The sequence below is a fragment of the Hemibagrus wyckioides genome, linkage group LG05, assembly GCF_019097595.1.
Source record: "Hemibagrus wyckioides isolate EC202008001 linkage group LG05, SWU_Hwy_1.0, whole genome shotgun sequence".
Taxonomy (NCBI): domain Eukaryota; kingdom Metazoa; phylum Chordata; class Actinopteri; order Siluriformes; family Bagridae; genus Hemibagrus; species Hemibagrus wyckioides.
The window spans coordinates 20,700,217-20,771,758 of NC_080714.1; the positions used below are offsets into that span (position 1 = coordinate 20,700,217).

The following is a 71,542-nucleotide window of genomic DNA, read 5'->3' on the forward strand; positions in this document are numbered from 1 at the left end:
TTGTTCACCTGCTCATTTTTGCAGTTACCCAATCAGCCAATCACATGGTGGCGGCAGCACACTGAATAAAATCATGCAGATACAATTGAAGACCTTTAGTTAATATTCAGATCAAACATCAGTATGGTGGAAACTTGTGGTCTCTGTGGCTTTAACCATAGCATGGTTGATGGTGCTAGATTTCAACCAGAGTATTTCAGAAACTGCTGATCTCCTGGTCTCTAGGGATTACACAGAATGATGTGAAAAACAAAAGTCATTCAGCAGCAGGTCTGTAGGTATAGAGACCTTGATGATTAGAGAGGTTAGAGGAAAACGGCCAGATTTAATTTCCATGTAATCACTCTTCGCAAAAGAAAAGCATCTCAGCATGCACCAAACTATTGCTAGGTTTTTGTGGACACAAGGTCATCAGAACTGAACAGCTGAAGACTGGAAGAAAGATAAGGTGATTTGTTTTCTAATCTGCCAGTTTGGGTGAGCCTATGCTCCTGCTATGCTAGCCTCAGATTCCTGTTCTTGGCTGAAAGGAGTGGAATCTGATGTGTAAGCTTAATTAAATAAACTGACAAATGAAATAGCTCGTTTTTGAAAAATATATATTTTAATATAACACGAATCACATAAATCAACAAAATAATTCCTATTTTGCTTCAGAGGGAAGTTAACAGACCTGTGGAATTTAAAATGAACAATATATAAGATATCTACTGAAAATTTTCTTCCAAGAAGGCTAATAAAGAAAACTTTTTATTGTACTGCTATTTATTACTTTTTTCTTGTCTGCTTGCTTTTTGTGAATCGAATGTCCTATTAAAGGGAAGGACATGGTTAAAAACACAAATTATTTTTATTATATTATTTATTATTTTATTTACCGTTTATCCGATTTATACTCAGGTCACAGGGAGCCTGTGCCTATCTCAGGTGTCATTGGGCATCAAGGCAGGATACACCCTGGACAGAGTGCCAGCCCATCGTAGGGCACACACACACTCTCATTCACTCACGCAATCACACACTACGGGCAATTTAGAGACTCCAATCAGCCTAGAAGCATGTCTTTGGACTGTGGGAGGAAACTGGAGCACCCGGAGGAAACCCACCAAGCATGGGGAAAATGTTTTCATATTTCAGTTTGTAATATTACTGTAATTAAATGAATATATGTTTTGAATATTTGGAGTTTATGGAGTCACTAGACATTAAGTAGAAACACATCCTAGAGCGCTCCTAGGGCAGGGAACCATGCATACACACACACACACACACAGACACACACACACACACACACGCACACAAACAAACTCATTCTCACCTAGGGGCAATTTATAACACAAAAAGCTTGTGGACACCTGACCATAATCCTCATACAGTATGTCAAGCCATTCTAGATATAGTCCCCACTTTCTGTTATAATGAACTCCACTCTTCTGGGAATTTGGTGGATGTTTTGGTGGATGTCTGTGGAAATTTGCTCATTCAGCCACAGGAGGATTGGTATGCAGTGGGCAAAAGGTCAGGGCTCAGTGCAGGCCACTTGAGCTGTTTCGCTCCAATATACACAAACAGGGTTGGGCCTTTTAGTTCCACTAAAAACTGTAATCTTATTGCATACAACGACGTTCTAAAGAATCGTGTGCTTCAAATATAATGGTCATAGTCTTGGGGAAACCCACATATTGGTGTGATGGCCGGTTGTCCAAATACTTTTGGCCACATTGTTTAACTAATCCACCAAACGGTATGTTTTTGGTAAATGGGATGAAACCAGAGAACCCAGAGGAATGTCAGAGGAATCCGACATCAACACGGAGAGAACATGTGAGACTCCATACAAATTATCAGTAATCTGATTCATCTCTATTGAACTGTGAACCCTGGAACAATGCTTCTCAATTGGACATCATGCTTTTACTTAGTGTTTCCTAAAATCTATTCAAAAAAAGAAAAAAAAAGAAATCAGTACCTGGAGCAGTGCAATGAAGTTATGAATTATAACAGATGTCAGATATTTTTGAAAGCTATTAAACCCAAATTATTCATTTCATGATGTGATACAGAAACAGACACTGTGACTTAGACAGCATGAAAAACTCAACAGAAAAATCGAAATAAAATAGAATAAATTAATTAATCAATCAATCAATCAATCAAACAGACAATTAATAAATATAAATACAAATAAAAACTCTAATGGTTTTGTAGGATTTTTGAAGGCCACTTACACTTACTTAAGGCCACTGTTAAAAGTTCAGGAATATTGATGTCTGCACCCTTGAAAGACTGAATAGAGCTGTATAAAGGTGACTAAAGAAGTGATGCAACATGTCTGTTTGCTTTTTCTTTGACATCTTATTTCACACAATCATCTTCTATGTATAAGTATCACCAATTCGTGACATTCAATTTAAAAGTAAGAGAGAGAGAGAGAGAGAGAGAGAGAGAGAAAAGAATGCAGGTGTGTGGGAAATGCAGTGTTTGCATGCATACCACATGGCTATTGATCGCATGTATTTCACACCACTGAGGCTTATGGTCTGTACTCAAATCTTTAAACCAACACTTACACTCCAGTGCATAATTCTTCATCAATCATGCTAATTCCTGTTGACCAACTGCACAGAAATCACATCCAAAAAAGAAACAGTCCCGCTGTCAATGACTGGAAAAATCTCCAAACCTGTCAGTTTTGATGAAACATTGGTTTGGCCTGTGCTGACCCGACCTAGCTATAAGTACTCAAAGGGAATGCAGTTACATAATATACTTCTTTGTATGGTCTTCAGAACAAGACTGTGTGGTGTCGGTGGAGCTGTGACATTAAAAATGAACTGAATCTGACTTGAACTCTGGTAAAGAGTAAGGAGAGGACAGGGGTAAATGTTATTATAATATGTCAAGTCAATTTGCATCAAAGACAGAAAAAATAAACATTGCAAAATAAAGTCACTGTATAACAACAGCAATAATTTCACATTGGTGGCAAATTTCCGAAACAGTTATGTAACATACTATGAAAGAAGGAAGGCACAGTGGTGCAGTTCATAGCATTGATGCCTCAGAGTCTCCAGTTCCATCATGAGCTTGGTTAACTGTGTGGTTTTGCATGTTCTCCGCACATTCACGTGTGTTTCTGCTTTTCTCTAGTTCTCTGACACTGTCTTAAAACATGCAGGTGAGTCTCTTGGCTATGTTTAATTTCCCATAGGTAATTATTATTCTCTTGTTTTTCATCCAGTGTTACCAGGATTAGACTCTGAGGTCTAGCATAAGAGCCAAATCCAAATATCTTTTTCAGTAGTCAGGTTGTACCTTGCTATAAAATAAAATAAAATAAAATAAAATAAAATAAAATAAAATAAAATAAAATAAAATAAAATAAAATAAAATAAAATAATGGGACTTAGTTGGGTATTAAAGTTTCTATCAACATTTAAAGATTTTTAGGCTTTCATTAGTCTTTCAAAAGACTTTCAATTAGGCTTTACTGTAATTATTCCCACTGTAATCATTTTCAACAGGGTTCGCGGAAAAGCTCTACATAAACTTATAGAGTAAACTTAGCAGATATTTATAACTACATGAGTAATTCTCCTTTACTACTAGTGCACATCATCTAAAGATCACAGTGTGACTAAAAATAAGCCATTCATTTCAAGATAGTAACAGAGAATGCAAGCTCTATATTTACCAAGCACCTAATCTATCACCAAGCAACTAATGTGACAGAATCCAAAGGATATAAAAATAATTATAAATGCAAGAAGAAGTGGTTGTTTTTCACCAATGGAGCCTTCTCAGCAACAGGCACATTTGTATATGCACACACTCTCACCCACTGCTGTCTTGCTAATAAGAGGTCATTCCAGTTGGTTGTCAAGGAGAAGCAGATCTTCATAATATGCCTCTGTAGCATAACCCAAAACACACACACCCACACACACACACACACACACACTCATGTCAGTTGAATTACACAACTGCTCTACTTGTTACGAAACAGACAATTTTATGGGCTGTTAAAACGTTGTGTTTATTATACCCCCCAAGGCTGCATTACTTAGATCAAAGGTTAAAGTGTAGCACCTTTTAATTCAGTTCCTGACAGACATTTTTTTACCCCAATTACCTTTATAAATACCATACCAATTCGTACTGATGTTACTGACAAAGGCAAGAACCATGGGTGAGCAAAAGTGTTACATATCCTTATATGTAACCCACAAGTATTAGGCAAATAAATAAGCAAATGGGTTAAAAAAAGTTTTTCTGAAGGGAACCATCCTTTTGCTATGGAACTAAAAGGAACTAGAAATGTCAATGAATAACAGAACCCCAAGACATTTTTTTTAACACATAGCAGTAATTCATCTTCATACTGTCATGCTGCTATATATATATATATATATATATATATATATATATATATATATATATATATATGTGTGTGTGTGTACACACATGTGTATAAGGTGCCACTGGTTTTACAGTTTCTCGAGTTTCGCACATTCTGTTTTGTTTTGTTGCACATGTTTTTTGGTGCTATGTGTCCTGTGTTGTCTTTTTGTATTTTTTGTCTTGTCTTGCACTGGTTGCACACTTTATGTAGCTAGGACAAAGTTTCTGTCCCTAGCTCTGTGTTGTTGTTGTCTCTGTTTTGTAGTTATTTGGAATAAAAACTATGTAAATAATAGTCTATTTTATTTTACAAACTGTGAAAGTATTTCTGTAGTGTAAGTTATTCACTGATGTTTTTTGCTGAATTTTTTTTTACATTCCTAAAATCCCTTTAAAGGTTAATAATAAAGGCCAGTAATAAATCCAAGGCCATCTGTGGTTAGCCCCAGGCAGTTAACATTTTTGCAATTCTACAGCTTTTATGTATTAGAATGAGTTCAAAGACTGAATAGAACAACAATGTGAACTTCTCTGCCCTAGAGGACAGGACTGAAAGAAATCTGTCTTTTTTTTAAAAAATCTAAAGGTTGGTTTATTGTGTGTTTGTGATGTTCCTTCATTCATGTTATGGGAGTTTTCTAAATAATGCCGTTCCTGTTACAGACACAGTGTGTGGTGTGTGATAGTTGCAGCATGGCAGCCCTGTGCTCTGTTTACTAGCACAATCTCAAGGCTATACATAGTTTTGGGTTAAATATTGGGTTAGAGTTAAACATTAGACATTTCTATAAGAGTTGTGTTATTAACCCTTTTTACTAGTACACTGCTGTTCCATTCTCCCGGTGGAATGAAAATCAACCTATCAGACATTTTCAATCAGTATAGACATGTCATCTTAATAAGTCTTATTATAAAATTAGTTCGGACCCTGTTGGCTTTCAGTGTGAGATGTTTTCACCTCTGTTCAGATGAACTTACACAGAATTTTAGTGAAAAGAACAAATTTTAAATATTTTAAATGCTTATGGACAAAATTTAGAAATAGGTTTATCACCATTTACATTCAAGATATAATCATTTGTGTGTGTGGGGGGAAAAACTGTTTATATTTATTTTATTTTCATTTCATTGTCTGTACCGCTTATCTGATCTATTCTCGGGTCACAGGGAGCCTGTGCCTATCTCAGGAGTCATCGGGCATCAAGGCAGGATACACCTTGGAAGGAGTGCCAACCCATCGCAGGGCACACACACACACTCATTCACTCACGCAATCACACACACAACGGGCAATTTAGAGACTCCAATCAGCCTAAAAGCATGTCTTTGGACTGTAGGAGGAAACCAGAGCACCAGAAACCCACCAAGCACGGGGAGAACATGCAAACTCCACACACACAGTGAGCGGGAGCGAGACTTGAACCCAGGACGCTGGGTTCATTTTATTTTATTTTATTTTATTTTATTTTGTCTGTAAATATGTTGCCCCTTGAAGGCTAGGTAAAGACAAAATGCTCAAGAAAAACTAGACATTCTTAAAGCCCTGTGAATCTTCTTTCATATGAGCCATTAAACACCACTGTGGAGTGTGACTTGACTGACAGGTGTAAATTCCACTTTTTCGGCCTCTGGGTAATAAACTCACAGCCAAAAGTGCAGAGTAGGATGCAGAATGTTGTTACACACAGGCAGGTGAACACTTGATTCAAGAAACAAATGATCCTAGTTTTTGGAGAGTACGAATACAAGTTTCTCCAGCCAGGAAAACACACACAGTGGTCCACTCTTGTCTTGAATCTTGCACAGTTCTGTCCCGGCTATCAAGAAAGCTTAGTCAAAACGATCTTCCAAAATATATTACAGTTATACAAGTCAGCATTCTGAAATTTCAACTACAGAACTACTTTTCAGTAAATAAAAAATCTAGATGCAACTAACAGGAAACTAAAAGCCACTGGAAAATAAAAGATGTCAGAAAAAGTTGCAATGGTTTAGCAAAAGATGGTGCTGTTTGAGCATATTAAAATCACCACTTAACTGCATTTCTATTAATTCTAGTTCACAAACATTAATTCCTACCTATGCATCATGCAGATGCAAACTTTCACCCACATGTTTGACATTTAAATGAAAAGAGCTTTATGTTCCCTTTAATTTATCTACTCACCTCCACATAGCACATGCAAGATGACAGCTTGTGTAGGTATCTAGCATTTACCCTGTGACTGTGGTATTTAAAGAAAATGTCATGGTCTTGACAGAGTGCTATGCTCAGTATGGGAACGGTGGTTAAAAAAACAAAACAAAACAAAAAAAGCTGCTTTCCTACACCAAACCCTAGAATCACAAGTAATATATAATTTGCAAGTCCAGACCAAAGGGAATTGTAAGTAGGCTTAGATTCTTTCTCTGTTATGTGTTATATGTGAACAAATGACCCGAGAACTGCATTTTAACATTGTTTGCATACTTTAGTAGACTTTAAGTGTTTAAGTTTAATGCATATGTAAGCCATCTTTATTAGGGTCACAGGGATCTGCTGGAGCCTATCCCAGCACACATTGGACGAAAGGCAGGGGTACACCCTGGACAGGTCGCCTGTCCATCATAGGGCCACATATAGGCAGACAACCACACAACAAGCAATTTAGAATTAATCAACCTAATGTACTTGTTTTTGGACTGTGGGAGGAAACCGGAGTACCCAGAGTAAACCCACACAAACACGAGGAGAACACGCAAGCTCCACACAGAAAGGCCCCTGCCTGTTCAAACCCAGGAGTCGAACCCGAGACCTTCTTGTTAACCACTAAGCCATATCATATAATCAATAACATGAAATGCAGTATACACATTCTATCCAACTGGAAAACCTGTGCACATGCTTATTGCTGCTATCCAGTCTGCTATCCAGTCATGTGGCAGCAGCGCAATGCCTAATATCATACAGATACAGGCTTCGAGAAGCATATGTCCATGATAGCCTCAGATTCTTGTACTTGGCTAACAGGAACGGATTTTTGATTTTTGCGTCACTCATTACACCATCTCTAGAGACTGCTGGGTTTCGAAAATACTCAAACCTGCTCATCACTCTGGTACATATATTCTTCCTTGTATGAAAATTTGCAATTACGTTTTTATCACTAAAATTGCAGTCTATAATAAATATACTATGCAATATATGTTGTCATCAAAAACGTACTTTTCAGTTTCATATGCTGACAACGTACACCTGACATCCTAGAGTGTTTTTCACTTTCCTTTTCACAGTTGTACAACAAATTACTTGATACTGATTAAATAGATTAAATGATATGTGTTCATATTTGTTCTTGTTCTTATTTCAGAATTCTCTCTTTATGAACACTACATCAAAGTACAGTAGTTGATACACTTTTCATATGTGGGAAAAAAGCAGAGCAGTGAGATTGCCAGACTGTACTTCATATGGAGATAAATAGCTGAGCAATAAAAAGACCAAAAAAAAAAAAAAAAAATCCACTTAAGTGTATCTCTGTTAAAGGAAACACACTGAGAATGTTTTTTTTTTTTTTTTTAGCTTTAAAAGCCTGGTTGGTTTCTGCCCTCTTTTCATTCTATGAATTTGAAAAGACCAAGGTTTATGGAAGGAAAATTTGCAGTACTGGTTTTAAGGATGGTGACTATAAGCCTGAAGGGATTTCGGTTTTATTTAAAAAAGGACCATGCTTAGCCAGCACCTGCAAAAGCATTGCTGAGACTTGTTATTACATGAGTACATCTGTGTTCTGTGTTTTTTTCCTCCATTTTCATTTTTTTCCCCACAAGGCACTGATTAATAGTTGATCATCTTTTGGCGCAACAACCTAAAGCACATTCACAGTATCTTCTTTTAATGAATTTATTTTTTTACCGGGTGGGTAGAGATATTGTTTATCGAGTAAATGTGACCTTATATGAAACATACAACAATATTACCTGTATCTATGTATCTACATACACGCTTGGGGTATAGCATGATGACACAGTCTACATCTATTTAATGCTCAGATCATCAGACATCAGTATCTTCATCTGTAGCAAGAAGGCTGAATACTAAAAACACAGAAACAAAACAAAACAAATAAAAAAACACAGAAAATTTCAGCACAGCATGGGCTCAGCTAGAGAAGTGTGCAAGACCATATCCCTGACCAGACAGGTACTAAAGATGAATGATTCAAAGAACTTTTTTAACCCTAGGGGGAAATTCCTTAACAAATGTCAGCAGCAGGATTCAAACCCACAGCCCCAGGGAAGACTGCAACACAAGCAGAATACATTACACCACTCAGCCATGTGGCACCTGAGAATGAATGTATGTATGTATGAATGAATGAATGAATGAATGAAACATATTCATGTTAAAGTTTTTCTTTTCCCTGTGAGCTTCCTTCTTTTCTTTTCTAGCCTCAATCTGATGCCCTTTTCTGAAAAACAAAACAAAACAAATCACAAACCATCAGTGTACCACCTATGTGTAACTATTTTTTTTTCATATGAACACATTATTTATGTTAATCGTCAGTTATATCTCTAATACAGACCAAGTATCTGTGTCTATTACTGCCACATGACCACAGAATGCTCACTCAGTTCACCTTCCAGCTTTCACACAAGAAACATAACCAATTAAGAGAATGCTCATGTTTTTACATGCTCTATAACAGAAGTGTTTCTTAGACTAATTTTCCTTTAGAATAAACTATTTCTGCACGCTCACCTAATAATTATCCATGACCATATTTCACTGGTACATGCAACATGTTTACTTTTAGGATGGGAGAGCTTGTGTGTTTATTTAACAAAACTTAGAAAATAGATGAAAGTAGTTCACATTTAATTAAGTATTTAATGACAAATATTTAAATGAACAATCACAAATATGCTTCACACGTGTAAAGAAAAGCAAACTAAAACCAAAGTAAATCATAATATATTAGAGAAGGATACTAGGCTCCTGTGAGCTTCCTTTCATTTTTTTTTTTCTAGCCTCAATCTTTAATCTCAATCTCAGTCTTTTCTTTTCTAGCCTCAATCTTTAAAAGCCATTTAAACCATAACATATATTTTATATATTTGTAGATTTATATAGTTGTTTGGTATTTTGATATATGATTTTTTTTTTTTATGTTTGTGATCCTATATGTGCTGCCCTTACAACCACAACTGATAAAAAAAACTGTATAACAAAATAAGGCATTGATATAAATTTTAATAAATATATTGGATGGTAATTATCTATTAATATATTTGCTCTGTGTAAGAATGTTGCTGAAGGCACTGGCGATAAGTCACAATGGAGCAGATCTGTCTGGTTATGAACATGCCAAAGTAGCTGATAGCATTCACAAACCACCAAAAAAAAAAAAAACACAAATATAAGGGAATTGTCATATTATACCTCCTTTGGAGATAATGTGAGATGAAAGGAAAGGAAATATTAAAAAGCCAAAGAAAGAAAAAAAACAACAACTTAAGTGCATCTCTATTTTGAAAGAGGCAAAGTGAATGGTAATGTATTGAGGAAGAAAAAAAAACTTCTTCTTTCTCATTATTTCCATAGAATTTTTGAATTTCATAGAATTGCTGTTGTTATTTTAAAAGCCTTGTTTCTTTCTACCCAGGCATGTATCCAAAAGTATCCTGACAACAATATTTATATCGATACTTAAAAGTCAGCTTGTATATCTTTAAAAAAAGGGGAAATCTTTTTTTTTTTATTATTGAAAAGTGGAACAAAATGTTTTTGGTGTGTTGAACTGTTGCAGATTTGTAGACTATGGATTGCTGAAATATGTTGTTTTTTGGAGTGAATGAAATAATAACAAATAGACTCCAAGGCTGGTTTTCCTGGATTCATTCTTTGCATAAGAGACGTGTGTGTGTGTGTGTGTGTGTGTCTGTGCCTAAATTCCTAATCTCCTAAACTATACATTCTCATAGCGATGTGCTGCCTAGACTGCAAATGAGACTAAGAATTAAGGATCAGATCTCAGAAGGATAGTTGAAGACTGATAGTTCAGTTTCGATGCGCCTGTTCCTAACTTGAATCTTTTTAACCCAAGGGCATGTTCCTCTTATCTCTACATGTGCGTATTCTGCAACACTCCTTTCGGCCCACCCTCTTGGGAAAACACTACTACGCCATATACAAAGCTCATTTAAGTAAATGAACGGCCACTTTCCCCGCGACAATCGATGTTTCCCACGCAGATCCCAGTCAAGTGTCCCGGTTCGAATCTGTAACCTTTTATTGCGTGTATGCCGACAGCATGTTTCACCATTTATTACGCGCGAGGAGTTAACGAGTAATCCAAGAGTTAATCTTCTCCCACAGTGCTAAAAAAGCAACAACAAAAAAGCGGGATAAAAAGTGGAGAAGGATCATCGGTAGTGTGAAGACTACGAACTGAGAGGTCACTTGAAGAAAACTTCGCTCTGGTTTTGTGCGCTATGGACCTGTTGAAGTTTGCCAAGAAACTCTGGTACATCCGTAAGCAGCTGGTTCTCATCATCACACCAGGGTTATTGCTTCCTCTGCTCTTCGTCCTGCCAGAAAAGGTAGGATGCAGAATCCAAACACTCAGTCATCACACCAGACTTGTCATACCTCTGATATTTAGACAGCTTTTTAAAGAAAAATGCACGCACGAGTCTGTACTTGCCTGTGTGGCCTTGCAGTTTGCGTTGGGGAGGCGCACAGACCCCACAACATGACAAATGATGACACCATTAAAAAAAAAAAAGTTTGAGACCATTAGTGAAAATGCTTCTGTTTGTGTGAATTTAGCACAACGATTTCATGACAGCAAACAGGTGGATTAGTTGTTAGAAGGGTTGCCTCACACCTCCTAGTTCGGGGTTTGGTTCCAGTCCCTGCCGTGTGTGTGAAGTTTGTATGTTTTCCTCATGCTTTTGGGGGTTGCACTGGTTTCATCCCCAAATCCCAAGACATTCATTATAGGCTGATTGGCATGTCAAAATTTTCCACAGTGTGTGAATGGGTGAGTGAGTTGTGCATGATTGTGCCCTATCCAGGGTGCCCCCCCCCTGCCTTGTGCCCAGAGTCCCCCGGCTCCCTGCTATCCTGTGTAGGATAAATAGTGTAGAAAATGACTGGATGGAGTTTCAATACATGTTATATTATCAGCAACAACTTGAGTAAAAAGTAGAATGTTTCTTAGTCTTCTGTTTTTGTTTTAATGACAGTGTGCACTGCAGACACAGATTTTGTACAAATTTATGTACAACCTGATGATCCATGATGGCTCGAATCCATCAGTGTGTCATGTGAACACATGCTTCAAGAGATAAATGAAAATCTGATATTTTATACAAAGCAGTTAATATCAATATGAATACTACAAATCTATGCAAAGTTAATGTTGCACAGTGTTAAATAGTCAAGATGTTACATATTTCCTTGAATATAAAAAATGTTAACTCTTAGTATATTTCCAGTTTTGAATAAATGTAAAAAAAAAAAAAGATTCCAAAATCCAAGACTCATTTTGACTTATTGTGGTCTTAGACTTTAGAATTCTACAAGAAACCCATTTGTACACAAGTTTTACTTCATGTTTTCATTAATGAGTCATTTTCACATTAGATTCTGTTATGATCATCTAGCCCCAGGGATTCACTGAACCAGTCCCTGATTGAGTCTCTCCATGTGGCCATCATTTACAGGAACCACCATACCACTTGGATTTGTGGCTGAAATCATGAGGCCAGCATGTGACCAGATGTACATCAGCAATATGTGACTTATGAATATGATTGACATGTGAAAACAGTTTGTTGCACCTTTAATACACACACACACATACACACATCGTCAATAGCGGTAAGCTGTTTTACCTGTGTGAAAGAGAATAATCATCAGAATGCATTTTCCCGAAGCTAAAATTCAACATATTTATGTGATATGAGGTATAAATGTGGGTGTGAGTGTTGCATACTTGTTCTGAATCTGAGAAGTCATATGCTGGAACACATTCATACTGACTCATGCTGTGAATATATCTCTTGTGATATCAAATAATGCAATGCTTCTATGTCAAATAGACATGCACTGAATATATTATACATACATATATTCACCCATCATCATTCTTCATGAGTGGTATGATGACTCACAGTTTCTGAGTTCTTATTGAGCTTATATGTTTGACCCTGTGCTCGGGTTACTGTAGAGCTTTGTGTGTCCTCATGGCCATGTGAGTTTGTTCTGGTCTCCCAGGTTTCCTCCCATCTATCCAAAAACATGCCAGTAGATAGATTGACTACACTAAATCGCCCCTAAGTGTAAATAAGTGTGTACTAATGACTGTGTGAATGTGTGTGCTTGGTGCCCTGTGATTGACTTGGTGGGGTGTGTCAATTCTGGGTGTCGGCAATGATTAATAGGATCAAAGGTGCCCAAATCAAGGCTCTGAATGTCTGGGAAATTTAACTTATACAGACCCAACTTAGATAGTTGTGGAAACCCCTTCATTAAAGTAAAAGATGAAACCGTATTGTGCTTGCCGAGGCCAATGGACCAGGTGTTTTATTGGGAGTTAATGACAGGACTTGGATGCATGCTAAACTGTGTGTGAGAACAGGGGGTCAAAAAGATTTACTGAATGGGAAGTTCCTGTACGAGGACCATGCATGCAAATCAGATAGAGAGATCTAATAACTTTCAATGGGGTTCCCATGAACAAGAATTGTTCTTCAGAACAAGGATCTAACACATGTCTTTTCCTTATCTTCATTGTAAACATTTGTGTTTTTGTTTGTGAGCTTGACTCTGCATGAGCTCTGATGATAAATCCCGGGGTTTGAATAAATATAATTTTTCATCTTATCTGTTTTTCATGTTACCTAAAACTGTTAAATGTTGACAGAGTGAACTTTAACTGGATAATGTTTCCTGGTTTGTCTTCTTGCTTTGTACTGTACCTTGAATGTTCCACAACATTAAATAAAACGAGTTAAAATAAGGGTGTGCCATTATTTATAAACCAGTCGTTGTAATTATTATTAGTTCTGTGGAACAAAACACAGAGAAGTAAAAGCAATTATTAGAAATATATCAACTTTGGGCTGTATCACACCTCAGCGCTGATTATTTTGTTATAATAGCACACACTGTTACTGCTGTGTATTATTATTGTGTAACAGCTTCTGTTAGAGAGTAGGTCCAGCTGCAAGGTTTATGTTTATTAAATGGATTTCAATAGACTAACACAGGGATGTATAAAGTAGAGATTCATATAAAAAGACAAAAAAAAAAATAGTGTGTGGTTGTTGACATAAAGATCTCTTTTTCTGACCCCTGAAATCGCTGTTTGGAAAGTGTAACATCGTCTATGATTCCACATCAAATATCCACCAATCAACCATCCATTCATGTGTCCAGTCAGACACACATAGTATATCAATTCACTTTCTTACATCCATACAACTATTTATATACCAATTTCTTATTGTCCATCCCTCTTCTTTCATCCCTGCAGGAGGGTAAATGTCTCTACGTGGTGCTGTTGATGGCAATATACTGGTGTACAGAAGCTCTCCCTCTAGCTGTTACTGCCCTGCTGCCCATCTGCCTCTTCCCTACCATGGGTATTCTACCCTCCAAGAAGGTCTGTCCACAATACTTTCTAGAGACTAACTTCCTCTTTCTGAGCGGCCTAGTGATGGCAACTGCGATTGAAGAGTGGGGCTTACACAAACGTATTGCCCTCAGAGTGCTCAAGATTGTCGGCGTGAAACCAGCCTGGTAGGAATTACAGTCTCATAAGAAAACCTAATCTTATTTAACAGTCATTTACTAACATGCTATATACATAGGCATTTTATATTCTTTCAGTTTTGTTATGTTTCCTTTTCACTATGATGTAATTCTATTTTCAGTGTATTTATGTAGATTCAGTAAGGCACACATGACCAGAACATTACAAGAATATGTCAGGGGAAAGGCAAGCAAGGGGTCAGTTTGCTGGAGCTTAACATGATTATATAAGAAGCACTGTGACAAGAGGTTACTTGGCATTACTGTAGCATTACAGCAGGACAGGACATTGTGAACCAAGGTCAGGATACACTAAAGAATTTCCAACATTACTTCTGACATGATTATACCATCATAAATGATATAGTTGGTTAGGAGATTCATAACCCTTAAAACATCAACAACGAGCCACTGACAGAATGAAAAGGTCATTTTTTTTATTGCTAGAATAAGAAGGATCTCCTTGCCATATGTGAAAAGTTTGCTAGTTATCTGTAAATATTTTTGCAGCTATATAAAATAATGTTTCAGCAAACATTCTAACCACCCACCATTTTTTATTTCGAAAGTTTTATAGATTCCCCCCCCCACAAAAATAAAGGTTTATGTTAATGCATTCACTCTATGGTGCTATTATTGCTATAGTAACACCTTACACCTTGTTTGGCAGACATTCTTCATAAAGCTTTTTTAATTACAAAATTTTTACTTTGATGAAATGTTCTTTAAGGAGATTCTGTAAGATTACATTCAGTAGCCTCCTGGTGGTCCAGCAGCAGGATCCTGCACTGTCATTGCCATTGCCTGGGTTTGATTCCCGGGCAAAGAACTAACCCACCCACTGATGAGTTAACTCTCAGTGCCGGTCCCAAACCCAGATAGAATGGTAGAGTTGTGCCAGAGAGGGCATCCAACGGACAAACCTGTGCCAAATCAGAATATGCGTACCAAATAACCCGCAAATGCAAATACTGTATATGACACTGGCACTATAAGGCACGGAGTGTGTGTAATTGGGAGGAATGTAAATGTAAATCTAAATGTTACAAACACATTTTAAATGTGTTTGCATTGTAAAATGACAGAGGAAACAAACATTAAAATGCTGCTCACAGAAAGATTTGCATGTGCTTTCGGGAAGAATTTCTTGGCATTCAGAAAAAAAACCTTCAGAAAGGTTTTTACTCACTCTGCCCTAAAAACAGACCTGGAATTTAACAAATAAATAAAATAAATAAATAAATCAAGTACGAAGAAGACCCTTAAGTGCAATCCTCCACACGTTTTTTCCCCCTACAAGATTAGAACTTTGTTTGCTTTGATTGCATAAGCATGAAAATAATTTAACAACTTTGCAGAAGTGCGTTTGGTTTAATGCAGTAAGATTTTAACTTTATCCCACTTTTCTGCACAGTAAAGTTCTTACTCAGTTCGAAGGTGAACTGATCTGCTGAGCACAGACCTCTTTAGGTCAGTACACAGTCTACCATCATACTTGACTTCAGTCACTGTGTAGAAATTGGTGATGGAGTTTTTTGGTGTTAGCTTTGTGCCAAATAGATCTTCTGGGATTATGGCTAGAACTTGGAATCATAACACCATAAGAATTTTTATTGCATGATTTAGGTTGTTCTTTTTAGTGACAAATGGTGTTTGCCTTGCCATCCTATACTGCAGCTCAAACTTGGGTGTGTATGCAGAATGGTTAACATAATGCAATTCTTGCAGCTCTCTGCAGGTTGCCACTGGACACCATTTTTTGGCCACTTGAGCTTCAGGTTCAGGCTTAGGACATCTTAGGGTGTAAAGGCATATTGACTTTTAGTATGTTCTGGTTGTGAAATATTTAAAGGCCTTTAAAACAACAACATTTACTTAAGAATGTGTAGACTTTTTATGCTCCCTGTATACTTTTAAATAAAAGCCACAGTAAGCCACTGTTGTAATGTTGCTGATTTTACTTCTTTATCTGCAGAAAGGAAAAACCTATCAAAGGTGGCACACTGGTTGTAAAGAGTTCATGAATGATGTAGCAACTTTCAAATCTCTTGTCAGGGGAAATAGGGATCTAGCAATCTGGTAACAGGTGTTACGTGTTCTGTGAAAGTCGACTTCATGCAAACGACAGCGTCTGCTTTGCTTGCCTCACAAAGGAGAAGACTTGAATAAACAAATCCATGTTAATGCACTGAAAGGGGTATTGAAACACCCATCTGAAGCAGATATGTTGCATCTTGTGGTAAATTATCAAGTGGTCACAAAATGTGGCTCATTTCCTTCCAGCATGCTACAGATTTATTTGATGATGACATCTCTGAACGTTTATAGGATTTCTAATGATTAATAAGCATTTTTATTCATCATACTTCTTGTTAGATGTGGGTGGATAATAGCTAGTAGGCAAATCTGTAATTATCCATGTTAAGTTTATTTGGGTGACAAATTAAAGGAAAAAACTGTGGCTCTGTTATGAAGGGACTGGATTGTACTGGAATGGTTTGCCTGTTTTGCGACGGTAAAGATACTTCATATCAGTATCAGTAAAGTTCTTCTGACTGTCATATGATGAAACATTTTAATCCTGCATAAAACCTGGCCTTCACAGTCACCAGATCTTAACACAGTTGGACAGCCCAGTTGTTCAAAATATCACTTCGCTGCTAAGGTGCATTAAAGCTGGCAGCTTGTGGAGGCCCAAATGCCTTCTATACTAAAACACTGTTTTTCTTTTAATTTATTACTCAATCAAGTCTATGAAGATAAGCCTGTGATGGGCCTTTCTTGTACAACAATACTCTTTTGATGATCCTGTGGAACTGCACATTCCCTATGTATTCTGCCCCTGTTCCTAATCCCACACTAATCCCACACTAAAAGATGAAGTCCTCCAGCATTCACTGTCTAAACTTTGTGAAGGTGGAGACTTCATTGGCCTCCATTGGCTCAGGCTTGCTTACTAGGAATAAATATTCACTTAATTTTAAACTTTTTTCAAATTTTTATTCTATGTTTTTAGATTTCCTTAAAGCTGCTTAGAGACAATGTCCATTGTAAAAAGTGCTGTACAAAATAAATTGAAATTGAATTGAACTAATGGCATGAGATGCTGCTATAATGGAAGTTCCATTGTGGCTGAAATGTCAGCATAACGTGAAAAGTCCCACAGGATGTAAGTCCAACATAGAGGAACTACATCTAGTCATGTGGCCTGGTTGTGTAATACAAAAGTAAAAAAAAAGTGTCACTTGTCAGTCAGGTTTCTGAAAAAAAAAAATGCAGTGAGTTATTCACTACTGTGTTTTTATTTCCTTTAGCTTATAGCTAACACACCTGATCATTTTTTGAACACACAGTTGAACATAGGTTAAATATGGTTCACGACAATATACAGTATATGGCAGGTTATTATAAAAAAGAGAAAATGCTCCTGCTTTGACCACTTTATTGCTCAACATCCTGAAATAACACAACTGTCATGTAAAATGTTATAATTCCTAGATCTCTATTGTCTGGAAATGTTTAATAAATTTTTACTAGCATAAACAGACAACAAACATCAGTATTCCAACAAAACAATCCCTACCAAATTTCTTTAATGATAGTGTTCTCTGTTACTAATCTGGTTACTACAAAAAGTTCCCCCAAATCCTCACAGCACAAATATAAACAGTAGCATGAGCATTAACTTCACAGTGCTTTGGGAAAGTGGGCTTTTTGTGATGCTCACTATAGGAAAATAAAGTGTAAAAATCATTAGAAATGTACTGTAGAAATCAAAGTAAATTATTATATCAGAAATAATGCCTTTTGTTAAAAAAAATCTATCAAAAAATGTTACATCAATCTTTCTGGACTCTCCTGAGTAAAACAAGAAACTTTATTAGGAGTAGAATTATTAGCTTAAAAATGAACGGAACTGTATGCTGGTTGCATTAAATATGAAACAGATCAAATGAATCAAAACAGGATTGGGAATTTTGACTATTTTGTTATTAATTCCAAAAACTTTAGTTGTCCTTTCTTTTCATCTCAGTACTAAAATCAATGTGTTGATTTAACTCGATTTGATGAATATGCAGTACTATATTGGATTTATTTTGGCCTTCATGAACCAAAACATATAATGTAATGAGTGGCAGTACTCAGACCTATAAGTAAATTTGCAAACTGTAATGGAAATTAGTCTTAAAATCCAGAATAGATAGACTTCCATGAAACTAGCTACTGAGCTCATTTAAAAGGAAATGCTTTGTGATCCCAAATTAGCCATATAGTGCTCTACCTAGGGCAAAAACGCAATATTATTTGGCTTTATGTATGCATTCATGTGGGGAAAAGGAAAACATTTGGTATTTGGCATTATTTGCTCTGACAGTTCACAACTATGTTTGAAATGTCAGCCTGGGTTGAACAGTCTCCTCCCATTCAAGAAGATGAAGTCTTCATATGTAAAATTATATGTTAACCTGTGTACAACCCTGACTGCATGTCATACATGCATCTCAAATGCTTTTGACTATTAAGTTAAAGCAACTTCAATTAGTAAATTACTAATGGGCCTTGAAATCTTTCAAGGCTAATGGCTCATACTCTTTGATTAATACGTTATATTCTTTCTTTTTATTGAGACTTACTGGGAGTCCTTGAAGGTCTCTGTAATCAGTATGATAATTGTGAATGATGATGTTTGCTGTAAAATCATTTTGAGTAGCATTTTTGAAGGACATCCATTGGACAATCTGGAGCTCATTTACTAGTTGCTAAAGCTTGTCATATCTAATATAATTTATGATAACGGTATGTTTTTGTTGCCATGATATAAAAATGCTGCTGGACAACTATGCATTTCTAAAATCTAATGTAGTAAATTCACAAAAATTACTAATTACTATATTACTTTATTATGTATTTTATTGCATTTTATGGGGCTTTCTTTGCCAGTTGACTGGTGAAATTTAGCAATGCACAGCTATAAACACTTTAAACAAAAATACCATGCATCTGCAATGATCCACCACCATATTTAATAGTGAGTATGAGGAGGTCCTCTTATGTAGCTTTCATTTTACATTAAACATGTTTATGGTATGCATGCCCCCAAATGTTTCATAGGTTCATGCAGAAGTGTCTTTATATTATGAGGTTTGCACAACTGGACCTCCTTCTTCATTTTAGACTATCTATTTTTAAGTAGGGTTTAAATCCAGAGACCATCATTGCAAAACATTGACATTGTGTCTTATTTAAGACCATGTCCGAACCTCCTGGCAGAGTCCACTAGGTTTGGGATACAATATCTATAGTTCCTAATGCCATATTTATTGATCCACCACCATATTTTACCATGGTATCAGGTGACATCCCTTTTATATAGTCAATTTTTGTAACCAAATATCCTGCTCGTGTGTATGACCAAAAAGGTAAATTTTGTTCTTCAACTGTAGCTGTAATGTTTGGAAGTATCAATATGTCAAATAATATCTGGTGTAATGTTCAGTCAGTCCACAGTAACTGTGTGTTAGATTAATCAGCTGTGTTACTGTAGGCCCCTGCTGTCAAAATCACTAGCAAACAGATATGTCTTCTTCTTCAGGTTGATTTTGGGGATGATGATCACATCCTCTTTCCTGTCCATGTGGTTAAGTAACTCTGCTACAACAGCCATGATGCTGCCCATTGCGAATGCCATTCTGGAAAGCCTGTTTGGAGACCTGGAAACACTTAAGGAGAAGTGCAAGGTCACAGAGGACTCTGAGGGTATGCAAGACAGTGCAAAGATCAAGCAACCATATGTATATACAGTATCTCACAAAAGTCAGTACACCCCTCACATTTTTGTAAATATTTTATTATATCTTTTCATGTGACAACACTGAAGAAATGACACTATGCTACAATGTAAAGTAGTGAGTGTACAGCCTGTATAACAGTGTAAATTTGCTGTCTCCTCAAAATAACTCAACACACAGACATTAATGTCTAAACTGTTGGCAACAAAAGTGAGTACACCCCTAAGTGGAAATGTCCAAATTGGGCCCAAAGTGTCAATATGTTGTGTGGCCACCATTATTTTCCAGCACTGCTTTAACCCTCTTGGGCATGGAGTTCACCATGGCTTCACAGGTTGCCACTGTAGTTCTCTTCCACTCCTCCATGATGACATCACAGAGCTGGTGGATGTTAGAGACCTTGTGCTCCCCCACCTTAGGGTTTAGGTCTGGAGACATGCTTGGCCAGTCAATCACCTGTACCCTCAGCTTCTTTAGCAAGGCAGTGGTCGTCTTGGAGGTGTGTTTGGGGTCATTATCATGTTGGAATACTGCCCTGTGCCCCAGTCTCCAAAGAGAGTAGAGGCTTCCTTCTGGGATGACAGCCATGCAGACCAATTTGATGCAGTTTGTGGTGTATGGTCTGAGCACTGACAGGCTGACCCCCCACCCCTTCAACCTCTGCAGCAATGCTGGCACACAGACTCATACGTCTATTTCCCAAAGACAACCTCCAGATATGATGCTGAGCTCGTGCACTCAACTTCTTTGGTGGACCATGGCGAGGCCTATTCTGAGTGGAACCTGTCCTGTAAAACCTCTGTATGGTCTTGCCCACCGTGCTGCAGCTCAGTTTCAGGGTCTTGGCAATCTTCTTACAGCCTAGGCCATCTTTATGTAAAGCAACAATTCTTTTTTTCAGATCCTCAGAGAGTTCTTTGCCATATGGTGCCATTCTGAACTTCCAGTGACCAGTATGAGAGGGTGTGAGAGCGATAACACCAAATTTAACACACCTGCTCCCCATTCACACCTGAGACTTTGTAACACTAACAAGTCACCAATTTGGACATTGGTGTACTCACTTTTGTTGCCAACAGTTTAGACATTAATGGCTGTGTGTTGAGTTATTTTGAGGAGACAGCAAACTACTTTACATTGTAGCGGAGTGTCATTTCTTCTGTGTTGTCACATGAAAAGATATAATAAAATATTTACAAAAATGTGAGGGGTGTACTGACTTTTGTGAGATACTGTATATATTGACTTCTATTTGCTCTTCTAAAATTATTTATATGAAAATTTGTAAAATAATCAATGATAATTAATTAATTATTATCATTATTCATTATTATTTGTACCAGTATCAATGACCAAATCACATCCTGTAACTTAAGTATCAAGCTTCACAAATAATATTGACTTATTAAAAGATTTAGACATCTTCAGTATTACCTTGGTCTCAGTTTTAATATGAGAGAAAGCAATCACCTTGTAACAAAAAAGGAAACATCTGTTAATAACTGATGTAAGTGATAACAAGAGCTAGAGTAAGAACTAACTAACTAAATAAATCATTGTCATTGTTGACAGATTGTTGTAGTTCCAGAGTACATGGACTGTTTGGTTTCATATTTGGATATATCACACCATTGCATTTTGTGGGTTATTTATTGTCTTTTTTCCCCTCGGTTAAAAGATTCTAGTCTAATTTGGCCCTTTGTGTTAATTTTACAATAAAGTCTTTTCAAAGGATGTGCTCTGATATAAAAATTATGACGACAACAGATCTAATTGACTTGTTTTTGCTGTATGTTATATAAAACACTTATGCTCTCTTATTCTATATTCTTCCCACGCTAAGCTATAATTTTCTTATCCAAGCTATATTTTGTCTCATCTTGGCCCTGAAAACTCACTGGCTTACTTCAAGCAGCACTTTTAAAGCATAGAACATTGAGAAAACCAACTAAATCACATCCGATGATGTAAAAGGACACAAAAGTTATTTTTTGAATGCTGCTTAAGTGTTTCAGATATCTTTCAGTGACAGCTGTTTTCTTCCTCTGCAGGCCAGTGTCAGGTGAAGCTGCATGGGCTACTATCTGAAAAACACAATCTGACTGCAGTTGACAGGTGAAGGACTAAAGAATGCCTCTGAAACCCTGTAACACTTATCAGCAAGTTTACCTGCATTAATATAGCAGCAAGTTTATTTACAAAATGTCGACCTTCATCTCTCCAGCACTGTGAGGTTTAGACAAATCAGGATGACTAGATCACAAGCTAAAATAATGATGACTAAGGGTGCATTTGAATGAAAATGAAAATCATCACTAAATGTTTAGCCATAAATTGTAATCAGTAATTGTGGCTAAAGTGTAACTTGGTTAAAAAAGTCACTAGTGAGTGATTTGATCCTTGCCTTAGAACATCTCATTGACTTCTAACCCAAGTTTGATCTGACACTGATAACAAGACAAGAACAATCAGCCTGTCCTACAACCATTTTTGGACAGGTCCCCGAAGAGCAAAACTGTTCATATACTGTCACTCCTCTATCTGTCACAGTGACACTAGCCAGTACCAGTAACAGACACCTTGTGAAGAGGGTGGATAACACTTTCCTCCAAGTTCCTGCAGTTCTCTGGTTTCATGTGTCTTGGAGGAAGCACTTGTTAGCCTTCACCTGTCCCAGTTGATAGATGCTGTATGATATTGCATTTCTGGCATTTTTGGCAGACACCCTGATCCAGAGCAACTTAAATTTTTATCTCATTTTATACAACTGAGCAATTAAGCCTCCTGGTGGCCCAGCAGCAGGATCCCATGCTCTCATTGCCACGGCCTGGGTTCGATTCCCAGGCAGGGTGTAAAACCTGTGCCAAATTGAAACATGCGGACTGTGGTGACCCCAAACTGAGCAGCCAAAAGAACAACAACAATAATTGAGGGTTAAGGGCCTTGCTCAGGGCCCAGCAGTGGCAGTTTGGTGGACCTCTGATTTGAACACACAATCTTGTGACCAGTAGTCCAATACCTTAACCACTAAGATACCACATAGGGGAGGTTTGGTGAGATAGTGGGAACTTGCAGGTGACTGAACTGGGGCGAAAAATGGAGGGATAATATAATAAAAATAATAAATCTGTCCTAACACTATGCCAACATCATAGGGTGGATGGAATAGAGAAGCTAGACCAGAAGTGTCAGGAGGAAGCCAGGAAAGAAGCAGAATACCAGCTGAAGGTGTGGAAAGGATTTCTTATCTGTATCCCCTATGCAGCCAGCATCGGGGGAACAGCCACCCTCACTGGAACCGCACCCAATCTCATTTTCATCGGACAGCTGAAGAGGTTAGTGTGAGAAGACATATACTGGTCTGCAGCATCAACACTACAACCAATACAACAAAACACGCTTACTGTCCGACAACAATTATTGTCTACATTTACTATCCAACAAAGACAATTTTCCAAAGTTGTTCAACACCAATATAAAACCATATAATCAGAATCGGTTTTTGTGATACTGGAAAAAAAACGTCATATGAGTAGCAGTGAACAATTTAATTTAAACACACCATACTCAGTTATCAACTGTTTATTTGGCAACTATGAAAAACAAAAACTCGATTTGTTCAGCTGATTCTGATAATATCAATGTGTTCTGGTTAGTTCAAATGAAAAGTCATACTTTTCCAGTAATGCAAAATCAATAAGGATTACATATAAGCTCAGTTAGACATGTTATCAAATAATCCTTTTTAATTTTTTTCATTTTTAATATGGGAGTGTGTGTGTGTGTGCCCTGTGATGGGTTGGCACTCCTTCCAGGGTGTATCCTGCCTTGATGCCCAATGATGCCTGAGATAGGCACAGGCTCCCCTGTGACCCAAGTATAGATCAGATAAACGGTACAGACAATGAAATGAAATGAAAATTTTTAATATGGGTTTTAACTGGTCACAAGATTAAAGGATGGCGCAGAACCTAGCAAATATTTACCTGTGTGCTAGGCTAGCTAGCTGATTATAAAGCTTATGTTAATGATAAAAAACAACACAACAAATGCTATGGTGGTAGTTTATAATAAACATCTCAGTGGGAACAGAAGCATGATCAAATGCAGAAATCCTGCTCATGCCAAACTTTGACAAATACAGTCGTCTAGCCTGCTAATTATGTTAGCTAATGTTAGATTACACAACATTTTTGATAACTGAGAAAAAAAAATAATTGGAGGAAAGAGAAATGTTCATCAAGCAAATGGTGATTAGTTGTACGTCTGAAGTAAACAGCCTTTATATTTCATTATTTGGATTTTAATTGATTCACAAAATGCCACCTGTCAAAACCAAAATTACAAAGTAAACAAAAAGAACTTTCACCTTGTTTTTAAGTAACAAAGTTGGAAAAAGCTCAAGAAGACTGAATAACTTCTCAGGCCATCCTTAGTGATTATTAACCTTAACACCTCTTTGTTGACTATTCATGGAAGCGCTGAAATGGCTAGAAATATTTTTTTTTTTTCAATGTCCTGCCACTTTGTTTTCCTTATTTGCATAGATTTAACCCAGTTCCTGTTGGTATTTTAGAATGAAATGTTAGCTGCTGGGTTCAAAAATGTCATTCACAAACCTGTGATGTTATGCAAATTTTGAAATTATGCATGAGAAAATGAAATTGCCAGTGAATATCTAAATGTTGAAAATAAATTATAGGTGGTGAGGTAGAAAAGACAAAGTGATAGATGGTGATGGACATTATTTTATCATGCAGATGGCATGTTTTCCAGTCTGCTTGGCTCAGACTCTTGATTATGGCAGCAGGTTGCACTACACTTAGAATCTGCTAGCCAAATATTCATATATTTTGGTGTTTACAAAATACATGCTAGGGACATAGTGTTACAGTTATAACATAGAAATTCAGACAGCAGCCCCTCACTCTGGTAGACTACAATTATACCCAACTGCTTACACAATCAAGGCAAAATTGCAAACAAGCAAATTTACACTGACAGTTTATATGGAAATGTGTGTGTGAGCTGTTCAGTACTTGTACAGCAATGGAAAAAGTAGAACAGGAACAAAAAATAAATTCATTACCTTTGTTGATAAGATTTCTTTTTTAATATTTATTATATTTTATTTAATTTACACATTTAATCTAGGATTATCAAGCAACTCTATGACAATTAATGCAAAATGATGCAAAGTTTCTATTCCATGTTTGTGAAAACAAAGATGGAAAGAGTGAGGCCTTCAATTAAATTACAGCACACCATTTAGATTAATAGCCTACATTATACATCTGATGCTTAAGACAGTATTCCTTCTAATATCTTCCAGCTTAAAAGGAGTAAGTTACTTAATGTGATATATGTGTTTAATAAATTAAAACATTTTGCAGTTATTTCCCAGAGTGTGACTTGATCAACTTTGGCTCGTGGTTCATCTTCGCTTTCCCGCTAATGATCATCTTCCTTCTGGTGTCATGGATCTGGATTGCTTTTCTCTATGGAGGAATAAGCACAAGGTAAAATCAGCCCCAGTGTAGAACCCCCACCCCCCAGAAACACACACACACACACATGTGCATGCTCATTCTGTCTGTGTTGAATGTTTTTTAATCTATTATATTATTATTTATTATATATTTATTGTTTGAACCTGTGTGTGTGTGTGCTTATTTATGTATTTAGATTGTGTAAAAAGAAACTCAATCACCGTGCAGCTGCTGAAGCCAAGGCCAATGCGGTCATTGATGAAGACTACAAAAAGCTGGGACCCATGACGTAAGGCTACATGCTGGAAACATTATGTTTGCTTAGAGATACACTATGGGCCAAACATATGGATGAAATAAATAAAATATTTGCTTATTATATTTGCTTATTAAGCTACTAATTCATACACACCCAATTCAGTGAATTAAACTTTGTGCTCTGTGCCAAGTCCATCACTTACTGAAAATGTTTAGAGTTGCTTTCCAGTGTTTGGCCTCTAGTATAGACATTACTCTATATTACAGTATAAATTGCTTTAATATCAAGCAACTGGTAAATATACCCTAAGCTGGCAGTATAATTCATATGAAAAATATCTTTTGACTCACAAAAGACATCTTTGAGCGAATTCATAACCTGCATCTATATTTCTTAGACACTCCCCTGCATTTGACCTCAATATCTGAGGTGCCAGTATTTTTAATTGTAGCATTTAACATTTTGGTATTTCCTGCAATAGTATAGCAGTCACGAGAAAACTAGGCTTTTTTTTCTGAATTTTCACCCAAAGCACTTACAAAACACATACAAAAAGTCAATTTCACTGAAAGGTAAAGGACATGTGGCATGAAAGACATGTGCTTCTGGTAGTGGTTAATTTGTGCTAAGTTTATCTTAGGGTATAGGTTTTTTTTTTTAATTTTCCCCAACATACTGTATGCTTTGCTACTAGAAATTTCTAGCCACAAAACTTGCACAAAATGCAACATATGTCTTTCATCGTTTGATGAATATCACCAGTGTTATCTGTATTGTGAACTCCTGGGGTCTGTTCCTGAAACAGGACTTGCAATTTAACTAGATGAAGTAGCTTGAAATTCTTTTACATATGCGAAGATAAGATGAAATCCAGTTCAGTTACCTAGACAAGTAGAAGTAGTGTGAAAAATGGAAAGTTAGATTGACGTGAGCCAAACATGTCTGCAAGAATTACTTTCTAAAGTCTATATTAACATTACATAGGTGTTTGTATAATACACTCTTTGTGTAGTGAAATTTGGTATAGGGAGAAAAGGTTGCAAAGTAATACTGAGAAATTCTTGAACTTTTTAAGATCTATGATGCAAATAAAAAGTTAGTACATGAATGATGCATTTTTTTTTGTCTGTTAGTTTTCTTGATTTGTGTTTGCTTTTGTTTTACATAATATCACAAGATTCAAATCCTAGACAAATAAGCTACAGAACTGTGAAATTTTTACATCTTCACTGCTTATTTTCTTTTGCATCTTTCAGTGGAAAGATTTTCACATTTTCAATAATTGATGACTGCAGACTTCAACAATAAATCTCTGAAATTTGGTTAAATCAGCTCATGATTTAGATTAGGATTAGATTAGGATTTTCTGGAATAGACCCCTGTATTTCTATTCATAGTTGTGCAAATGCCATACCATTATATCATCCACTGTCTTGTGTTGCTTAGTGATACTGCTGTAGAACATACACATCCTTACTAGAATTGATATCCCTGTGTTTATTTTGTTTATTTTTCTCCCCAGGTTTGCAGAGAAAGCCATCTCCTTCTTTTTCATCCTATTCGCCATCCTCCTGTTCACCAGAGACCCAAAATTTGTGAAAGGCTGGTCCATATTCTTCAGAAAAGAGTAAGACATAATATAAACTCTAAGGATATAAAGTGAAGGTTTCCCTCAATGAACTTTAACATGCATAGTCATTCAAACAAGTCACACATATGAAACTACTACTATAGTTTTCAAATGAATATATTGATTTTGTATTTAAATCAGACCTGTATATCATAAACCTTTTCTTTCATAGACCTGGCTTTAAGGCATATCATTTTATGTAAAAGAGATCATGAGTAAACACATTATAATAAGAAAAACATCAGTGGTGATAGATTGGTGCAGTCCTTGGTTCCTCTGTTTTGGGAACTTGCTACTGTTTGACTAAATCAGTTGAATGATCATGTAGCAAAATGACAGGAAATTGACCACATTTTTTATATCAAGAAGAAAAGATCCAAGAATATGGAAGATGACAGTCTGAGTGTGTCCATCACCTATCACCTTGTCTCCTTACTTTCTCTTCTTCCCATCACACTAATGAACAGAGACAGGGATGTGCAGGGGTCCGGCTCTCATATAGTTTCCAATAAACTGCCCTTTCCGTGACAGCAGGATGTCTGTGCACACTCACTTTGCCTGATTTCCCATAAGAGAAGATTCACAGCAGAGACACAAAGACAAGAAAACAAAAGAGAAAATTTCAGCCTCTTCACCGAACAGCCTTAAAATCAAAACGACCCAAACAAAATATTGTTCAGGTCCCTCTTGTGCTGCCAAAACAGGTCTGACCCATCAAGGCATGGACTTTACAAGACCTCTGATGGTGTGCTGTGGTATCTGGCACCAAGATGTTAGCAGCAGATCCTGGAGGTTTTGAGGGGGGCTCCCACAGATGCTTGTTTGTACTGAGAGCTAGGGAATTTGGAGGCTAACTCTTTGTAATGTTTCATTAAAACCAGGAATTACAACCATTCCTGTACAATGTTTGCAGCATGACAGCCTGCATTATCCTGCGGAAAGAGTTCATTGCCATTAGGGAATACCATTGCCATCACAATTTGACCCTTGTCAGTGTCACTCAGATCCATACACTTGCCCTTTTTTCCTGCTTCTAACACATCATCACTTCAAGAATTGACTGTTCACTTGCTGTCAAATATATCCCACCCCTTGACAGGTGCCAATGTGGTTTTATTGTTATGTAAGTTAATGTAAGTGAAAACAGGAACTTTTTACATTGCATTTATCAAAAATACTGTATATCATGCAGTTCTTTATTAAATGTCAAAAATTGTTACTGTTGCCAGTTTTTTGGTAGTAAAAAGGGGAATTAAACACAAAGGGGCATGCTGTTACAGGAAAATGATCATCTTCTGCACCATCTTTGATTCTTTTCTCATAAAAGCAAGTCCTGTGTTTTATTCAGTACCTAAAAAGAAAAGAAATAGTAGTTTAAATGAACTTTAACATGGCTTGATTGGATTTGCAATCTCTAAATTAATATATGATGTTTTATCAAGTATAAAAGTGCTGCTTTCGTAAACTTGAGTGTTAAGCAATGAGAATTCAGATATAAATACATATTTTATTTAAAATAAAATAAAAAAAATAAGGACATATTTTTAATTAGACACAGCATGAATGCAGTCAGGCATTTTTATTTGTAAACAAATAGCCAAAATTGTACAAAAAGTACAGAGATGAACCGTGACGATAGTGAGGGAAGGAGATAAAACTCTCTCCACAGGAACCTCAGCTGCATTAACACTAGAGCACAGCATGCATACTGAGCCCAGCTGGAAGAAAGAGATTCAGGACAAAAGCACACTGATGATTACTCTCCTTTCAGCAAACATTAATGACCAATTCAGCATCTAATATGAGTTGCTAAATCTGTTACCTTAAATAAGGATCAGACTCATCATCTATCCATCAGGAAGGTAGAGGGGAAAAGGGTAGAAGAAATGGCTCTAAAAGCATTTCAGGTGATTTAATAATCAAGATGGACCCAAACCATTCAGGTCTCCATTAATGTAGAGTGCTTACAAAACAGGCTGTCTGCAGAAGAGATAAGAAATGACAAAAATATGGAAAATAATGTTACATAAATTGTTTTTTTCCCCTTTCTCTCTCCATCTCTCTCTCTCTCTCTCTCTCTCTCTCTCTCTCTCGCTCTCACTCACCTTTTTTATGGCTAAAGCTATGTGTCGGATGCTGTTACCGGAGTCGTCATCATCTCCATCCTTTTCTTTTTTCCATCCAAGTGTCCATCTCCGCTTTGGTGGCTGAACCCTAGAGGTCAGTGCTTGAAGAATCTTTTGCCAGTTTGATAGATTCCCAAAAGCATTATAAAATTAAGATCATATTCAGCTTTTAGGACCTATTAGTGGTAAGGATTAAAACATGACCAGATGTGATGTTATCAGAAAATAATCCACATCAGGGTGGCATGATACGTCCCAACACACAGCGGAAATTGATTATTTATTTATTTATTTAGTCTAGTGTGTCCAGTCTTGTTTTATTCCTCCACAATTTGCCAGTGATTACAATTTTTCATTTATCAATGAACAACACATCACACTTTTTATATAATGTAATATTTACCTTTTAATTTATGGAATGTCCTCAGGATAAGGTAAATCACTAGGATAAGGTAAACATCTCCTTACACAAACCGTATCCAAAGATTATTTGTTTTTCGTCGTTAAATATCATGATTTCTTAATCTGTTTATTTTTTGGCATTATGTATGATTAGGATTATGTAGTGCGCTATGTAGTGCATTCACCATACTAGTTCCTGTGAGTTGTCAATATAGAATCTGAACATGATAGAGTGAGCACATGAATATAAATGTATAAGTTATGTTACAGCCAGAAATATTGTCAGAGTCGTGTTTTTTTTTACAGGGAACAGTACTGAGGTATATAAATAGGTTTTATGGGATAGGTTATTGTTCTATAAGCACAGTTCTAACAGGAGTGTGGGCTGTAATACAAATCATGGGGTTATATTAATATGCTTTTTCTATTGTTATAATTTCTATAGAAACAACTTACACTGGGACCTATAATAAGATGGAAAAAACTGATTGTAACCATGGTATTAAAGGGAAAAACATATAGTCATTGCAATTGTGAAGTTTTGCTAGTTTCAGCAGTTAAAGAGACAAAAGTGTCTGTTCCTTTAAGTTTTTTAATGACAGAGGGCTTTGTGGTTTTTCGGTAAATGTGGACGTTTTCTGTCTTGCTGACTTCAAGTGAAACTGAGGGAGTGACTGTTTATAACAGCTGTAACAACTGATGCATGCTGTTATAAGAATATAGTATAGGTTATAGTCATCCCATCGTTGATTATTTTCCTACCAGCACATCCATCATGTTTTATTCCATTCATAACAAGGTACTACATTTGTAGTTCTAAGTGCTGACATGTACCGCAGGTATGATGATACAGTATTATGACATCAGTGGCATCACCATTACTTTCACACCTTTGTTCTTGACTAAATGGCATGCTAATTGTAATTATTTCACAGACAAACTCACAAACTAGCACAGTAGGTTAAAGGTTGGAGTTCCCCGAGATGACTGTTTGAGGGCAGGTTTGAGTTACTGAGCCTCAGTAAATAATGTGGAATGTTAATGAGTTAGATTATCATGTCTTGCCAAGGGCTCACACTGTAATACCACAGTTCTTAACAGATTACTGTAAGCGCACACAAAGGTGGCCCACTTATTTATACATTTCATAAATGACTCTTCTAGTTCCTGTTTGGCACACTTAAAAATCCTTTCCACCATTATGCTGAGTTAGCAGTGAGTTTTATAATATTACAATACAGCAGTTGGACAATTAAACATGTGACTGTCGCTGTTTAGATCTGAGAGTTGCATGTACTGTTTAAATTGTAACTACTGTGACAATGCAAAATGCAAAGTCCATGTCATTTGAAGAATATGAATATGTTTCTTATGTAATAATCACCTGAGGTGTAAATTTCACTGCCAATGAAAACAAAATTGCGTGGTATATGTACCCATAAAAATAATGGCATTTATAAGTGCCTTACAAAGTGGCTGAACTGTTCAAGCACTGAAGTACACTGAACTGTATTGAACTGACACACACACACACACACACACGCACACACTCATAAACACTCATTCAATATACATCTATGTTTACAGCACCACTCATATAAGCACTATTTACATTCTGTTTTTGCACGTTTACTCTAATACTGTTTTGCACACCACAATTCAATGCTGCCACTAACTGCTGATATTGTATAAGTGTATATATGTTTACTAGAACCCTCTTATTGTTTACAGTCCTCTTATTTTGCACAAATGCTCAATTACAGAATGTATACTGGATACTATTTTGTGTATCTGTCCAGTAGTGTTTTGTTTTGTGTCTGTTTGCACTAGGTTGCACACGATGCACTTTATGTGGCTAGGACAGCTTACTTTAAGTCCTTAGTTCTATATTGTTTTATGTAGCAACATGATCCTTGACATGACAATTGAAGCTTTCTTGACTTGACTTGACTTACGTTTCCAGCCTCAAACACTCCGTATGTGCCTCTGTTGTCATGGAAAAGAGTTCAAGAATGTGTACCATGGAACATTATCCTTCTGCTGGGTGGAGGCTTCGCAATGGCTAAAGGCTGTGAGGTGCATTTACTTGTCTTTCTTGTTCTTATCCTGTCCCACAAAACTGTCAGGACTCACTATGTAGTAACATTTTGTTCTGTTTTCAAGCATTTCAAGCATTATTTGTTATGTAATATCAAAAGAACACAGGACATTGCTTATTAAGTAATGAACAAAAATGATTTAGACCTGCAACAACATGCTGATGAGTGTAATCAACTAAACTCAAGTCAGGTCATTTATATGGTACAGTTCGAGTTCACTGATGCGAGTTCACGTCTGTTTTGTTAAAATGTTTATTTTATTACATTTTTATTACATTTTTTGTACAGGAGTCTGGTCTGGCCGTGTGGATCGGAGGACGTTTGCAGCCATTAGCTAACGTTCCTCCTCCGGTGGCTGTAATTCTCATCACAGCCTTCATTGCTTGCTTCACGGAGTTCGCCAGTAACACCGCCACCATCATCATCTTCCTTCCAGTCATTGCTGAACTGGTAAGTCACTGCTTCATAGCCCAAGACCTACATCAATTAGCACTGGTTATTGTATTTCACAGTTTTTCACAGTGTGAAAGCCTTGAAAAGCCTAATTTTTCACTACTGCACAGGCACATACTGACTCATCCTCCTGTTATAGGGCATCATTTCTTTTATGGTCACTTTTATGACAAATCTTATCTTAATTGTCTTCATTTATAGGTTTGTTTTGGCTTGTATTGGATTTCCTTCAAGTCACTAACCTGAAATGACATATTCTGACAAAAAAAAATCACTAAATTCATGTGTATAATTGAAACAAATAAGGAATTCATAATCTCCAAAAACACATGCGTATTACATGATCTATATATTACATGAAAATCTATATAAGGATACACAGGAGCTTTTGTAGGATCCATAGATTTTCAATTGAATTGGATTTTCATGAATATCATATTTCTTCTGTAAAGCTTTCATGAATGATTTTACACATAAATTAATCTATATCCAGATTAATATCCGGCCCTTTTGTGCCAACTAAAATAGAAGCAGCGGTCATTTACTTGATGTTTGTTGTTCACAGGCCAGCCATGTGAACGTGAATCCTCTGTACTTCATGATACCAGCAACTGTAGGTTGCTCTTACGCCTTCATGCTTCCTGTTTCTACTCCACCCAATTCCATCGCATTTGCCTCTGGACACCTCATGGTCAAAGACATGGTGAGCTATTCAACAAAAGATTCATTAAGTAAACTAGATTCACAAACAACCCTGGCATTTTGGCTTCATGTATCATTTGACCATGAAGAAACTTGAACAATTTGCTTTTATAATGTATTTAAAGAAATTCCAAGTTGCAAGACATTAATGATATCTTATATCATTATAGGAACAAATGCCTTGGGAGATCTATTTTGTTTTTTTAATCTGGGAAAAATTAGACAAATGTAAGAACATATTCTCCTACACAGCTTCTTATTGTAGACATTAAATGATTAATATCCAAACTGGTCTTAGAACAGTTTAGCAAAGTGCTGACAAAGCATCATTATATCAAAAACAACCATTTTCATACATTTTTCATAAAGACAATGCAAACATGACAACAGAGCTTTTGCCATTCATAATTTCTAAATTCTATTTGTGTATTGCTTATAATAATAGAGATCATATTTCACAATAAATAGAAATTGTGGGGCTGTGGTAGCTTAGTGGTTAATGTGTTGGACTAATGATAGAAGCATTATGAGTTAAAAGCTCAGGTCTACCAAGCTGCCACTGCTGGGCCCCTGAGAAAGGCCCTTAACCCTCAGTTGCCCAGTTGTATAAAATAAGATAAATTGTAAGTCGTTCTAGATAAGGGCATTTGCCAAATGGCAGAAATCACAATACATATTTGAATGCTCCTTGAAAGCATTTCCTGGTTCTTTGAAAGTCACTGCTGCTTCCAAAAAAAAACATCTTTTCATATTGCTCTTTTCACAGGTGAAAACAGGGTTTATGATGAACATTCTGGGGATTTTGTGTGTATCTCTGGCTATGAACACATGGGGACTGCACATGTTCAGCTTAGACATCTATCCGGACTGGGCCAAACCTTTGAACTCCACAGAATTGCCATTACCAGCAGTTAACGCTACTGGATAGACACATATGTGTAAACCTCTAACACTCATATACCCACAAAGTGTGACAAACTACTAGCTGCCAAAATGGGGTGTGTACCATACCCCATACCCCAATATACTGTATATTATATACAATATGTAAATATCTGTGGCGAGGCGAAAATCTGTGGCGAGGCGAAAATTCTTTGTTGTTTTCATGTCCGGAATGTAGAAGAGCTCTTTCTTCTTATGTTGTCTAACTAGTTTGCTGCCATAGCAACAACTATCACTATTACCAAACAAGGTTGAAATGAAGACATAACTGCAAATGACTTTCAACAATTTAACTCGATCAGTATTCTCCCAGCTTGCAGAGAACATTAGAACGTTCAGTAAGCTTCTGGGAAGATTTCTGCAATGTTATATAACATTTATGGTATTAATGTTCCTATCTAAGCAACAACAACAAAAAAATAACCTAATGGGAACATCGGTATTTACTAAAAAAAATGCTGCAGGAACTTTCATAAATATAGGGGTCTCTACTCACAGCAGTATAGTATGGATAAAATCAGATTTTATAAAATCATATTACAATTGCGTTAATTATCTCTGTTATATCAAGAGTTCGTCATTATTTTAATATATTGCAGTATATATAAAAAAGATTATAAACGCTTGATGTGACAGAGAAAGATTGGCCTTACTGCAGTTCATATACATTGGTTGGATTATGTGAATGCTGTGAATCATCAAAACCCCACACAGAAATGTGCATCAGGAGCATCCGAGGTTAGAAAACATTCAAGGATGTATTAGCGTTCTCATTTGCATATAGCCACCTTCATTTCCATCAGTATTTCAAATGTCAGTTATTGTTATTACAAATGACATCTCGTGCATCCTACTGCCTTATATCTGTAATACATTAGGACTATGAGTTAGATAAGTGTTTAAGCTTTATACTCTGCTCACACTACATGACAGGAAACATCGACTCCCAAACTCTAAAAATGCTGCCCCCTAGTGTATGAACCCAAAATCGACCAGAGATAGAAACTAATATAAATTACTAATGTAAACTCAATACTAAGCTATTAAATGAAAAGCAGGATAGAGGCATTTCAGTTCACGTTGTTCTATATCACCTGCATAACAGTGTAGTCTGTCATGTTTTTCCTTACTTATAGGACAGCTGCAAAAAACATAATGATAAAATCTAATGTTTGCTAAATAAAGCAATTGAGCTTTAATAATCGTAAGCAATTCTTCTGCAACACGATGCTATCCGTTAACAGTAAGCGTTGGTTGATGAGAAATATAACGGCAAATGATTAGAATATTCTACTGACTTTAGTCTAACAGGTTTATTGGTTTAAAACCCGGTGCATTAATACAGAATTCGGGTTATTGTGACATTATCACAGGAGTGTTTATATCAAGACTTTTACTACATCTTCGAAGACAATTATTGTGAATCCGATTTTAAAACCGAAACTGTTTTTATTTTTTTAAAGTTACTTTCATGTTCCTTATTTTTTTCCTTACATATTAGTCATGTTGTATATGGTTCCATGTTTTAGTTTTACTTCCTTTAAATAACATTTCTTTCCAAACATGCAGACTATTCAAAAATTCAGTATTGAGGCTTACAGAATTTTACTGTTTTGAGTAATACGTGAGTAAAAGTCACTGGACTGTGTGGGCATGGATGTGTAAATGTTCGTAGTATTGCATCATGTGTTTAATAATAAGAACACTGTGTGACCTTAAATCTACCTTTCAGTGAGTCACTGACCAATGATTACTGACTAATGTTACATTAAATCCAAACTCAAGTCACATGTTAGCTTTGTAACCTCTTTGTACAAAACAATCTTTAAGCAATAATAATAATTTATTTAGATTTATATACCTGTATATGTCAATGGCGTCTAATAACAAGTGCAACATTCTGTTTTTTTTTTTTGTTTTTTTTTAAAAAAACATATGGAATGTAAACTGTATGTAAAACCTGTATAGAGCTGTATATATAGAAATATATAACACACATCTATGTCCAGGAACTTGTTAAAAGTGAAATACATTGCTATATATTTTAGTTTATTGTGACTTGACTTGATTTATCTACGTGATTAATAGACTTAACATGATAACATGAGATTTATTTAGGAATTGTTTGATTGCAAATGTAATGGAATGTAAATGATGATCCTTGTGTTTTGTAGAAACCCTGGATTAATTGCAGTTGCGACTTGTAAATCATAACTTGTGCAATAACATAATGGATTCAGTTTTGACTGTCAGAATTTAATGAATGTATTTAAACCTACTGGAGGAAATGATATATGTGTATATATATATATATATATATATAACACACACTATATTATAATGAAAAAAATATAATTACACTTAAAATAAAACATTCAGGAAATATGAAGAAAATTGTACTATAATGATAGTATAAGCTGGGGACAGGCAGGATTTTTTTTTTTTTACTGTCAGAATAAACACTATCTATTTCTCTTCGATATACCATGCAAAAAGACCTCGTTATTACTTTTTAACGATGGAGTGAATGTTTACACATATGGTTAATTACTGGAAAATGGAACATGCAGAGCAGATTCATAGAAAAACCAGTCTATACTGTGAATTCAATAAAAGGTATTGTGAGGCCTTTGTTTGGTTGTCTTTTTATATTCCCTGAAACACACACACACACACATGCATACTTACACACACACACACACACAAATATCTAAATAATAGATATTTAAAGATTTTTCGTTAAAAAAAAGAATTGTACCTGAAAAAGAAATTTCAGGAGAGTTATGGTACTGTAATATGACTGCATCACAGCATCACGTAGCACAACACTCACCAGTTTTGATTTGAGAAGCATCTGTTTATTTAACATAGTTCCCTTTTCTTAAATGCAGAACTGGAGGTATAACTTACTGCCTGTCATTGACTTATTTATGACAAGTTAATAATACTGAGATAGTCGGAAAGGGGGTGAGCTAATACAACAATGTCCAGGACTTGTGTAAGTTCATTTTAATAATAATAATAATAATAATAATAATAATAATAATAATCTATAAAAACTACTACAAAAATATAACTTACTGATATTTCACCTGATTAATATCTCATCTGTGAAATCATCTGATTCATGATATTAATGAGAGTCTTTTTAAATAGTACTTTAGGTTATTTGTATTGAAGAGATATTGGAACACTTTCTGACAGGAAATCTGTTTGTCATAGGTAAATACAGAGAGGCTCTAAGGGTTCCATCACAGGAGCAACTTAAAAGTTCTCCAAGTTTATTAATCATCTGTTGCTTAAAGCCTTTAATATCCCTGTTCAGACACCCCTACACATACATGCTGTGGATGCATATAGCATTTTGCAACAAGACTGGCGTGGGACCCAATAAAGAAAATCATGGAAACTTAAAGTATGTTCTCATTAAAGTGGTCAGATAGAAAGTCAATTCAGTCATCTTTAATAACTGTTCTGTCCTTCTTAGGATCATTGTGGGTTTTATACAACTTCCTTGTTTGGATTTTGGGAAAAATTAACCAACTGAGCTCATCAGAAACACTACAGATAAAGTACAAATAAAAATAATAATTATGAATGGAAGTAAGTGGAAGTGGTCATAACAAAAATCCCCAAACTGGATGCCGACTGTACGTGCGATGAGTCCAGGAACAAAAAGGAGCAGCTACTTATTAATGCTCAGTAATGTTTACTTGCCACACTGCTACTGCATTTAGTTTGGAAGTACAACAAGATGCGTAGATCTAAGTCTAAGTCTAAGTCTAAACAACCTCATTCATGTCTGGGTATGGGTACAAATACAGGTCTGTCTTCACTGGGTGAAATGAATACCATGTCATATCACATGTTGGCTCACTCGCTGGATCCATTGTGTGAGCAAGTTTCTCTCTCCCCATACTAAAATAAAAATAATAATAATACTGTACATTTACAAATAGTAGACAATTTGTTGTAATCTTTTAAAGAAAAGGCGCCTTTGTTTGCAAAAGTGCAGTGCAGTGCAAGAAGAATAGGATTATGTTATTCATTATGTCTTTTCATTCACAATGTCTTTTCATTGTGGATACAAGTGTTGTGAGGTTCTTTGTTCAAAAAACCAATTGTAATCTCATTTCATTTATTTGTTGTTTAATTCAGTGTCTTTTAGTTTGTTTCCTGTATTCATTCATTACTATTCTGATAATTCTCACACACTAATGAGCATCATTACAGCAACTATATCTTTTCATTTGCCTGACAAGTAAACCCACAGAAAGGGAATGCTGTAATGCTGTATCCTTCTCAAATGGAACAGTTGGCACATCTACAGTGACCACTTATGCTGAGTGCCTATCATGTGAATTTGAGCAACATGATGACTCAGGGGTTAGTGCATTTAAACACGCTGGGTGTTCGTGTTTATGAACTTCCATATGATGTTGACAAACTACAGTTCTCTTTTTTTACCGTCTGGATCCCTGTCCTTCAGTCCTACTTTCTATCTACTTCGCTATCTAGCTGAATATTTACTCCGAACAGCGACATGTTCCTAAAGATTAACTGGCACGCATGCAGGTTTGTCATTTTTTAATTCAGTTTTTTAGCAATGTCACCATGACTTTTCCTGAAGTTAGTAAAGTTGTTGGTTAGACCATTAGTAAAGGAACTGACATTTACAATAACAAAAGCCTGTGTGTGTGTATGTAGTTTAACAGAAATATGCATGCTGAAATGTATTTTAATCTGACTATATTTTTACATTAAAAACCTTTAAATGTTTTTTAAACAACTTCAACATATTAACAACATAGTAAATACATTTAGAACAATTAAACCTGGTGAAATGTACACTATTGTTATTTGATCTCTGGTTAAAATTGTCAACCTGTACTGAGTTTCTGCCAATTATTAGTTATTAAATCAGATAAATGATTGTGTAATGACTAGCTGACAGGAAGAACTTTGATACAGAATAATATGGGATGTACATCTACAGTAGCTTACAATACATACGATAAGTTTTGCTAGATCGAATGTCAAAAATATCGATGCTACATTATCTCAAAACGTGTTAGAACCTTATAAAACTGAGCTCACAATAACTGTATTAGGTGCTCACAAACACTGTATTCCAGTGATGTTGCCCATACAGCTTGTATCTAACACCACATTATCTGTTGGTGGTCTAATTGGAAATTGAAGATTAATTGCAGAGCAAATCTAATCAAACTGATCAGCATAATCTATTAGGTCAGAGTTTCTCAGAATCCATGCAATGCATGTTTTAGCATTTAGGCTGCTTCTAGTACACCTAACTTGACTCATGGAATAAAAGAAAAAGGGGTCTGAGGTTGTGGTGAAGCACAACATTAATCACAGTATAACTGAATGTACTGGAGTCCAACAACTGAGAAATTCTGGCGTAGTCCTGATATATTTCCTCGTGTATTAGCTTTGTAAAGGCAGCAATCCAGGAAATCGAAGGGTAATTGGATTTATTGTTTTTTTTTCTGCCATTAACCGTAACAGTTAGTTAGATATTTTGTGAAGGGGGCAGCTCTACAGTGTAAGAGTTACTTGGTTTACAATCCCACTTCTGGCAGTCATTTCCTAACCTTTGAATTTTGCTTTTCAGAGTGTCACTGAGGAATGGCGTGGAGTTCCTCTGGTCCTCGTACTCTATTCCAACTCCACAGACCGCTAAACAAGTCTTCACCCTCCTGCTCCTCTGTTTGGTCATCTCCACAAGCACTGGTGCTCTACTCTTCCACTGGCTAAGTGGGCTCTTAAGGTACCACCCCCAGACTGCGGGCATCGCCGCAGGCATCTACACTATAGCTATCTTGCTCTTCACATTCCTCGTACATCCTTTTCGGTGTGCATTCACACTGATGTTTCCAACGCTGGGCACCCAACAGGGACGCAAACTTGTTCTCTCAGGGTGCGTGGTGATTGTGCTGATTTATGTTCTTCCGAACATTGGCACTAACATAGTTGAACTTGCACACCTCATGAAGTGCACATCAGAGAACGTCGCTCACAGCGTCCTCGATTTATCGGAATTCTGTAACATCATAAAGAGGGATATCATTTCTAAAGTTAAAAATATTAAAGACTCATTTTTTGTACAATTTGTGGAGCAGATAACTAGTTTTAATCACCATACAGATATTGATGTGAGTGGTCTAAAAGAAAATCTGAAAAATTTAAGCAAACATGTAGGGCAGGATTTTTCCAAAGCCATACATCAACTAGACGAACTGAAGCTCCTTTCAAGCAGAATATTGGCTGCTGGTTTGGTGATTTACCTTTTCATGGATTCATCCATTTACCTGAAGTCATACCTGACATCTGTAAGATTTGATAACGTCTACATTACAGGACTGCTAAAAAAAAACGCAGACAGTAGAGGCATCAAAGTGGAGGCAAAGGATGTGAAAAATGGAGTGAACGTCACCAGTTTCAGACTGTCAAAAAAAGAGCTCCTTAAGTGTTTACTTCCCATTCTCATGATCACACTGTATCTGTTGATGACGATCATGCTTCTAGTTCTTGACTATATAGTGCATTATGCTGTGGAAACAGGCGGGCCTTGGCTTTTGGACATTCCACCTACTGACATTTCCATGAACATCCATTTTAAGGTATGTTTTGTAATATTTCTTATAACTGGTGCTAGTAAGCATATTTTTTTATTGAGCAATAAGTGTCATTAACCCTTGAAGTTAATGTAAAAACTGTAATTTTTCATATCTTTTATCTTTCTAGGTTGATTATAAGGATAATTTCCTTGATATAATTGACTTTAAACAATGTAGTCATACGAAAATCGTAAACTTCTTCAGGATGTATAACGCCACCATTAGCTCTGATGTGACTCAGTGCAAGACCAGGCCAAGCAAGCTGAATGTAGGAGTGATACTTTTACTGCTCCTACTCTACTTCCTCAGCTTCTGTCTCACTTTCCTGGAGGTCTACGCTCGACGCCTTCGCAGAAAAGTGGCCTCATCTTTCTTCCAGGTGCAGGAAAAGAAAAGAATCACATTTCTTATGGATCAAATTATGTCCAAGAAGAAGAAAATGCAGGCCAAACAAGCTAAACTTGAAAGTAGTGAGAGCAGGCAGTTGGGAAATGATAAGAGAATATTAAAGTTTTTACCACTTGGTAGATTATATGCATGTTTTCCTGCAAGAAAAGGCAAGGTGGTCAAGCACACTGAGGAAAACCAGAAGATAGATCTCTGACTGTACTGAGTGAAAATGGCAAGCTGGCCTCATTTTATTTTAACATTTGACTGCAAATTATGTTATGCTGACTTTTATTTTAAGAGTGGCACAGAGATGCAGAGGGCATTTCCAGGGTTTTAATTTCTACTTGATCCTGAGCTCAGGTTGCTTTCTGTGCAGTATCTGTGTGGTTCTTCCAGTCTCCTTCCAGCTCCCAAAAAGGTGCTAGTAGGTGTATTGCCTTCTCTAGATTCCCCCATGGTGTAAAATAGTATTTGAACGAGTGTGTACAGGGTGCTATGCAATGACCTGGTGTCCCATCCAGTGTGTATTCCCCCTTTCTGGAACAGTTAATACAATCTAATTTCATCTAATGATATCCATCCATAAATATATCCATTTTTGTACCACTTAAGCCTGGAGCCTATCCCAGGGGACTATCGACACCAGGCAGGGGACACCCTGACCAACCCATCACATGGGCACAAACACACACTAGAGACAATTTAGAGATGCCAATCAGCCTAAAATACATGTCTTTAGACTGGATGAGGAAGCACAGGAAGACTGTGAACTCCACTCACACAGGACAGAGGCAGGAATCAAACTCCCATCCATACAGATGCACGGAAAACATACCAACCTCTAAGTGCCTGTCAGTTACATTATTATTAATATCAGTGATGTTATTAGAAGCACTGATATTAATAATAAATAATAATTTATTAATTAATTATTTTAATAATTAATATTAATGATAATGATATTTATATATTGTATGTCTTACTTTTAATGATTATTACGAACAGTTGGATATTAAGAATTGTTACACATAATATTCTGAGTCCTATAATTTCCACATCTCTGTAGAACAAGGCAAGGATGGTAAGTCTCTAAATGTCCACTTGATGTCAGTAGCCTAACATGTTTAAATCCGTTTGGCTGTGCACGAATAAAGGTGTCTAGCACTTAAAGTATCAAGGAAATATAAGTATATATAAGTAAATAAAAGTGTTCTTTTTTGTGTGTGATTGTGTTTATACATATAATTATACATGTAGACATATACATTCTGTATATGTGTAGAAGACCTGCAGTGGCTTATTAGGATTTTCAGGAGATAAAATTCTTGTTATTACTAAATAATAAGGAAACTACTTTTTCAGTGTTAATCATATAGATACAGTATTTGTGTCTGGCTGATAGAACAGAAATCAACAATGCTGCTTTGATTAAATCAGGTTGTACAGTGCAATAAAATCTCAGCTCTCTCTTATTTAGCACAGACCCTATACCTCATTGTTCATCATGTTTTATAAAATAAAATCTCAGACTGCTGATTACTGTCATTATGCAACAGTGAAAGAGAACCAAGCCGTATGCAAAGAACTGTACCTGTTCACAAGCTGCCGAATAAAAGGATCAGAGAAAACAGGATATTAATGAGAAGATAATCATGCCTTTTTACTGGTCATTCGGGTAATTAGGAAGATGGTTTCAATTACTTTTGAAAGTAGTAGAGGTCACATGGCAGATGTCTGTTGAGATAATGGTTTAGTCTGGAGCAGGGGCATTTTAGGGGAACACTTCAAAGTTTCAGGGGGTGGGGGGGGGTGTTAGGGGTTCTGGGGGTATGCCAGAAAGTTTTTTGCAAATGAGGAGCATTTAGTTATGGTCACTTCAGGATGACTTTCTTTCTTTCTTTCTTTCTTTCTTTCTTTCTTTCTTTCTTTCTTTCTTTCTTTCTTTCTTTCTTTCTTTCTTTCTTTCTTCCTTCCATGTTGAAACCTAGAGAGGAGGAGCACAGTGGATGGTGAGGTATACAGTTGAAGTGGATATGCTTCATCTGTCGTTACAATCAGCCTTCATTTTTAAATGATTCAAATGTTGTAAATTATAAGGTTCAATTAATAGGAAAAATGATTATCAGACCGTATTTTCTACCGTAATTTATATCATCAGACATTCATTTATCAGAAAAATATTTCTGGGATTTGTGCCCTATTAAAAAAGGGTATAGCGACGACCCTGGTCTGGAGTAATACAGTACTATGTATAATCTTTCAAATTGGAAATTAACTAAAAATGAATTACGTTTTGAATGAAATGAATTGCATCATGTTTTAAACTTCAGTAGTTGTATATCCCTGGTAATATCCCTCCCTTCAAATTTATCAGAACATCACTCAGATTTATACACTTCCGCTTTGGTCAGTCTCGACTAAAAGCCTCTAGTGTGTTTTTCTTACTCATCTCATCTCATGTTTTTCTAACAGCACTCCATATCTTTCAGACAGAGCTCCAAAACCCTCTGAGAGCAGAACACTTTATCGTCCAAAAATATATGTGTTCCTCTGTTTAGGGGTATGCTAGTTTAATCTGTGCTTTTGCCATCCTTTGAAATCCTTTTTAAACCATTCAAAATTAATTTTTCTGCTTTCTGAATGTGAATATTAATGCATGCTTGATACAGTTAAGTATCAAGAGCTAGATTCAGAGATTAACCGGATGAGTACATGGAGAGTTTCTTTGTCTATGCAACTTATTTGGATATAATATATAGTAGGATGCAAAGATGTTATTTTAAATGAATCGTGTTATTCTAACAAGACATTTCATTTGCAAACCCATTTAGTTATTAACAATGTGTGTAGCTAGGACAACAACCCAAAGTAAAGTGAAAGTAGAAATAAAATGTACTATTCTATATAACAATACATCTTTGAACCGCAGTTGCATCAGTCAGCTCAGGAATTAGTGCTAAGTCTATAATGAACTCAGAATGCATTATTTACTTATTTACTGTCCAGTGTCACCCAAATGAAGATGGGTTCCCTTCTGAGCCTGGTTCCTCTCAAGGTTTCTACCTCATATCATCGCAGCGAGTTTTTCTCAGGCTTGTTCATTAGGGATACAATAGTAACTTAACTTTAAACTAAACCTTTCTATGTTTCTATACATCTGTAAAGCTGCTTTGAGACAATGTCCATTATTAAAAGCACTATACAAATACATTGAATATATTAAATATGCAGCAATTTTATTTAAACTCTATTAGCCATAATTTTTAAGTCTCAAATGACAGCATGCCTTCATTCATGGCTGTGTATTAAATGTTTATGAGCCACAGCAGACAGCTATTTCTTTTAAGTTGATTATTTTTATGACTGAGAATAATTTCTAATTGGACTATTTCTTAATTGGACAATTAAGATGTAAACACTCTCGGCACCCAGACAAGATTTATTTACATAAGTTAACTCCTAAAAAGAACTTTTTAAAAAAAAGTTAACATGTTAAAAAAGATATTCTCTTTCTCAGTAGCAAGATTTTGTTTTTGGATGCATCCACCAGCTAATTTCCCATCACATGACAGCTGAGATGGTGACACATACTTCCTCTGTGGCACATGAAGTCACTGCATCATGTCAAATGGCTTCTCATGCAATGTCAGAGGACAGCTGGACTTTTTTAGAACAAAATATTTGGCCCACTGCACCACTCTGAACAGCTACAATGCAGTCTGCTTTATAAATCTGAGACTCGATTTTAACTTAATCTTGATTTTTAGCTTAATGTAAGATCTACTTTGGTTTGAACAACCATGTCAAACTTTATTAACGTCACAGATGGAGGCAGCAACGGATGCAATTGCAGTTAGTTTCACTTTTAATGAAAGCGAAGCAGAAAGAATCACAATTGACAGGCAGGTTCGAACTCACAAACAGGGTCAGGATGTCAACAAACAACATTACACATATTCCACCCCCCAACCCCCCACCATATTGTCCACTTCTCAGTTTTCTGAGACACATGTGCCCCAACAAACCACTTTTCAACCCCACAATGCATTTTTTTTTTTTGGGCAGAGAAAAAGATTATTCCACATAACATTCCTCTCATCATCTTCTGTCCTTTCTCTCGGTCACAAATAACCTTTCTCTCTCTCTGTCTTTCATATTATGTGTCTGCCTGGATGTCTCTCTTGGCTTCCCTCTAATTTCTAGGTGTCTGTTTCTCTCTGAACCGATCTGTTGCTGTAATTTACAGCGGTTGTAAATTGTGCATTTCAGAGCACTGAGTGCAATAAACCAGCAGTCAATTGTACAAAGAGGCTCTCTTCTCTTATTTTATATTTGAGTTGTTTGTAAACAATAGAGTGACATTTTCTGCCCCTCCTGCTCTCATCCCTCATTTGGGGTAAGTGGATGTGTGTTAGTAGCGTGGTGTTTCAGAGTAAATGACAAGAGCAAAGATGGATGGAATTGGCGAGGGAGACCCTTTCAAATTCCTCCTGCAGAGCAAATGAAAGGCTCTTGTCATGTCTTATCACTAACAGCTCACGCTAAATTACAAACAAAAGTGGTGGCTTGTAGCACAAGGAGCCAGAAATTAAAGTAAAATAGAAAGCAAGGGAGATAGACACTGAAGAATAAGGGAAAGAGAATGATAGGTGTGTGTGTGTGTGTGTGTGTGTGTTAGAGAGAGAGAGAAAGAAGAAGAAGAATGTGGAGATGATGGAGCTGTAGCTACTGACAGACTAATTGGTTCATCATTTTTGCAAATTGATTCCCATTTACAAGGTTCAAATGTGCAATCAGATTATCAGATTTCAGATCACTTATATCTGCTTATTATGATTAATGACTATGATTACAAAGACACAGTTCAAAGGAAAGAAAATAAAAACAAAAAGTCTAGGTAATACATCTTTGCTGTCTAAGACATAATGACCTGAAGATGTCTCTGCCTCCCAAATTAGGCTAGATCTTTCTGTTCTTCTCCGATGACTGGCAATCATATTGTCACAGACCTGGCTCACTGGAAACTAAAGCTGGAGCCAAATTCATCACCTGAATTAACTCAGTTCTTTCAAATCCAATTTCTTCCAAATCTTCTCTTGTGGAACATGAATAAAGTAGCAAACAATGATATCATTAGTATCATGGTCGAGTTTTGAGAATGGATAGAGTTTATAGGTCGAGAGTGTTTGGTTTGCTTGTGATAGTGAGGTTATAATAAGGCAAGAAAATGAGTGCAGCTATTAAAGGGGGAGTCAGATGAAGAAAAGGGTGCTGATGGTAAAGGAGTGGGAGTGTGAGGGTGATGAGCAAGAGAGATGGTGTAAAAAAAAAAGGGGGGCTGGCCAATGGACCGTGAGAGAGATAGAGAGGGAAGGAGGGAGGAAGGAAAAAGGAAAGCTGATAGAGAGTGCTGGCACTCTGCAGCGTGCTGCCACCTTATTAGATGCTGAGGAGCGCTGATTTGAAATAAATATCTGCACGCATACATATACCTACACACACGCACGCTACTCTGTTCCACAAGACCAGAGGAACCTGGGTTCTATTAATCAAAATGTAATCATGGTAAGTCAGCTTTTTTGTTCTTACTTTCATAGAAAATGCATGTAGAAAATCTAGACACATTACAATATTTTATATTTTATTTAAAAATACTATAAGTAAAAAATAATATTAAGTACTTCTGAATAAGATCTTTGTTTTCTCTCTGGCTGTGTATGATTAACAGGATTTCAATCGTGTCAATTGATACAGAAAAAAAAAAGCTGATCGTTCACGTCTACCCAGAGAATTCAAAAGTGTAGGAGATATATTCACATTACAATGGAGAATGTGACTCCTAGTGCTATCACTAACTTCACCAATACTCAACCTCTGAGCAATATGCCAGAGAACTCTCTGGAAGTCCAGGTTATCACCATATTACTGTCTCTGCTCATCTGTGGGGTGGGAATAGCCGGCAACATCATGGTCGTCCTGGTGGTTCTCCGAACCAAACACATGATGACTCCGACTAACTGTTATCTGGTCAGCTTGGCCATTGCAGATCTCATCGTTCTCTTAGCAGCTGGACTGCCCAACATCTCTGAAGTGGTTTCTTCTTGGATCTATGGCTACGCCGGCTGCTTGTGTATCACTTACCTGCAGTATCTGGGCATCAATGTTTCCTCTTGCTCCATCACAGCTTTCACTGTTGAGCGCTACATCGCCATATGCCACTCCATCAAGGCACAGTTCATATGTACTGTATCCAGAGCCAAAAAGATCATCGCTTGTGTTTGGATTTTCACCTCGCTCTATTGCATCATGTGGTTTTTCCTCGTCGATATACACGAGATGGTTTATGCCAATGGTGTCGTCGTGAGGTGTGGTTATCGGGTGTCAAGGAACCTCTACATGCCGATTTACTTTTTGGACTTCACACTGTTTTATGTCATTCCGCTGGTCGTGGCTACGGTGCTTTACGGGTTGATTGCTAGAATATTGTTCATGAACCCTTTGCCAGCGAATTTGTCTGAAAGAGGAAACGACTCAATCCATCAGGGACGGACAAACAGCACAGTGAAGGTCTCCTGCAAGCCAAATAAGAGTGCAGTTTCCTCCAGGAAACAGGTGCGTTGCTGTTTTATGAGTAGTGACAATATAATTTTCTATAACATTACAGTAAACAAAGTTGGAATGATTGACAAACCTGCTTAATGGTCAGCTGTCAGGTGAATAGCTTTGGATTTTCTTAAAGTAGACCATGACTTATCAAACATGCACAAATTATTTGTTGCTTTCCTTTTGTTCGTGTAATGATGTCAATGATGTGTTTATAGGAAAAAAAAACAATATTTAGATTATAAGCCACTAGTGATATTATTCAAATGAACTTCTAGTGGCATCTCATAATTATCCAATGCATACAGTGTGACAAATCGATTTCAATATCGATTTCAAGACAATTCAAAGTGCTCTATATGTATCTACATTAAGGAACCTAATAAATGCAACCTAGCCAGAACTTTATGAAAAAGAAAGCAGGGCAGGCTGTGAGGTGAGGAGACAAAATGATACACTATTCCATCAAGAGCTGCAAGTGTGAGACAAGCATGATCTCATTTTGGTGCCAATTAAAGGAGTACCCATAATACACTTGCAAACCATGAAACACCACTCTTGAAAACAAGAGATCCAAAGGCTTACTGTCTGACACTTCTAAAATTACACTGTATCTAACACCACAATTTTACTTTACTTAGCGGTAGAAAATCTTCCTGCCAATGCTTCTATTATTGTGGGTATTTCCTGTAATTGAATCAGTGCACCCTGAGGCATGATTGTAAGGCTCACCCACCTATGAACTTCACTAATTGCCCTGAAATGACAGATGATTTGCTTTGCAGAGCGATAAAAATGCATCGTGGAATGAAATTCATAAAAAGCTAATGACTTTTTATTAGCTTAACCACTACAAATTTTCTTGTTCAAAAGGCAAAAAAAAGAAAGATGCACGATCCATCAGAGACCCATTTAATAGAAAACTGGAATATAACTTTATTTAAAGTATGGTGAATCATAATGAGGTAAACACTTTCTTTTTTATTGGACTAATTAAATCTTGAGCAGCATGGAGGCACAGCAGGTAGAGTCGCCACTTCACAGCTCCTGCTTTAATCCTGAGCTCAGGTAACTGTCTGTGGGATGCATCTGGGTTTCACGGTTTCCTTTTACCTCTCAAAAGCATGAGAGTAGGTAGCGTGACAAGTTTAAATTTCCCTTAGGTGTGAACATGTGCGTATGCTGCCTTGTGTTGGTCTGGCTGGCATCATATCCAGGGTGTATTATTGTCTCCCAGGAAGGCTCTAAATCCACTGCTAACCTGACCAAGATGAATCAGCTAGTGATAATGAATAAATGAAAAATAAAAAATAAGTCTATCTTATGGGAAATGATTTCATAAATGGCCTGAAGCTGTTCTAAATTATTGGTAAGATAAGATAAGATACACAACAAACAGCTCTATTCCTAGTCTCAAGTACCTTGAGACTGCTAACCACAGATGCTGAAAATCTTCATGTATTATATGTACAGTAAATGTTGTTCAGTTCCTGTCCTTTCTTATTGTAGGTAACTAAGATGCTGGCAGTGGTGGTTGTATTGTTCGCTCTGCTCTGGATGCCCTATCGCACTCTGGTGGTGGTGAATTCGCTCATGGATCCTCCGTACCTCAACACTTGGTTTCTGCTCTTCTGCCGCATGAGCATCTACACCAACAGTGCCATCAACCCCATCATATACAACGCCATGTCGCAAAAATTCCGCACGGCTTTCAAGAAGCTCTGCCACTGCAAGGGAGCCACCAGTAAGGAGAAGGCTTCAAAACACAATGCCCCAGTCTACTACAGTGTCATCAAAGACTCCTCAAGTCCTGAATACGAGACAGAGCAGGAGGACGTTAGCACTTACTGTATCTCGGCCAAGAGGGTGAACTTTTCATCCCAGACTGGAAGAGAAACCACTCCAGGGATGTTTAGTATTGCTTGAGTAAAGCTGAGAAAAAGACACTTAGTTTTTTTCTGCACATTAGCAGCTGAGGTTGTTAACGCATTCTTTATGGAGATTTAATTAAATGTTTGATATTTCAGTGTCTCAGTGGTCCAAATATTTCTTTTAAAGCAAGAACAAAATGTTAATGGTCACAATCAAAAATAGTTGTATACAAGCCTCTTGAAGGTGCCAGTAAATTTGGAAGTTGACAAGTGTTTTGAGGTTATATACTGTTGAGTGAGACGTTAAAATTTCTGCCAAGCTCTTTTGCTGGCTAACTGCCGGCCTGACTTAACTGAGAAGCATGCTTAACACGTGCATGCACTGGAGTCACTCAAGGCAGCCATATAGTATTTATATATTTCTGAAAGCTGTCTTGCTTTTTTTCTTCAAAGTTCATCTGCTTATTCCACTGTTCGCTTGGCCAAATGCTTTTCATTTAAAAAGAAGAAAGCCATGAAGAAAAATGACTATGTTACATAAATAAACCTACCAGAAAAAGATTTACTGGCATAACAAACAGCCAGAAGGTAAGGCTAGCAAAATGGATTTGGCTAATTTTAACTCACATAAACATGTGTGGAAAAAATGAAACATTTAGTAGCCTATATTAATCCTTCCAGGATTTTGTGGTGTTTTTTGTTTGTGATTGTTTTGGCCAAAATGTTTGCAGCTTTTTACAAAATTTGCAATGAAACGTGGAGATTTTTGTGCTTTTGTTTGCAGAAAACTACCTGAATTCTCTTTTAAACTACTAACAGTGAAGACACAGATATTATTACTTTCGATGTTATCTGGAATCATGTTAGATATGCATGAATCGAAGAGACTGAAGCTTTGGCTGAATGCTTATTGTGATGATATCACATGAGCCATCTTGGCTCAAATCTGCAGGAAATCTGTGGTAATTTTGAAAAACCCCCGAAATTCTGGAGAAACGGCTATATACATATGCATATGCATAGCAACATTATACATCTTATTCAGACAAAAAGAAGAAAAAGAAAAAAAACAACACTTCTTCGGTTTATAGTCTGCTCTTTAATATTTTATCATGTTTATTATCTGGTCTATGATTTGTTACCTGCAGAGAGGATATTCAGTAACAGTAAGGTGTATTTGTGAAATAAATGCTGGGTATTATAGTGACAGAACATTGCTGAACATAAACAAAATAAACTTATGAAATCTATAAAATGCTAAAGATTTCAATGTGATTTCTATGTAAAAAAAGATGCTGTACTGTACAGTCAGATGCTTTTGTAAGCTATGCTGATCTGTGCTGTTAGTTCCTGCGTGACAGAGAGAACAAATCAGCGTGGGATCGTCTTAAGCGGGTTCTCTCAAAGTGGTGGAAAAAGATTGCACAGCTTGAAAGGTTTTTGATCTTAAGCAAAAAATATAAAACTTCAGATCCTGTGAAGGGAAAAAGTCTGAAGGGAAAGCTAAGTGATAAAGTTATGTTCAGGTATCAGTAACCATGATGAAGCATTTATAATGGTAGGCCTGACAACAGTAGAAAATATTTGATTAATTGTACTTTCTTTTTATATTTTTATTTTTATTTTTTTGTTTTGTTTTTTCTATTGGAAGATTTTTTATCTTAATCATGTAGTATAAACTGAATACTTGTAGTCTTACTCAATTTCATTTCACAGTAAAAGACAGCATATACTCCTTATATTTTAATTTTGACCTTCAAAATACAAATCTCTTTTTTTTTAATTGTTTTAGTAAGATCTTTTATTTTATCTCTTTTTCGAGTTACTGATTCATACAGGATGAGATGTTGGCCACTATTTGCTTTCTATGTAAAAACATCAGCATTTAAAATGCACTGTTAAAGTTAGCTTTCACATTGATTTGTAATTTAGTTAAATTAGGTAGCTAATTAAGTTTTGTACATTAACCAGCTAGTTAAGATTTGTAAATACGTTTCTTAAATTTGCTAGTTGGTTTGTTTTGTTGATAATATGCCTCAGATCTTTAAACATTAGCCAACCAGCAAGCCAAATACTATAAAGAATAACAAATTTTCCAAAACACCAATTGCTTAGCAAACTAGCAAGTCATACAAAGTTGGAAATGATGTACTTTTTTTTTATTATTATTATTTTGTTTAATTTTGTTCTTGTATACATGAGTGGAGTGTAGATACTTTATAACTTTCACTCAAGTTGAATTTTCACCCCATAATTCTGTTTGTAGTAAGATTTTGAAACAATACCCGTGCTATTATTTAATCACAGTTTCTGTGGGCTTTTCTCACCCCTGCTGTCTGACCTCCAATCAAATCAATGTCCAGTCAGTGTTTACAGGACAGCAGTTTAATGATTGAATTCCTTGTTTCTGTGAAACTTTGTGTGAATTAAATGATTATCTCTGAACAAAAAAAAACTTTTTAAAAACAGATCAGTCTCTCGAAAGCAGCACCCGTGTTGCTGTTCCATGATAACAAATCTCAGATAACAGTTCTCCAGATATTTCCTGGCATCGTCGTTCTCTTTCTTGACAATTTCATCAGAATTTAAACAGTGAACTTCAGCAGTACAACAACTTATTTACTGACTTTATTTATTTATTTATTTAACAGTATGTGACAGACGTTTTTTTATTTTTTTTATTTAGTTATTTCTTTATTTTTAAATGATGTTTTGGGGTTGTGTATAAGCAGCCTTCTAATTCACAGTTGTAACCATATTAAAGTAGGTTCTATAGAAATCGCGCAATTTTCAATATTTCAGGAAAGAGTAACTACTTTCCCATCATTTGGTATTGTTTAGATTCTCATCATTTGTTGAACATATGTGAAACGGGTGTAAATAATGTATAATGTATTATTTAAAATGAAAATATGCCTTTATTTATGAGTATGTATTTTTTTTATTTTTGGTTATTATGAATTGTTTTAGCTAACAAAACTGTCTGTAAAATGTCAGTCTATAGTATCAGTGCCAGTCAGAGAACTATGTGATTTTCCATGCCAAAATCACGATCATACCAACAAAGAAGACAAAGTCCATAATAATATTTATCCATTGGCACATTTACTTTGTGGTTGAATTTAAAGTCTTAGACTACTGGATGATCTGATGCAACATTTTCATCTAAAAACAAATCCTCATCAAATTTCACAAACGCAACACGGCATTCAGAATGTACTTACCGAACTAAAGAGAACAGCAGAGATATTAGAGAAGACATGCAAAATCTTATTTGTGAATTAGTTATAATATAATAAATAAATAAATTACTTTTGGACCATCACTTTTGTACAATCGGCACTTTGGACACTTGGTGAATCTGTTGAATATGAATTTAATATGCTGTTTTCTTTAATCATGTCTAAGTGTGTTCATGTGAAATGAAATCTCCCAGTCTGCACTGTACATTATAAAAAAAATGACTATGTGGCTAGTTATGTTGCATGAATATTATTTTGTGTTGTGCGACATGTATTTTTATATGCGTCACAAAATATCAAATGGTAACCAAATAACCATGCTTAGTGGTCGTTAGTGAACGCTTCATTCTTGAGCATTTTTCTGGTTTGCTTTTACTATTACTTTGAACTGAATTTTCAATCGCAATGAATAATAATAAATGTTATAAGAAATGGTGGCTTGTTGTTTAGCATGTTTGCCTCACACCTCTATGATTGGGAGTTAGCATGGTCTCCATGATTTAAAAGGTTCTTTTCAGGTACTCTGGCTTTCTCTCCCAGTCCAAAAACATACCCTAAGTCCCCTGGGATAGGCTCCCGGTTCCTTGAAACCCTGTCGGTACAGAAAATGGATGGGATGGATGGATATCCTATGATTGCATGGATTTTAGGACACACATATTAGTGATATGACAATCTATATGTTGCTTGTAGCAAGTAAATTGATTGTTTATCCCTGGAATAGACTAAAATGTCTAAAAGGCCAAATGCATCCTATAAGCCAGCTCACCAGCCAATTCTACACAAACACAGAATCTATTTGCATTTGAAAGAAAGAATAAACAATCTATGAAACATTTTTGTCCAAGGTAAAGTAAGACAGAGCTTAAAGAAGCAGCAATGCAATGGGAATAAAGATGGATAAACATGTTCATTACTCGCTTTGTCCTAATGTTGGATTGGACATGGATTTTAGTTAGGTTGTCTATGTTACAGCCTGAAATCCTACATGGATTATGAATTGTCATGTTTGAGACTTGTTTCTTTCATTGATGCCTTTTCATATGATGGGAAGTGTATATTGAATAAAACTTTTTGACAGTTTTTGTTTGGATAGATTTGACCAGTGGGCAACAGATCAGATTTTCCGGAAAAAAACTATGTACTGTATTTCATCCCGCCTGCTTTCTTATGGTGAAAATATTAAACACTATAACAAACACAAACACTGTGCTTGTGCTTTGAAAGGGTGGGACAGATTGGCTTAGAAATTATTTCAAGAACTCTTTGGATCAAACAGAAAGACAGAAGTAGAATATTTATATGGTTTATTTGGCAGGAAATTGGTTCAATATAATTAAATAAAAGAGTTGGAGTAAGTGCTATTTTCAAGAATCCTATAAACAGGAACTCTACTGTGGAACATTTTTATTTGCACAACTGTGCCAAGGCTACAGCTCAGAAATGAATAAAAAGTACATGTTCTATTATCCACATAAGTTAAAAGCCCTTTCTGTGTAACGTTGGGGCTATAAACGATTAAGCAATTCATTTAATGTTTGTGTTTTGTGGTAACAGCATTGCACTGGGCATTTTGTATTCATGAACTCTTTAGAGTCGCTCATGAATGTTAAGTTAAGTTAAGCTCTTTATATTGAAGATAAAAGTGTACACTCAGTTCCTTCATTTAAAACATGTTTTAATCTAAGAATGGTTATTTTCAGAAGTACATTATCTAAATTATTGATAGAAGTTAATTTAGGCAAAAATATTTTTGTTCTTTCTTTTCTCTGCATCTAACTGATCTATTTATTGAAAAAGGCTTTCAGCCCCCACCCCCCACCCTTCTGTAACAGGTCTGGAGTTGGGGTGTAAATCAGGCTTCCACTCAAACTGATTATTATTCATTAAGAGCAACAAAAAAGCATGCTTGGATGTTCTATATTCTAATCATTTTCAAGTAACTATTCAGTGGATCGATGGGTAGTCAGAAATAACCATTCTACAATATTTCATTCAGTCTCTGAATCTGGATGAAACCAAAGAAGGGAGCCAGGTATTTGCTTGCCGCCTCAGTATATTGATCGTCTCAAAGATATTGTTTCTGACTTGGACATTCAGCATGCTCACTGTGTGGGAAATTTCAACATGGCACACTTGCCTGACAGATTTGGACCCTGGCTCAGAGAAGAATTCAGCCCAAGCCCCAAAACAGCCTGTTGGTTGCAAATGCCCAGGCTTGGCATCAACCAATAAGCATGAGAAAGCCCAGAGTTACTCTAAATCTATGACTTTGTGTCAAACATGGCTCAGATTAAACCAATGATATACAGGATAAGACTTTAAGACTGTAGACCTCAGAGGCTTTTATTTTTTCCACAGCCCTCTGCTCAGTGGGCAGCCATCTTTCTCACCCATTATTAGAAAAACAAGAGGATGCTATGTTTACGTCTCCTCGGACACTACAGTGAAACCCCCTGAGTTAGATATAGAGCACAACCAATCCTGAGACCAACTGTCTATCAGTTACAGAGAAAAGATCCAGAGATCATACTAACTAGTGGATGCCATCACTTTGACCTACATATAAACTGGTTACTCAAACTCCAGACTCCTCATGGGTCTTATTTATCTAGATAGTTGCTAGTATCATTTTGATCTTTCTCCAAATTCTACAAGGTTATCATGGCATATCCAAATAGTGTAAGAGAAACAGGCATCTCTGAGTCCTATAGTGAGTTCTGTTCATCATGCCATCGCTGGCTTACATTATCTATTTGTTCCAAACTAGCCCTGGTGTTCAGGGTAAAATAAAACAAAAGAAGCTTAGAAAGTGTATAAAACACAGATAATATGTATATTCCAGCAATGTTATTTAGAATCTGGGCTGAATCAGCAGGAATGCCTAATACAAGACGGTACTATTTATTTCATATACTGTGTATGGAAAATTTCAGCATACGTTGTTGTCATGCTCTTTTATTTACATGTTTACCACATATACAAATGAAATATTAAAGTATATTTTGAAAAAGAATCTATTACATTTGCCAGCATTTGCTCCTTTTTTTTTAAGGTCTCTTTAACCATAGTGAAATGGGTGAGAAATTTCCTCATTTAGAGTCCTATGCTACTCCTGCTGAAGTAAATGGTCTGTGAAAAGCCAAAGACACCATAATGTCAGACACGAATATTACACATTATATAGAGTCTAATTCATGCCTTCACACATCATATGACAGTGTATGTTTTTGAAGGCGTGTGTCTCTTGAAAAGAGCTTGTCACACATACTGAGACAGAGACAGAAATTGTATAGAAATGCATTTATCTGGTAACAGCCTTGTATTGCCCAGCCCCATGCACAATTCATAATTATAGAGTAAAGTGGTCAGATAAGAGCAATATTATATAGGACAGTTTGTTGAAGATTATTGATTTGGTCAAATCCACAATGTGTTTTTTTCCTGTAATTGCAGTAATTACAGTCTTGCTCATAGCACGGGTCGTGTCTATATTTTTGTTTACTAGATATTAGTAAAAATGGATATTTTAAGCCTTCTTCTGCTCTTTCCTGTTAAGGCTTGTGTATTATATACAGTATATATGGTGGTGTAAACATGGAAAAATGTAAATGGAACAATGTATAAATTATTGTTTATTATTTTGAACTGATTTATCAAAGACAGGCGATGAACAACAATAGAAGAACAAGAAACATAAGAGTATTGCAGTCACTGGCTATGAAATACAGCTCTCAAAAATCTGTAAATGTCAATGATTTACAACAAATGCAAAACACTTTTAGTGAAAAAATAAAATGGGTCAGTTTAACCCAAACACCACAAAGGGTTTTGTCCCTTTCTCATTTTTTTCTTTGCAAATTAATGTTTCCACAAATTCACACATTTGGCACCAACTGTGAAAGCTGTGCTTGCTATCAGGAATGGCTCTCAGGTCCACCTGAACATGTAGGTAATGAACTCAGGTGTGTGTGAAAGATCCACTCACAACACTGGGCAGGGAATCAATTTATTGGTTGTTATGTAATGGAGCATGCTGTTATTGTTTTAAGCTCCGCAATAGCATGGGAAGATATTCTGTAAGCAAGCAGATTCATTTGAAAGGCTTCATCTGAGCATGCAATAATGACACGCTCCAGCAATCAAGTTTCTCCGCACTCGAGCAAAAGGGCCAAGCGTGAATACGCCTTTAAAATTAGTAAAATGATAACGTCAGCTACCTCTTTACCTCTTCTTTTTCCGCGTACTCAGCTCTTTGTGGGTCAGTGCCTGCGACTGAAACTCGGCTTTAAGTGAATTTGTTTAGTGCAGGAGTTTGCATATTGTCATAGCAAGTAGCTGCTAATATGATTTTGCATAAACTGAGCAGGAATCAGTACAGATATTGGGCTGCAACAAGATAATAATCTTGTGTAATAACCATTGTCATCTATGCCTAGTGCCAGTGCTGAGTAGTTTACCTATAGCCACAGTGGAGCCATCAGTATGATAACAAGAAGTTAAATGGGAGCACAGTAAAACTGATTTCATGCCAGACACGCTAAATGTGCCACTTCTGCTCTATTGCAGCTTGTAATACAGTTCTATTGTAATCAGTGTACCTCATTTGTTGCTAAGCTGTTTAGCACTCAGTCCAGCTCATCTATCTTTCTGACATCTATCTCTCTTTTCCTTCCTTTTTTATGCTGCTGGGTAGATTAAACCAGGGATTGCTTACATAAATGTGATTTATGTAGATTTAGAAATGTCCCTGTTTGCTATTAGACATGTGTTTGCTGTTCAAACATTGGATTTCTATGGAGCCGAGTGCCAAAAAAAAGGAAAAAAGGGAAATTTATATAGAGAAGCAAGGCTGTGGCTGATTTCTTTCTAGCTCAGACTGTAGATTTTCGCATTCTATCATTGAGAGTCATACCAAGTTTTTTTATTACACATCTGATTGAGAAGGCGGATGTAAAATACGGTCACAGTATTATTAAACCTAAACAAGGTGGATTATTTACTTATCCGTTTTTGCCCGAATGATGAAGGAGAAAAATAAAAGTAGACTTTCTCCAATCAAAGTACATCTTGGGGATGGGTGAATACATTGGTGTTTAGAGTATAGGTTTAAATGAAAGGGTTACAATTTCTGCTTGAAATATTTGTTCTCGGACGGATAAATTCAGTATGAAATTACAGACTTGGGGCGAAAAAATAGAAATCATGAATGCCTTTAAACTCTAACTGCCTTTAAGTATGTGTGTAATTGTTCGCCTCACATGATTGTTACTATGCCATCAATGAATCCTCTTGATATTATGCATTGCTCAACCCTAATAGTTTCATTGTCAAGCAGTTGATTAGACCTCGCGTCTAATATCATGACCAGCCATCATTAACTCACCCACACACTTGCGCTTGAGCAGAAAATGTTAGGTTTTTGTAGTGATTAGCTATAATTAATATGTAGTTAAAAACATATAAAGTAGTTCTTATTTATTTTGATAAGTGTATCAGATCTTGTGCTTCAAAAGGATTTTTTTTTAACTGTCAAAACCATTCCATTTCCCTTAATAGATCTCCTAATGCCTGCACTGGCCATAGCAATGAATAAGATCTATTTAGTAAACCTTGTACATACTTCATAGACTCCTTACAATATCCATCTTTATATAACATGAAGCACAGTGAGTGCCCTGCTTGAATTGTTATCCCTTTTCAACAGCCCTAACCATTTGCTGTTTCTCTCTTTGTTTGTCTCTTTATGCGCATCTGCCAGAAAAATGGTACAGAGTAAATAGCGGTTGCCACTGCAGGAGGTTTCGCTCGCTTATACTCGCCTGCGCAGGACGTCTAATGAAGAGTGGTCTGAATGCCCGTGTGTGACCCGCTCTCCCGCCTACAGTAATTCTAGTTGCTGGGTGAATCTGTGAAGAAGCACTACCACCATGAATATTAATGCCTCAATAGCCACAGGATGAATATTGATGATCATGCTCCTCATAAGATATATGTTTTGGATATAATATGAGCGGAGAAGCAGATGCAGAATTGATACGACTGCCATGGAGGAGGAGAGAAAACAAGACAGACAGAAAAGGACTGATAGAATGAGAATAAGAATGAGAGAGAGAGAGAGAGAGAGAGAGAGAGAAGGTGCTTACATTTCTCATGTAAGCACAGCTTCCTTGAAGTTGTTTACTTATAATTTTCTGCGAAACAAACACATTGTATGCATCCCCAGTCTCTGAGTACTCCTTCAGGCTGTCTCTTCTGACAGTTCAAAATGATTGCCTGCATGTGTGTTTGGATTTCCTATGAAGATGCTAAAAAGCATCAAGAGCTCTTTTGTTAACTTGGAGTGTAGTCTTGTGTGCATCCTGCATCGGCATGTTATGCATAGGCTGAAGATTACTCATAAACTAGCACTCAAATGTGAAGATTAAAGATTTACTTTTCTTGCTCATTCTCATTGATATTTTAATGAAAGCTTGTAGTGCCAATTTCTTTCTAGGACTCTAGAAAATACACTGGTGGCCCATCCTAGGTGTATTACCACCACAAGTACAGTGTTCCCAAGATAATTGGATCTACCCAGAAGGTGGCCAGGATAAAGTAATGGTAAAAATGAAATAATTAATTTTATGTTCAGTAAAATTGTGTTAAGTTAGAATCATAATAGAGGCTGATGCATGTAGAGTAATTCCTGTGCTTCACCAAGCGAGTCATAGCTGAGACCACAAGCTAATTACTTTGATTACACAATACAACCTAGGCAATTAAAAAGATAATTATTAAGTATCGTTTAAAGCATAGATAATGCGATAGGTTTCCATTATTTATTTATTTATTTATTTATTTATTTATTTTTGCAGTTATGATTTTCATTGTATATTTGTATTGGTTTTGAAAAGGTGGTAAATTGTCATGCTCCATGCTCTGTCATGCTACCAAATGTTATTGCCAAATGTATTTTTTAACATTTGGGAGTGTGGTATGGTATGGATCTGCATCATGGGCATATGAGCAGATAATGACTGATATGGCACACCTGACTCTTGCATGGATTTATTTTCTGTGTGTGTGTATGTGTGTGTGTGTGTGTGTGTGTGCGTGTGTGTGTGTGTGGTTATCTATCTTTATCTCATATTCGAAATGCATTTCAATGTAAGGACAAGAAACACATTATTCCTGTACACCTGTTCAGTTTCTTCACTGATTATCTTTTCTTGCCTAATTAAATCTCTTTATTTTAGCTCTGCTCCACTACTTATTTAAGGGGGTAATGAGCTGTGATTGTATGGTCAATGATATTTAAGTCAGCACTTTAACTCTTTTGTAATATCTGTCTTTTATTTCAGTGTTGTTTTTATTTTTTCACATTTCAGCAGCTGTCAAGAAAGTCAACAATATCCAACCAATCAGGACATGGACTTGGCTATACTGACTAGGCCAGTCATGTTGCCTGGCAGCATGGGAAGATCTCCCTGCTCAAGTGTTCTATCTAAGGTATGTTACTTTAGAAATGTAAAGGAATTGAATGGTTTGAAGAGAGGTTGAATTTTAAGTTTCAAAAGTGCTAACTTTAAGCCAAAACTGCTGACTATAATGTGATATAAGGATTTTAAGTGCTTAAAGCAAATGACAGTCCTGACATTTCACTTACATTTTTAAACAGCATGGCTATAGCTGATTAAAGGTGCTTCTCTTAATAAAGTCCTGCCCAAGCTATCATCTACCATGCATCACATTTCTTGGCACTAGACATCTGATTCAACTCAGCTTATTTTGAAGCCTTTATTAGTTAAAGCAGATGTTAGGGAAAGGAAACAAGGATCCCTCAGGACTGCGGCTAAGGACTATGAATTGTGGATGAAGAACGTAAAAACACTATATGCTTCATATATCATTGCTTTTGCCCCTGCTGCAATCTGCTCTTCTTTGTAATATAGAGGCACAGTATATTTTCAGGCTGATTACAGCTAGAGTGATACTGGGACCTCTGCAACTGTATTTATAGCCATGGAGAGGTCTGGCATCATGCCTGGGCAGAAACCTGTGCAAACACAAGCCAGATTGGAAAATGACATTTACTGTGAATAAGCAAATATGTAAACAGAGATCTCACACAGCATCTGTCTTTAACAACGTGTATTGTGAGGATTGTATATACTCTCGATGCTTCCTTATATTCATATTATAGCTCAGCACTGTTTAATTCTCAAATCTGATTGGTCAGAAGGATTATTTTTTTGGTGTACATTCATGCATTTGTTCAAACAGTTCTTTCAAAATGACTGATACCTAAACCTAATAGGAAAAGTTTTAAACTGTTAACTAGTAAAAAAACAACAACATGTAGCCAAGTATGAGGTCGTATGTATTTATCATTTATAGAAGTCTCCAGTGTCCGGGCTTTGTAACAGTAACGGTAACAGGGGTTTGTAACAGTAACAATGATTTTTCCACCACAGGACTCTTCAGGACAGAGGTTTTTGTGCTTTGTGGTTTCTCAGTATCATGGCCAAAGCAGCTTTTTATTTCTGGTTTATTTCAAAAGAAAGAAAAACATTAAGGCTGATGAGGAAATGACTGTTCATAGGGGTCTAATGTAAGTGGTAACAGGAACTAACTTGTCTCACAGAATATTACACCACATTAAATTAACAATAAATAGATAAAAGTGTGCTGAGTTCATTAATAAATTAAATATTGTAATCTGTTGCGAATTGTTGCAGTTGAAGAAGAATAAAATGCCTCAGGTTGTGCTGTTTGTATAGGATAATAATCAACTTCGAGTTGGCAGCAGAAAACAGTAACTAGGACCTATCGACCTTGTCATTCATTATTTTCCTAAAGCGGCAAACCATGGCATGTTTTGTTATTCTGTGTGTCTGAGTCACTCTTTTGCATTCCTCTGTCACTCAAAGTGACTGAAATATAGTCAGATATCGTTTCAATTCAATGGTAATTCTCTGAATCTAAGTGTAGGACTAATACACCTGACCAGGAAACCTAAACAGAAAATGAACATTGCTTGGAAGTAGTATGAACTAGTATGTTGATTGATGTGTGTGTTTGTGAGTGTATGGGTGGGGGAATACGTTGAAAATTGTTTCCTGTACATCCCATGTGATCGATGTGTCTCTCCGTAAACCCATCAAAATGCTGTTGGAAGTCAGTGTTCAGTACAGCATCAGTAACACACATTACTCCAGTCTACAGTGTCCACCTGAATGACTGCCATGACCTTATGAGTAAGAGAAAAAAAAAAGAAAAAAAAAGATAAGAATCAGCATGGCATTTAAGATTCATCTTTTTTCCATGACTACCGTCCACTCCACTCAAGAAAGGCTTTGTGTATTTCTGTGCCCTCTAACAGCTCTGTGTTCCAGCAGAGCACCTAAATGTCATACCTCAGGTTTAATCTCCTCTGAGGGCTGTATCCATCCATCTGTGTTATGGCATGAGAGATTGATAAGAGCAGGACGCATCGATTCTGAGGCTTCACCTCCGTAATCACTGTGCGTTTTTCACTCGAGTTGGCCAGGGACCTTGCACAAGGGGGCATGTATTGACAACATGAATTAAAAATGGCTGCCATCAATCGTCTGGTATTTTTTCTGCATGTACCTCATAGAAAAAATGGCTGTTGTTACAGTGTAAGTTATTAGGACATGCCTAACATCCATTATATAAATATTAGGAACAGATAGTGGGACACAAACACGACCTCACACAAAGTTTTTCGGACATTTTGTTTGCTTTTTTAATTTATGTTCATTGATTATAAATTGCATGCTCTTATAGAATGATGTTATTTAATTATATCACATTTTGAATTAAGTCTTTTGTATTTAGCTAGCATTTGAGTTGCCTATTTACATTGGAGTTGGCTTAGTGAACAGTTAGTTGTAAAAAAAATGGTAGAAGCATTTTAATATACTTGCGGTTAGGAAAATGCTCAAAATTAGTGGTGGGGATGCGATTTTTTTTTTTTCTAGTGACTTCATTCAGCAATTATTTGCATGAGATAAAGCATTTTGGATTTATTAATTTGCATTGAAGTAAAGTAATAATAGTAATGTAATGTTGAGATTTGTAATGAGTACTTAGAAATCATCAGTAACATAAAAAAATGATTTTTTGATGCAACAAGAAATAATTATTTCAGACCTCCTTATATGGTATTACTAATGCTACATGTATTTACATTCACTTCATTGAGCTGATTTTTTTTCTTTTGATGCTTTTCAGCTCTTGAAGTTGGAATAAACTTATTTATTTATTATTTCCTGCATCCAAATTATGAGCAACTGATGTCCATGTCAGATCAGTGGAATTCATAATCGATGTGAAACTGAAGAAAGATAACTTCTCATAAACCTTGCCTAAGATAATAAGCTGTAAACTCCTGTAGCCCTGCTATGTTCACAGATATAAAGAAGGCAGTATGCTAATTAAGGGATGGAAGATTGGCTCTGTGTGTCAGACTCAGACTAACAGCCCTTTACATCATGCTGTTGTGCAGAGTGTAGAGAGAGGTTTTGAAGTGCTGGACAAGTGCGCCCAACCATCTCTCATTAATATGCATTGGCTTGTTTTTTTTCACAGCGTGTCCAGTAGAGTTAGCATACAAAGTGAGAGCAGGGACAGTGCCAACACTGAGGGTTTAGTGAAGAGGAACCTCACTGTGGCTGTTTGTTGATGGAGAGCCCTTCAGCTGGGCTGGAACAGCTGATCTGTTCTTCTTTTTACTAGGCTGGGAACAAAACCACAAACTGCCCGGCGGGAATGCTTGCCGTGATTAGGGATGATAATCATAGCCGGCTAGGTTGGCATTGCTTAGCCAGACTACCCAGGGTTTAACTCTCAGTATCTTTTTACAAGGCTCAAAAGCTATAGACATTTCGACCAATTTGAATAAAAGATAGCATTTGATTTAGTTAGAAGGTACAAATTCATTACATTTTACACTTTGTCGTTTTTATTCAGACTTTTTATATTTGTGTAAAGCTGCTTGGAGACAAAGTCTATTGTTAAAAGCGCTCTACCAAAATTCAGTTAAACTGAATTAAACCTAACCCTAATATGTATTTATACAACTACATGACACAATCAGGGAAATCTGTACAAATTTCTATCCACAGAGCTCACTCAGGTGCTTGCTCTTTCCCTTGTCCTTTCGTCAAGGATTACTGCACTCACTCTTGGCAGGTCTTCTCCTAAGAACCATCCAACCTCTGTAACTAATCCAGAATGCAACTTGACTTAAGCAACTACAAGGTGTCCCAAAAGTCTCCAAACACAGGGGAAATTAACACTTTTTAGCAAAAATGTTTCATGCTTGGATTATACTGGATATTTTTCAGATTAAGATTGTGTTAAAAATCATTCATAGCTGGATCAGGTAGCTGTTGCTAGGTTGTGGTGGACTTTAACAGGAAACATTGTAGTGTGATGCTCTTGAGATGACTACATGTGTGTTTACAAAAGAAACTAACTAAACTTGCAAATTTGTTAATTTCTTTTAGTTATGGGGACTTTTAACACCAAAAATCTACCAATTTAACCTCCTGTAAAAAAGCACTTATCATACCTTGTTCTTCACAACACACCCTCCCAGCATCTATCAGTGTTCAATTCAGCCCATAATCTCTCCGGGTATAAGATCTTTTTTTTCATAGGGACGTCAAAGCACTTCTCTAAATTGCTGTGGATAAGGATGTCTGATAAATACCAAAAATGACAGCCTGCTCTCACTCCCCGCTCATGTTTATACCATGGCGTGGTCATGCAGTTTTCTTTTTTATATCATTCAGAAGATCTGACCTTTTCTCTCCACAGGAGCTAAAGCTTAAGTGCTTGTGCACTTCCACGTCATCCAGTCCCCACCTACCTGCAATCATTCATCAGTCCCCGCTTGGTACCACATTTCCTTAGAGTCAGAAGCGAAGCTCGATTCAGCTCACCATCCCTTAAGACACAGGAGACATTCATTAAAACTCCTCTTTGTCCTGGCATCTAGGTGGAGAAATTAACTCCCCCTTGCTGTATAAACAGCTGAGTCACAGGCTGTCTTTCAAGTAAAGACTGAAGACTCAGGTGCTTGTTTAAAGAACATTTAAGAAAGCACTAAATCAACGTGGGTTACTTTTTCAAATGCTTGCGAAAAGAGCATCAGCTAAATGCAAGATAAATGTTGCTGAAATGGTTGGCTGATAAGTGTTTTAGTATGGATTTGATTTATTGTGTTGCTAAAGATAGTCAAATATGAAATAATCAGCTATCAAAATAATATTATACAGCAGCTCAAACTGAATTATTGATCAAAGTGAATTGGGTTAAAGGGTGGAAGGGTTAGAGTGAACTTTTTCCACTAGTTGAATGCTTGGGTTACAGAATTGCTTATAATAGAGCCTTGCACCTGCAGGGATTGGGATTTAATTGGGAGTTTGCATGCTCTTCCCTTGCTTTGGTTTCCTCCATCAGTTCAATAACATGTGTGGTAGGCTGACTTGCATGTGTAAATTCTCTCTGTCTGTGATTGTGTCCTGTGATGGGTTTCCCCCCAGCTTTGTGCCTTGTGTGTCCTGGGATTTGCTCCAGGTTCCCAGCAACCCGGTGTATAAAAAGATAGATGGATGGATGTTTTATGTAGAAATTCTGGAATTTCCCTATATTTCATCACCTGTTCCACCTGAAAAGCTCACGTTCAAAAAATAAAAATAAAAAATTTAGTCTGGCAGATATTTAGGTATGTCGGCAGAAATATAGCAAAATGTATTGATACAGTTAACAGTGGTTCTATATTCACTGTAATGTGATATCGGTGTGTTCAATAAGATATAAGTTTAGTTACATCTACAAATAATAAAAAGAACACAGGTACTTAATAGGAGTAGATACATCAGCACATACCTAAGAAAAGTTATGATGCTATAAATCAATGTTTTATTGAATTTATATTTATATTTATTTATGTAGCTATATCTCTGTAGTGTTATGATCCGCAGAGGAATCCTTTATATAGGCTTCAGCAGAATAGACATGTCCATCCAGGTGAGAGTTTTGAGTAGTGAGTCCACATATATAAACGTTGTGTCTGTGTGCATTTGATTTAATATTCATCTCTATGACTTACTTTTAGTGCCTTTCTTTCAAATCACAAGCACACAAGTAGTCTATCTGTCCACTATAGACATTGGCATAGGAGAACAAATAGCATATTGCCATGCCATGTTACATGTCTATGATTTTACTAGTTTACTTATGACTGTATTATTATTGCTGTTGGCTTTTGCTGTTGTTCTCATATGTTGACATTTCTCGAGTAACAGCTCATTTGCAAGGCTTTGTATGACAGATGCTCTGGGGTAAAGGGTAAAAAAAATAAACAGATTTTGATATTTAACAAAGCAATATTGTAAACATGAAGTTTTCACAAAACATGTTTACAGAAACATAAAACCTCAGTATAAAAATGATAACGTTTTAAAAATTAAAATGTATTTTTGTCCCAGGTATCAAGATTTACCTATTCCTTGCTGAATTCATTTCCAAATTGCTGTAGTAGTAAAAGAGGAATAAAGCACTTCAGAGCATATGATTGTTGGAAAATAATCAACTCTGGAGTAGTAACAATATACTGATTCTGTTTTTCTTACTTAACAGATTGGGATCTCTGGTGCTATGTGTTTGTGTTCTTTGACAATGGACATAAAGCAAATGATCTCCTAATGAGCAATGACAAAGCTGATCATGAAATGTGATGTACTAATGAATTCAGTGTACAATTCAGCACACGCGCTGGCGCTCATGTTGTAGCCAAAACGTCCTCTGAGGCTATTAGCGCACATGCACACAATGTTCAAGTCATTTATGGAACCAATAAAATATTAAAAATGTCTGTCAGTCAGGCTGTCTCTCTGGTATGTCTGGCTGTCTTACACATACCTGGGGAAAAACACGGCAGATTCCATCTGTCCAGCATCAGACACCGCAGGGAGACCTGGCCCAGACATGCCTGAAGCAAAACACTGGAAACTTGGCAAAACCCTAAAACACATTCATGTAAAGTAAACTCGGCTTCTACATTTGCTCAACCTCAACTTTAACCCCCCTTTCGCTACTCACACTTATAACTACATATTATTCTGATCGGTTACACTTCGGTTAATAAATAATTCATAATAGTTACTGAATATTAATAAGGATAAGGTTAGAGACAGGGCTAGCGGTGACAATTTTGTCTTCATTCAACTACACTTTTATAAATGTTGCATGAGATCAGGTTCACATTAAGCGCTTGACATGCAAAAGGCTTTTTGTTTTTTTCATTACTTGGACATATTGTTTTATTAAATCGTATTTACATATAGTTCATAACACTTTATCTTGCATTTTAATATGACCGAATAACTTTTGTGTGTCTCTCGTTTACATAAACAGCCGTGTAGCAATGCTGTAGCATTTTTGCATATATGTATCTTCTCCTTTGTCCTTTCGAATGCATTCGGCACATGAAGGTACAGGACTCAATAGTGTATAAGAGTATCTCTGTTATCCTGTCATATGTGAAACAAAGGCTTAAGTATGTGCTTGAGTATCTCCTTTCAGCACCCTGCTGTGTGTGAATAGGTTCAGGAGAGTAGTAGTGGTCCTCAGTGACTAACAGCCCAAATGCCTCGCTCATGTCCAATTGGAGAAGGCCAGAACGTCCTTCTCCACCCGCGCCTTGGCCGTTGAACACGAGATAAACCTCCGCCCCAGTGACAGTCCCCGTCAGCCGTCTCGTAGCAACAGCCTCTTTTAGCTCCCCTATTATCCTACCATTGTGATGCTAATAAACAAGCTGAACAAGTCCTCCTCTTTTCCGAGGAGGATATAAAGTAGAATTAGTCAGTGATACAAAGAAACTTGACTACAAAAAAAACAGGAAAATTGAGAGCAGAGCTCGTTGAGAGGTTAATTATTAATATTAAAATCTTTGCTAGTGCTCTTGAATTAGGGCTGATGAGCCTGAGAAGAGCGACTGTGTATGCTGTGTTCTAAACTAAGGCTTTTCACATGGTTTCATTCAGAACAGCCATAGAGAGGAAGGAAATGAATCGTACACATCTGAAAACAACTAGGAAAAAAAAAAATGATTTGTACCTGCCTCAATGTATGCTGAAGGCTCTGAAGAGGGAACTCAAGAGATTTAGCACAATGAAGTGGATTAAAAGTGAATTAGGAGAAAAGAAAACATTGATGTTAGAAGAAATATTGTGCTCTGTTTCAGGGCTTTTATCCTGCTGATAAGTACCGAACTTAATGAGATCTATGAACGCTTTAAAAATTAAAATTCATCATTAGCCCCGTGGCTTCCGACTTCCTTTCCGTCATCCTCTGTCCTCATCACTGAACAAAAGATTAAATGTGTGGTAATAAGAAGAAAGCACCCAGTCCTGACCATTTAAGGCATTCTGTGCACAGCTGATGATTCTCTCAGTTGTTTTCAGAGTACAGCTGTTTTCAAACATTTTCTCAAGCTGTGTAAAGTGCCAACTTTCTTCAAAGAATCAATGAAAATTCACATAATCAACTACTCCACACACAGACCTGTTGCCTTAATATCAGTGGTTCAAGGCACATTTCACTGCTTCGTGTGCTTCCCTGACCTATGCATGACTTCATCAATATACTAACCAAACATTTATACATGCATATTTAGAACTTTTGGCAAACACACCTGTTTAAGTTAAGTCGTAAGATATGTTTTTGCAAGACCCTGGACTGTTTTTGATTTTGTAATCAAGGAACAGGATTTGAAATCTAATGCATTCAGCTGGGAGAAGCCAGCAGAGTGATGCTGAATTCGTTTTGTAGATTAGGATGTCAGAAGGAGTCAGGACCTGCTGACAACAAAGAAGTATTCCTTTATTTATCAGTTAGCACATAAATCCAATATCTGAATTCATTCCCGGCTTCACATATAGTGCACTATATCATGGGGTGCAGCCATACAATGTAATTTGTACTATTTCTCAGTAGACAAATTACATATATCCATTATACAGTACCCACGATTCTTTAAATTTTCTTGTCACTATGGTTACACAAGGACAGCCCACATTGTGCCTCTATATTTTGCGATTTCTCGTTGCTTGGTTATTTGTAATAACCGAGTTGTTTAAGTAATGACTGGTCATGACGATGTGTTTATAAGGCACACATTAATAAGTTCTGTCTGAATTCAGTCTCCATTGCTGCTGCCCTAGATAATGCACTATATAGAATAATCTGAATGACGTGTCACTAGAGATTTATCAATGGGGAGTCACAGGAAAATGGCAAGGGATTGTGTGATGTCTAGCAGCAAGACTTATGACATTAAATGAAATATCGAGTTCACTTATGCAAATTAGAAGAGGCAGCCACACAGTGCTCATCAATCATAACTCAAAGTAGACCCATATTTGCTGCTGCTTGATTGTAAAATAATGGCCTGCCATGAGTTCCTTCCAAATAAATCTCACTGTTTAATTTATGTGTTGTTTAACACATCATTTATAATCATTGATTAACTGCCTGAGTATCACGAGTAGCTAAGTTTGTAAGATAACTAAACTTGAGTAACCTTGTATAACTGCAAGTAACTGGGATGGCTTCAGATTTGAAGTTTGCTAGGAAGCTAGGTTGCATTGTCCTAATGACAGGGGCGATTAAGGTTCAAATGCTAGCTACTGATCACTTTCCGTGCAACCTGTCCGGTTATTATATATTAGAAATAAGTCAAAAATTTAAACTACCAAAAGGTTTAGCTTCTTTATTTCTGATTGAGACAATCAGCTGTCAGCTGACTGGCATTGGCATTGACATCTAAGACCATATGTGCTTCCATATGTCTGGATGAAAAAGTAATGAATGCCAAGAATGACGACCGATGGTCCGAAGTTATACTGAAGTCTAAATCCGGGGCCATCAGTGCTAGAAGAAGATGGCATTATCAAAATGTGGGCTTCCAATTACAGGAAAAAATCATCTCAGTCTTATTGGGATTTAGCTTCAGGTAATGGGCTGACATTTATGATGAGATGTTTGCCAGACATGCAGAGATATGAGTCGCAACCGAACTATCAGATGGTGGGAGGATAAGTATTAGCAATGTGCATGCTCTGTTCAGAGCTAACCTCACCTCTGCTGTTAACTCTGTCTCTCTCTTTTTTTTTTTTTTGGTCTAAATTCAGACATCTAGATTTTATTGACACATTTATAATTTATCTAAGCATCTTCACAGGGGTGATTGCTATGATGTTTACACTCCCTGAATCCTACTTCTGGTTTCCTATCACAGGAAAATTTTCTTCAAATCCCTAAAGCTATTAATATCAACGTCACATATCTCACCTCTAAAACAAATGGAGCTGAATATCAAATAAACAGAGCATTTACCTGATTGTTAGTAGAGTGACTAGGTTTCCTCTTATTTCTCAAACATGCTGTCACTTTAAGGCCAAAAATATTGGCCTGGCTGAGAGCTACAGTGTCTTGCATGAGTATTCACATCCCCCCTTAACCTTTTACACATTTTAGAGTGTTACAATTTAGAAGGGACTTAATATGGATTAAGTTTAATGGGGTGAACACTTGTACACAGTACTGCATAAAAGCTTTCTAGCAGACAGCTTATCATTTTGCTCAGTTTGTACACTAATGATAGATATTTCAGTAGTGTGGTGAGCATGTCAGATTTAGCAATTTTTCAGTTTGCTAGACAGGATGATGCAGTTGGCACTCGGCATTCAAGGAACAGGTTAAGACCAGACATGGGCCTCAGGATAGGATGCAACGAAAAGGTTGAATTATTAGAAGGTTTTTGCTGTCTATCAGGCAAGTAGATGGTCGGATATGAAGGTCAGGGGACAAACAATAACCGTTTTCATGAATATGATCATACAGCATTCATTCTTTCATCTTTAATATCTGCCTTGTCAAGGTTGTTTAAATTAGCCTAATGGGTTATTTATGCTTTGGGAAATAGATCCCTTTTTTATTGTTAAAAAAATAAATGCTGTGAGTGGGATTAAAACAGGACTCCACATATCTCTAGTTAAAACTAGATTCAATCCTTTGTTTTTGAAACAGCAGTGTGTGCACTTGGGTGATTTTATGTTCACTCAGAACACAGCACGCAGCAGAGCACTTATAAAGTAAAGTTTATCAGGAAAATTACAGGCTATTATGTGAGAAATGTATCTGCAGCTGTATCCGCAGCTAAAGGGAGTTTTTACGTTATGAGCAATTACAGATGACAGTAGTTACAGATCCATGGATTGCACGTCTGCTTTGATAAAGAAGATCTTCCCGGATTCTGACCAACCAGAATATTGCGTGTACTCGCACCACCTAATCATTAATTCAGCTATTGCACCACATTATGTTGTTAACAGCTTTAAAAGCACTACACAATAGTCATCTTTCAGGAATGGCAACTGATGGTGGCAATTAAAGAACCAGTCAAAATATTCCCAGTTACGGTTCAGCGTTTGATTTGGAGCCGATCGAAGTCAAAGCACAGCAAGTTAGACGGCAGAAGCAAGCACACAATACAGTAAAGAAAAGAAAATCATGTCACAACAATGTCTTTAAATTACTGGCAAGAGCTGTACAATTTTCAGAGTTGTTCAATATGATGAACCAATATGTTTGCTAATTTCAAAAAAAAGAAAAGA

General features: G+C 36.5%; 3 protein-coding genes across 4 annotated transcripts; all 3 read left to right on the forward strand.

Annotated features, from left to right (window-relative positions):
• Nucleotides 1-10,578: 10,578 nt before the first annotated feature.
• Nucleotides 10,579-35,281, forward strand: slc13a3 (solute carrier family 13 member 3). The gene is made up of 13 exons (XM_058390250.1): nucleotides 10,579-10,986; nucleotides 13,929-14,194; nucleotides 19,800-19,963; nucleotides 22,047-22,110; nucleotides 23,151-23,330; nucleotides 25,389-25,514; nucleotides 25,681-25,773; nucleotides 27,266-27,370; nucleotides 29,496-29,593; nucleotides 31,865-31,977; nucleotides 32,289-32,450; nucleotides 33,019-33,156; nucleotides 33,922-35,281. Exons 1-13 carry the CDS (start codon nucleotides 10,879-10,881, stop codon nucleotides 34,081-34,083), a joined length of 1,779 nt encoding a protein of 592 aa, XP_058246233.1. The 5' UTR covers nucleotides 10,579-10,878; the 3' UTR covers nucleotides 34,084-35,281.
• A 3,209-nt stretch (nucleotides 35,282-38,490) lies between these two features.
• On the forward strand, nucleotides 38,491-42,902 carry ocstamp (osteoclast stimulatory transmembrane protein). Its single transcript, XM_058388848.1, has 3 exons — nucleotides 38,491-38,672; nucleotides 39,733-40,741; nucleotides 40,866-42,902. The coding sequence occupies exons 1-3, from the start codon at nucleotides 38,641-38,643 to the stop codon at nucleotides 41,340-41,342; spliced, it is 1,518 nt and encodes a 505-aa protein (XP_058244831.1). The 5' UTR covers nucleotides 38,491-38,640; the 3' UTR covers nucleotides 41,343-42,902.
• A 3,614-nt stretch (nucleotides 42,903-46,516) lies between these two features.
• Nucleotides 46,517-54,019, forward strand: LOC131352600 (thyrotropin-releasing hormone receptor). Of its 2 annotated transcripts, none has more exons than XM_058388832.1 (3): nucleotides 46,517-46,693; nucleotides 46,883-47,740; nucleotides 49,241-54,019. In XM_058388832.1, the coding sequence occupies exons 2-3, from the start codon at nucleotides 46,952-46,954 to the stop codon at nucleotides 49,655-49,657; spliced, it is 1,206 nt and encodes a 401-aa protein (XP_058244815.1). In that variant the 5' UTR covers nucleotides 46,517-46,693; nucleotides 46,883-46,951; the 3' UTR covers nucleotides 49,658-54,019. The 2 variants fall into 2 exon arrangements, with proteins under 2 accessions (XP_058244815.1, XP_058244814.1); XM_058388831.1 differs by having other exon boundaries at nucleotides 46,518-46,693; nucleotides 46,857-47,740; nucleotides 49,241-54,017.
• The last annotated feature ends 17,523 nt before the right edge of the window (nucleotides 54,020-71,542 follow it).

Bases quoted from the DNA above. Each gene is read 5' to 3' on its own strand.
- ocstamp (XM_058388848.1), top strand. From the start codon at position 38,641: ATGTTCCTAAAGATTAACTGGCACGCATGCAG. The intron at 38,673-39,732 runs GTTTGTCATTTT...TTTGCTTTTCAG, and splicing joins ATTAACTGGCACGCATGCAG to AGTGTCACTGAGGAATGGCG. The intron at 40,742-40,865 runs GTATGTTTTGTA...TTATCTTTCTAG, and splicing joins CCATGAACATCCATTTTAAG to GTTGATTATAAGGATAATTT.
- slc13a3 (XM_058390250.1), top strand. From the start codon at position 10,879: ATGGACCTGTTGAAGTTTGCCAAGAAACTCTGGTACATCCGTAAGCAG. The intron at 23,331-25,388 runs GTTAGTGTGAGA...AACATTTTGCAG, and splicing joins TTCATCGGACAGCTGAAGAG to TTATTTCCCAGAGTGTGACT. The intron at 31,978-32,288 runs GTGCATTTACTT...TTTTTTGTACAG, and splicing joins CAATGGCTAAAGGCTGTGAG to GAGTCTGGTCTGGCCGTGTG.
- LOC131352600 (XM_058388832.1), top strand. From the start codon at position 46,952: ATGGAGAATGTGACTCCTAGTGCTATCACTAACTTCACCAATACTCAA. The intron at 47,741-49,240 runs GTGCGTTGCTGT...TTCTTATTGTAG, and splicing joins CAGTTTCCTCCAGGAAACAG to GTAACTAAGATGCTGGCAGT.